The 72089-nt window shown below is 44.5% G+C and overlaps 1 protein-coding gene across 1 annotated transcript; it reads left to right on the forward strand.

Annotated features, from left to right (window-relative positions):
• The first annotated feature begins 3997 nt into the window (after positions 1 to 3997).
• On the forward strand, positions 3998 to 38844 carry LOC147726311 (uncharacterized). The gene is made up of 5 exons (XM_086963451.1): positions 3998 to 4030; positions 21288 to 21401; positions 32631 to 32741; positions 37027 to 37173; positions 38104 to 38844. Exons 1-5 carry the CDS (start codon positions 3998 to 4000, stop codon positions 38344 to 38346), a joined length of 648 nt encoding a protein of 215 aa, XP_086819577.1. The 3' UTR covers positions 38347 to 38844.
• Positions 38845 to 72089: the final 33245 nt, after the last annotated feature.

Consider the following 72089-nt stretch of genomic DNA (forward strand, 5'->3'; position numbering starts at 1 on the left):
TAACAGCGTTATATGGGGAGAAACATAAGGGTATTGGATTCTGGTATAAAAAGTTACCTCTTCCGGGTTCAACCAATATAATAGGCAACCATCTGGAGAAAATAAGTCTCACAATACAGTGTGGTGTCTGACAAAGATTGGGAGACAATAAGCTACTTAGGAAACAGGGCACTCCGAGTAGCCAATTATAAGAGGATGTCTTTTCTTTGTCGTTGGTTGGCATATTATACCCCGGAAGCTCTTCAAAGAATGTTCCCCGAATATGAAAATAAATGTTTTAGATGCAAAACTAGGGGACAGGGTGGCTGGCATCACATTTTCTTCTCATGCCCAAAGTTAGAACCCTTCTGGAGGGAGATTTTCACAGATCTGGAGATGGCAATAGGGAAAATTCTTCCTCCAGAAGTGGAAGTTGCCCTTTTTGGCATTAGTAAAGACAGGACTAAGTTCAATGAATCAGAAGAAGTGTTTATCTTTATTTCCTCTGTCGTAGCAAGGTCTCTGATTCTGCAAAATTGGAAATCCACGGTGTGTCCTTGCCATGTGAAGTGGGTTAATAAAATGAAGAGAACTTATAATTTTGAGAGAGCCTATGCAGGTAGAGTGGGTTCAACTGCAAGATTCGAAAGGAATTGGAAATATCTTGACCAGCTTGAACTATTAAAAGGAAGGTGATTGGTATATCCTAGCTAATTAAAAGACGGCATTACATTTATATATGAGGAAATATAATTATTTGTATGCTATGCTATATCTAATTGCTAAGTACCTTTATCATGTTATCAGTTCTGTTTCTATATACCAGTACTTTATTGCACTAGTCACTTTATACAGGCTAAAGAAGAAAAGAAAAAGAAAAAGAAAAAGAAAATGATTTTTTTTTTTTTTTGCACACAACAACATTAGCACTGTCAAGTGCCGGTTTTTCTATTTATGCATTAGCACTTTATGAACGAAATATTTTGTGTAATTATATATTGGCACTTTAATGCATTAGTCACTTTATTAAGGCTACATGTTGCACATAATTACACCCTCAAGCGTGGGTCGTTCTATTCTTTGTATTTGCACTCTATGTTCGGTATAATAATAGCAATATTATTCTTGATGTTGCCCTTTTATCACCAGTTGTTTATTGATTGGATAATCTTAAAATATGTATTATTTTTACTGTGGTATTCTATTGTCTAGGGTTGTCTCTTGGATTTTATACATTTTTGGCTAATGTACGTCTAATTATGAAGAAAATTAATGTACCAATGTATTGTCTTTACCTACGGCTTGTAATAAAAAACTGTTGAAAAAAAAAAAGGAATTCTGTCATGGGAATTCTGTCACCAAAAGAGATTTATCATGCCATTTTTCCTTATTTTCACCAAACCCTATGTTCCAACATTGTTCTACTGATTTTTTAAAGCTTAGAAAATTTCAGTCAGATTCACACTCTGCAGAATATTTTTCGAACACATTCTCTTCCACTGTTCCACTGTTTATAGGTTCGTTTTGGTTCAAATTAGGGAAGATTTTGGGAAATTTGAGTTGGCAAGGTGAAGGACCAGAATTTGGTGATTCCCACAAGCACTGTTGTTTTGTGAGTCCCATGAGCAGCGGGAAATACCCAATGTGCATGCCAAACAACTTAAGCAATTTCACATTCTGGGGTGGTTTAATGTACTGTGCCTCGGGGCTCCACCAGGTCTTGGCACAATACTATGACAGAAGGGTCTTCAGATGTATGTGCGGCCCCTTCTGGAACACAAATAATGCTGATGCACATATAGTACTGGTGCTATCTAAACAGGGTGGTGTCTCATTTGCATGCAACTTAGCCTTATGCAAATGAGGAAAGCACTTTGCCTCTGTGCATGTACCTTTTTATGGATGCAAGAGTAGAGGTAAAAAGCTGGTGGGCAGTCAGTGCATCCTCTGAGGGCAGCCCTCTGGATGATTGGAAGTGTGTCCTATACCCCCTGGTACATCCTGGTGCAGACCCCTAAAAGGCGATCTCTGCACCCTCTTTGGAGTGCAAGCAGGTACCGCCTGTACATGACACACAGAGCAACTAATCCAAGTAGTGCTTCATATTTCACTAATACGCTGCCCCCCAGGGGATTCACAAGTTCGTATCTGCCCTGGTAGCACCAAATTATGTGTAACAGAATACACTATCAATATTTGCGCCTAGTTAAAGGTGTGCTGTGGCGCAAAGAGGGACAGTGCACCCTCTTTGTAATACATTTTTGATCTTATACAATACTGCAGGTGGGTTACAAAACTGCTGAAATAAGAATGAAAATACATGTGCCCATTTTTGCACACCTACTAAATCTTCTTCTAAAACCAACATCAATGAGAGAGAATCCAGTCCTTCCTCATCTCTCAGGCCCCTTCCTTTTTCACAATCAAGCCTCCTTTAGAGGCCATTGGTATTGTCAGGAGTTACTGTCATAGGAAATAAATAATTTACATGGACATTTTAGAAACTGACCTCCTCTATCTATAATGTATGTAACACCGCCAATTGATAACTTCAATGAGAATTAATACAATCTTTTGTTTGCATTACAAACTGTTTAACTATTAAATTATAGCAATTGTTTTATAGATGGAGTTTTTGTACATGAACCCTGAAGTGATCTTTATTTCTTTTTTAGGGTTTTGGAGGAATCCCCTGTATTAAAACAATATTGAGACCCAATGGAGACAATGTTATAAGCCTTCCATCCAACTTGGCTGATCTGATGTACAATGCTACGTACACCCAGTCTGCAAATTCACTTGTGTGGAGATATTTTTATAGTCTACCAGGTACATTATTTCCAATGTATGTGATGGGAGTTAATAAAGTACTGCAGTTGCATAGCATTAGGGAGTGAATTTATATAAGAGGTTTTATATAATTACCTATGACCAGGAGTTTATGAGCCGGGTCACTTTTAGCAACTTCATGTGATGTTAGAATGGCCACTGGATTGTCAAAGATCTGCTATATATACTACATGAATAATTACTATTAAAAAGGTAATGAGCTCTCAAAATTGGAATTCCAATGTTCTCGATTGCTTACTACGAGTTTTCGTTGAATGATAGAGTCATCAGTTTCACACCCATTCCATAATTTGTTTACTTTCCTATTGTGAAAAGAGTCAAAGTCAGGTGCTGACTCCAGGTGCAGGTGGTGTATCTTGCTATGATATCATCAGGGGCTAAAGGGGGGGTGGGGAGGCTATTGTGTAGCAGCAATTATATAGCACGTACAGGCCCTATGTGGGACGCTGAATCATTAACCCTGGGAGATAGGTCCTCATGCCAGCTCCCCCTTTGACGGTCCTCCTGTCCACAGTCTACTACCCTCTGCTACCTTCGGTTTTTCACCTCCTCTACTCATTTCCTGCTTGCTTTCTGCTTCTTCACTGCTCGCTCCTTCTCTCTATTTTGCATCTTTCTGCTCGTTCTGCCCGTTATTTTGCCACTTTTTGCTCACTCCTGACCTTTATTTTGCCTCTTTATGCTAGTTCATGACCTTTATTCTGCCTCTTTTTCTCATTTTGGACCTTTATTTTGCCTCTTTCTGCTCGTTTCCCAATGTGTATTTTGCCTCTTTCTGCTCGTTTCTGACCTTCATTCTGACGTCGCATCCACAGTGCCAAAATACCCCTAGGGGTGAAAGTGTTGCGTTATACAAATATTGATTGATTGATTGATAGCAAGCTACACCTTGCATGGTTGGAGGTTGTTGTTTTTGTTTTGAGCCCATATGGAAAGTATTTTTATTCCATACGTGGTGACAAACAAGGTATGGATATCGTATTATGGGGAGAGGTAGCTAGAGTTGTGATGGTTGAGGGTTTGTGAAAGATACACACACAAATTATAAATATGGCAAGGACTAATCAGCTTAGCCACAGAGACGGCAGGATGCTGTGTACCCATACACCAAAAAGGGGGTAATCAAAGACGGCACCATAATCAATACAGCAACTTGTGCCAGGTAAATATGCTGTTGAAGGAGTACAAAAATGACAAAAGGGTAAGAATCAGGATTAGTCACATAAGCAGTAGTGTGCGCCATTTTGTTTTAATTTATGTTTCTTTGAAAGGTAGGAGCACTATTACTGCTGAACAAATACATCCAATGCAGGAGGAAGGATGTGGAAGAGCAATCATGGCTAGCAATCTGAACAGACTCTTTAAAAGGCCCAGATTAAACCTACTCCAGCTAGGCCGGAGGAAGTCAGAATTTTGAGCATGGGTTCACAACTAAATCCGCTCCCAGGCTCTCAAGCCTTTCAAAGGCGAACAAACACCAGGCGGGTGTTGTCACCAGTTCCTAATTTGTAAAGAAATGTGCCAGGGCCCTCTTTAGAAGGCCAGTGCAGCTTGAACCACCCATTGCCCCTGCCAGCGCCGCCGATGAGACTACCAATACTAGTACTTACTATCACAATTCTACAAGTGTGACAATTCATATTACTTCAGGCCCCAAAGCTTTAGGAATGGTTTGGACAGCTGTTATTAGTAATTTGTCATGTATATTGAATTAGTAACAACTGCTGTACTCATCTCAATAGGTTAAACAATACCACCATATGACAGAATGTGATAAGATTTGACAAATAGGTGCTGAAACCATCAGCTCAAATTAAGCACTGGTTGTCACTTTCACTTACTACAAGAGTACATGAAATGAAGCCAGGGATTAGAAACATGAATTCTTGATTAGAATTATTGATTGATTCTTAGCCATGGTGTACCCCTTGGCTGCTTCACTATGCTCAACTTCTGGCAGGCTATGCATTTATTTTAAGTAATATTACTATTTCTGAAATATTATTATTAACATTATTACCTATTTTTATATAATGGTTCAAACCCTACTGCTATCCTTTTCTAAGTGTTATAAAAACAGACAATACCATCACTCCATGTAGCAACCTCTGAAAGATGGAAGGCTGAGTCAAGTGGTATAAATGGAGACAATGTGCCTTAAAGAACCATTTTAAGAACGTCAACATTATTCTGCCTTAGTTGGCACATGAGAATAGTTCAAACTACAATATACACATCCCAAAATACAGGACTTGCTTAAAGGAATAGTGAAACTGTTTACTACAAAAAGGTCCATTCACAGTATCACCAGTTATACTGAGAAAAAGAGGGGCATCAAAAACAGTTATTTAAATCAAGGAATTTTCTGCTATGTACATTTGCTTTTAAAATATGTTAACAATGCAAATATGTATTCCTTAAGTAGATCAAAAACAAGCAATGGCAAAGCCAACAGGTCTGTCATTGACTACAAACGTTTGGCTTTGCCAATGTTTGTGAAAGCTTTTTGTAGAACTGTACAAGGGGGCGACTTTCTGTGTGTCAGTGCACATTGTGCAAGAGGAAAATCCCATCACTCAGAGAGAGGTAAGCCAGTGGCTGATGTATCCTGACCCTGTGATGAATGCTCTGGTGGGCAGAACAAAAATGTGAATGACAGCATACTAGAGGATGAAGAGAGTTGACTGAAACCCCTAAAATCAACAGAACTAAAAATCATTTTGTACAGTTTCTTTTATAAGGGGGTTGTAAAGTGAAGAATATACATTGAATTGTCGTTCTTGTGTGCTCAAATTAACTCAATTGGGGCTCTTATCATAGGTGCCAGACTACTTATATACCAAGGCGGTCTAGCACAGTGGGCAAGGTGCTACTTGAACATGGAAACCCTGGCAAATAGGACTGCGACCTTCAGTGCATCTTTGCTCTCGGTAAGCAGATCTTATAAAATAAATCTGAGGGCTCAACATGTATGTTTTTCATAAATACTTGTTCACATTGCTTACTATAGAACTGACACCTATTTTACAGGGAACCCAAATTTGTATTACGATTTTGAAATACGAGTGGTCTATCAAATTAGCCTAGTACAGTTTCGGCATTCCAACACACCGCATTAGCCATATCATAGCACATACGTCTAGGCCATCCTATTAAAAGCCATAAGGAAATATACCTGTTGCTGCACCACAGATGATCCAACACCAAACCATACTCTACCACACTGTAGAAATGTTCCACATCAAACTATAGCATACAATACAGCACCATTTTGAAAAATACCACTCTACAAAACAACACAATACAACTTACAGTCCAACTTACTAAAGCTCATTCACATTATACCTGATCCGTCCCTCCAACAAACCCCGCTATACCATGCCTCGCTGCCAATGCTGCATTGCAAATTTCAACTCCACATCACACCACCAAACCCCACATCCCAAAATCAGTCACCATATCTGTTAGAAACGGTGTAGTGAGGTGCGAAGCGGGTAGGCTAAACTCGGAGACATTGTGTAAAGCATCTGTGCAGCACACTCACAGGCGACACACTAGGCACACTACAAAAAGAGACCACACCAGGTTAGGTGAAAAAAACAGCATATGTATTTTGCAGAACACGTCATAAGGCAATCACAGTTGTGACACTGTGCCAACTGGCACCGGGTAGCAGTCTACAGGGGGACTATTTACAGGGCAAGGCCAATTGGACCGCTGCCGAACCAGCACAAGTACAAAGAAAGAATACATGTACTCATCAGTCATGACCGTAAAGCAGCCAGTAGCTCCTGGCAAGATCATCAGCCTTAGAATCATGGCAATAAACATTAGGCATAAACACAAAGTGTCACATGAGGCTTCATCATGAGCATAAATGCATGATACATGAATCCTAGGTCCAGTATGCATAAATCCAGCAGTACAGGCCTTCAGGGAAGAAAATCATTACCAGCATAGACGTACCACTTGAGGCATTTCAATAAGCACATGAGGATGAAGTGTAAAAAATAAATGTAAAGTCCATCAGCATTAGATGAATAACAGCAAGTAGCTTCTGGCAGGTACATGCTCGTATTTTAAAAACATTAGCATAAAAGCATTAGGCATAACATGTGAGTCTAAACATGAAGCCTCATAACATGGCATGAAAGCATTAAACATGCACACTAGGCATAATCATATGCATTAGGCATCCTTGTTGGCATGAACTTTAGGCAGAACACCAACAGCATCGGGCATACACATGAAGCCTAAAATGAAAACATCTGGTCAGGCATATAAACACACTATGCGCAAACCCTATTAGACTGGGGCCTAAAACCTATGCGCATGAAGGCAGACATCGGCAGTGGGCATTATCCGCAGTGTAGGAACATTATGCGTTATCATTAGGCATCACTCCCATTAGCATAAACACATGGGGCATCTCAATCACAACAACAACATTAACATACGCCCAGTATGCCTAGCCTTATCAACATTGCAAGGAAGATAAAAGCTTTATCATTAAGCATAAACCTGTGGGCATGAATGCATCAGCGTAAGTAGGAAAACATTATGCATAACATTAGGCCTACTCCTTTTAGCGTTGGGCACAATGGCGTTTGCAGTAGGTATAGGCTGAAGACCCTGTCATGCAGATCTCCAGCAATGTAGGCCTTAGGAAGAAAACATTATTAGCCTAAAGGCAACGTCATTAGCATAGCCCGGTCGTACCAAACACATCAGCATGTGCCATCTCAGTAGGCAAAAAAACAACAATATCATCAGTGTAAATACATCCCGCAGAGTCACCACCATCAGTGTAAAAGCATTAGGCACACCCATATGGGCATGGACAAACATAGGGATCTACCCCAACAAGGACGATTAGGCTTTGGCACCACTGCACATAAGGAGCCCCCCTTTGGGACTCTGAAACCACAATTGCCCACTCATTGCATCTGCCTACTGTCCAGCGGGCAGTTGGGTACGGCCAAGTTCCGGTGGTCCAGTTGGAGTCACCAACCGGGACTCGGGAATGCCCCAAAACGTTGCAGCTGCCTGCTGTCAGACGGGGCAGCTGTCAAATTAGCACAGGCACTACGGCGCCCTCAGAGCGGCACAGGGGGGAGGCGAGCACTGGTAAAGAGCTCCGACGCCACCCCCACCAAGCTAAACCTGGGCCCCACTCACCGGGAACTTGAAAGCTGTTCCGGTCTCTGCTCCAGCTTCCCGGAGACTTCTCTCGACGGGACTCCTCTCCTTCGGCCTCCGGGCAGGGGTCTCAGCTCACGGGGCTCCCATCAGCTCCTGGGAGCCCTGACCACAGCAGCACCTCTCCTGACTTCACCCGGGCCCCCTCCTGGGAACCAGGACTTAAATGGGTAGCTCGGAGGCTCCGGACAGCTTTGCTAGCCCCGCCCACAACCAGGCTTAAGCTTCCGGGTAGCCGCAGGCAGTGCGGCGGCCCTCTCCTTACTCGTGGCCCGGGCTGCGGCGGTGATTTGTGGCAATGCAGAAGCGCGGGGTGGGCACCCGCTACTAAAGTATGCAAAGCAGGGTGGGCACCCGCCGTTTTGTTACAACAAGAGCACGGCAAAACGCGGATGGGCACCCGTTCCTCCTTGGAATGCGGGGCTCCCCCTGGCACACAGGAGCCCTGCAGGGAATATAGATTCTCCTCCTGGGGCAAAACTTGGGGTGGGCTCCGGCTGTTATTTAAAATGTTCAGAGGCAGCCCACCCGCGGGTAGGATACCCGCTGTTTTCAATAACACACAAAGCGAGGTGGATAACCACCGTACTTTCAAATAAAACAGCTCTCCCTGGCAGCACAGCGCCACAGGATCCGTGCTCCTTCTTCTTCATGGGGGGGTACGGTACAGCGTTTACCATGCGCAAGAAGGCACCACAGCTCCAGGGACAAGAACAGCGCACAGCACAATTAAAGTATAGCGCTGCAGGCATCAGCCCCTCATCGGGCAACTTGGGTATATCGCTCACGAAGTGCTGGGGCCCAGGAATGCAGGTAGGGCCCCCCCTCAGGATAAAGCTGACGCACTCCCAAGGTGCTAGGTAGCAGGCAGGGAAGACCGGTCACTTTAAATATAATACCCACAAGGTGCTAGGGGAACATGCAGGGGGGTTCCCTCACCAGATGTCAGCTGCAGGATCCAGGCACCTCCTCTCTTTGGGGATAGATAGATATTGCTATGATAGCACCGCACTGAAGGCATCAGCTCCTCCACTGGCAATCAGGAAAGTAGGGCCTCCCAGGCGACAGGGAGTTGGGGAGGATCCAGAGTCCCACACAAGGAAGTAGTGCCCACACTCCTCACCTCCTTGGAATACAGGCAGTCAAAGTATAGTGCTCATGAGGTGCTAGGGCAGCAGAGCAGGCAGGCCAGGCTGAGAGAGATCAGCAGACAGTGGGCACTCATCAGTGCAGGACAGCAGCTCCGAGAAGCAGTCATCTCCCATAAAGTTGCACTCCTCCTGACATAGCAGTCTTCACTCCAGCAAAGGCTCTCACTGGCCCTGTAGACAACAGAGGGGTACAGATGGGCTCAGGGGCCAGCAAACAGGCCCTTGCAGCGGTACCTCCTGGCAGAGTGTCCCCTCTTAATCAAGTCCACGTTCAGTCTGAGTACATGGAGGCACAGCCCCCTATATATGCCCCCTCCCCACCTACCAGAAAGGGCCAGAACCTTCTAGAAGGCTCCTGGCAGTTCCAGTCCTAACTGTCACTGTGGGGGAGGTGTAGGGCACCCTATCACTTCGAACACTAGACCGCCAACCCACCGCAGTCAGGCGGCACAAAGCACACAGCAATGGTGTCCATTTTAAAAGTGACATTTCCTTCACTGGTGAAAATAAACCTCTGCACCCCATTGCGCAGCATTCAATCATGCATATAGGGCAAAAAGGGTAGGGGGAAAGGCGAAAAAGTTCAGGATGACCCTGCAAGTAGGGTCAAGTCCAACAATATCACACTATTCTACAGCAATCACACAGCATCTCACCATAGAATATTGTACCATACCATTCGACTTCGTACGTCCAGTACCATATAACCCTCCTTCACATTGATCAACATATGATCACTCTTTTCAATCTAACACTATCCCTTCATCCACGCTGCACTGTTTTATTCCACAAATAGTAAAGTATACAGCAGAACACTCTAATATATCATCCTACCTAACACTGCTTCAAAGCATTGGAAACCACATACAACTACCTCTGAATACAGTACACCTTACCTATACAGAACCATCCAACAGCACTCTAAGTAAAACAAAACTCAACAGAAGACCATACACCTAAATGCCATACCACTTAACACCATGCGACACAAACCAAAGTAAGGGAATCAACTCATAGACAGTCTCCCAATTAGAGTGAGGCTTTTGAGACATAAATCCCAAAAATTCACCCTCAACCTAGGCCAGTCCATCATCTTTTAAAATGGAACAGCATCAAGGTTCTATTGAAAATGGCAAACTCTAAAAAATATTAAACAATGTAAAATAAAATAATATTACATCCTTAGAACTTATACCATACATATTAAAACATTTAACATTCAATTGCTCTTATGCCTAAACCGCATCACTATGTAGCATTCTACAAAACTCCACAGTATTCAACAGCATAATAAACACATCCTACCAAACTGCAGTTTCCCAGATGTAAGAAATTGTGTTACTGGTTGAGGAGGGTAGAACCCATTAAAAGCAGCAACCAAATTCTTTTCAAGGAGAAGTCACAAGCAAACCCCAAATTAACCTCTGCTCAGCCCTCAGGTAACTTGGCACAGAGCAGTCAGACTTAACTCAGACACAATGTGTGAAGCATTTATGCAACAATTCAAACAGTAACACAGTGACAAAACACCACAAAAGAGACCCACAACAAATTTAGACAAATAGAGTTGTTTTTAATTAATAAAAAAAAGTACAAAACGAAAAGAATCCGATTAGTAAAACCGAAGCTATTCAGTCTTAAAGATATTAGTGAAAATGCGCCAAAAGGCGCAAAACGCCAACTGTGACGATCTGGTTATGCTCGAACGGGAGAAAGTCACAAATTCAGGCCAACCACAATAGAGCATGAGCCAGAGAGAGGGACCCAGTTAGGTCAGCAGAACAGAGCACCTTAAATCCTGTTTTGCTGTGCATTGGTGCAGATCAGGTCAAAGATGCGGCACACAGCTGAAGCGATGTGTCAGTTCCGGGCTGCGGAAAGGCTATGGTGCAAGGTCTTCATGTGTTGAAGATCTAGTGGATGATGGCTTGCGATGAATAGTCTGCAGTCGACAAGGCATTCAAGCAGGAGCTGGGAGGCTCTGATGTAGAGTCCGTCGTCATCGACAAGGCTGCGAGTACTTACAAGGGTCCAGGACTGGGGTGGCGCCCCCGAGCAGGGTAGACTCACAGATGGCAGAGTCCAAGTGCTGGATTCAAGGTTTTATGAACCTTCTGTCCCTGAAACTGAAGTCAGGAGGCCAGCCAACTTGCTGTTGGAGTCACTCAGGTGGACTCGGTTCAAGGGATGCAGGTCTAGTCCTTCTCGCCCAGGTAAAAGGACAGCTGGTCAGCATAGTAAGGCAGCATCACAGAAAGGCAGCATCACAGCAAGGCAGCAGTCTGGCAGAATGGCAGTCCTTCAGCAGCTAAACGTCCTTCTTTCTGGCAGAGCTTCCACGGGTCCAGAAGTGAAGAGTTGGTGTTTGAGATCCCATATTTATACCAAAATGGGCATTTGAAGTGGGGTCGAAGCTCCTAGAGGTTTCCCTTGGAAGTCTCCAGGCATCCTGTTTCTACTATCATGTCTCCAGGCTAACTACAGCCCTTTGTGTGGAGGCAGGACACAGCCTATTCAAGTGTAAGTGGGGCTGCCCAGCCCCTCCCTCTAATCCTGCGAGCGGTGGTCCATCCAAGCACACCCAAACTCCCTATTGTGTGTGGCTGTCCAGGAGGAATACACAAACTCAACTATCAGCTACATCCAGTCAAGTGAACCATGTACAAGCTAAAGGCATTAAATCGCTAAGACAGGAAAATGTGTCATTTTCAAAATTGTAATTTAAAATCTGACGTCAATAGAAGTTAAGATTTTTCATTACAATTCCAAAGAAACAAAACATGAACTAGGTAACTGGTCCCATTTGGAAATTACAGCTTATTAAATGTAATAAGGTCACTCCAATGTTAGTCAATGGGAGAGGTAGGCCTTGCTGCAGTGAAAAACGAATTTAACAGTTTTTCACTACCAGGACATGTCCTATCTTTTAAGCACACTTCACCCTGCCCCTGAGTTGTCCAGGGAAAACCCTAAAGGTGACATATGTATAAAAAAGGAAGGTTTGGGCCTGGCAAAAGGTTTATTTTGCCAGTTCGACATGGCAGTTAAAACCTGGTAGATAGAACCTGTCTAGAAAGGCTACAAAGGGCTGCTTAAGTGGGTGTCCCAATCAGTGCTGCACGCCCACCATTAGTATTTAATGTACTGGCCCTGGGCACATGTAGTGCCACTTCACTAGGAACCTAGCAGTTTAAACCCGCCCAGAAAGGCTGTAAGGGGCTACTAAGTAGTGGCACAATTGATGCTGCAGGGCCAAGAGTAGCATTTACTTTAAAGGCCCTGGGCAAATGTAGTGCTGCTTCAGTAGGAACTGAGAATAAATTAAATATGCCATTTGGGGACCAGCCAATGTTTTAAGGACTGAGCACATGCACTTTAGCACTGGTTAGCAGTGGTAAAGTGCACAGAGTCTAGAGACCAGCAAAAAAGAGATCAGTAAACACAATAGAGGAGAAAGGCAAAAGGTTTGGGGGGAAGACACCTAAGGCTGTCAGGTCAAACACCAGATCACTTCACAACTCACCACACAGTCCATATATCATAGATCATGGACACTGAAGCACTATGTCGTTGTCACATAGGCCACCTAAGCTTTTCCCTATTCACATCTTACTTATGGAATCTTGAAAAGAGTGAGACCTTTGATAATTGAGGGCATTTTGAAGCAGCCTGCGCTGAAAACGTAGGTACCCATTTTAGGAAAAGGTAAATAATTGCTGAAACACGAAAACCAGACGAAACATTATACCTAACAACAATCTTCTAGTATACTGTTAAACCTTTAAAGACATAATACATACTATGTAAACCTATGATAATATTGGCCTAGAATTTGTACATTTGGTATCAGGCTACTTAATGACAACATTGATGCAATGATGAATATTTGTTTATATATGGATTCTGGACAATTCAAATGCAATTTAAATTCATTACACAATTGTGAAGGACATCAGACACACCTGCACCTGATCTTTAATGCTCAGGTTGTTCCTGGTCCATATAGCGCTTTGGATGAATATTTTGTCCTTGAAGATTTTAAAAACCCTGTAACTCCATTAGGTTTGTCTGAAACTTCTCTAAATGTAGCTATGTATTTTTACCACTTTGCACATGTTCTATCCACTGCCACCTGCTAACAAGACCACCTGACTTCCCACCCCAGCTACTCTCATGGGATCTGAAAGCTTGGATGTGCCAGAATTTACAAATCTGTCTTACTTAACTTTAACCCAATCACCTACGCAGAGTTCTACGGATTTTGTGTTTTTAGGGTTTGTTGCAAAGCGACCTACACTATGCGTTTCTAGAAAATGTTTGTTTTCTCTCAACTTTGGTTTGGCACTATCTTGTACCTTACCTTCTACAATGTTCACCGTCCACATTTGTTTCATAGCACATACTGCAACTCTTCCCCTCATCTTCTTAAATAGGGCTTTGTCTCCAGGCACACTAGGATTTGTGTAACATACTCTTTCTCAGTTTAATCTTCAATCTTTACCATTGGCACTAGATAATTGAATGACCTCAACCAATATACTGATCCATCTCACCACAATCCCATTACTTTGTGGATAACATACTGAAGCATGGATGTGTTCTGTGCCATGACTAGGAAGAAATGTCATATTCTCAGAAGACATCAATCGTTCTCCATTTTGGTTACAATACTGTTTGGAAAATCCTCTCTTTTGAGAACTTCTACCTTGAAATTAATGACAATCTTAGATGCCACTTGATTTGCATTCTTAACTTCTTGCCACTGAGACATCTGATCTATTAAAAAGAAAAAGTATTTCTTACATTCCGTTATGCGCATTGGTCCATCAATATCTACAATATCTAGCCATGCTAGGTTTAGAAGGCACGTAAAGACTTGGCTATTCGAACAATAACTAGAATAGCCAGTAATTCCTTGCCCTCATTTTGCTGTGTCTCGGCGCCGGGAAACCCTTTTTGGGTAGCTGTTGCGCCTTACAAATTAAAAAAATTAAATAAAAATAAAATAAATATCTAATAAGACTCTTTCCCATGCTCTACTTGATCTGAATGGTGGTATTTTGGGATGGTCAACTACCTTTCAACGATTTACCACTTAACTCAAAATGAGTGCATGATCGACCTGACCTCGTCAGAGCCGGTCACTCCACCCGCCGCGTGGCCCATCCCGAGTGTGCCCGGTCTCCGCTGCCAGTAATTGTATTTGCTTCACTGTTGTGCCAGTATTTGTATTTGTATTTCGCGTCCACTGTTGTGCCCCTGATTTCGTTTTCGTTGCTTCCACTGTTGTGCCCCTGATTCTTTTTGTGCTTCTACCGCCGTTTTCTCCCGCTGTTCCACCCCGCTCCCCGCTCCCTGCCGCTGCTCCCCCGTGGCCCCACCCCCGTTTCCTTCTGTTCACCGCTCCCCTCCCCACTCGCCACCCCGCTCCTGCCTCCCAGCTGCTCCTCCCTCGCTCCGCCCCCCGACTCTCCACTTATGGCAGAGTCCAGATGTACGGGCAGCGATCACGTGCAGCGGGCGTGCCGATGGTGCGCCGTAGGCGCGCCAAAGGCAAGCCCCTCTACGCCCATCCGTGCCTGGACCTCGCCCAGCGCCAGAACCCCTGGCCCCCGCAGATGCCAGCCCACCTGCCAGACTTACGACGCCGCCACCCTCAACGCACTCAACACCGGCCGGATCCCCGGCTGCTACCGAGCCACCCCAAGACGCACCCACGGACTCTTCACCTGCCAATCCTGCTAATTCTCATGCATCCGAACCTGTACCGCACCCGCCAAGCCGAGCACCAGCAGCAACCACCTCAAGTGCATCCTGCTCAACACCCGCTCCATCCACAGACACGCCGTGGAACTCTGGAACCTGCTCGACACCACTTCTCCAGACGTTGCCTTCCTCACGGAAACATGGATGAACGCCTCTTCAGCGCCCGACATCGCCATCGCCATCCCGAACGGATACAAGATCACCCGAGGGACCGCATCAACCAGACAGGAGGAGGCATCGCCATCGTCCACAAGAACACCATCCGCATCACGACCAACTCCGACGACACCCTCACAGCCGCCGAACATCTTCACTTCCAGATACACACCGACCCCAGGACCACACTCAGAGGTACCCTCATCTACAGACCCCCAGGACCCCGCACACAATTCAGCGAAGACATCGCAGACTTCATCAGCCCACACGCCCTCTCCTCCGCTGACTACATCCTCCTAGGGGACCTCAACTTCAACCTGGAGAACAACAATGACAGCAACACCACCACCCTGCTAGACAACCTCGCCAACCTCGGACTCAAGCAACTGGTGAACACCCCCACCCACTACGCCGGACACACGCTTGACCCAGTCTTCTCCTCCAGCAAGTACATCTCCTTCAGCCACTCCACCGGACTCCACTGGACAGACCACAGTTGCGTCCACTTCAGCTTCAGAAGGACCAGGACTCACCACCATCCGCAACAGGTTCCCCGCAGGAGCTGGAAAAAGATCACCACCGACCAGCTCACCACATCCCTGAGCCAGAACCCTCCCGCCAGCTCTACGGACCCCAACCAAGCAGCCAACAGCCTCACACAGTGGATCACCAACTGCGCTGACGACCTCGCACCTCTGAAAAACCATCCCAGCAGGCCCGGCAGCAAAAAAGCCTCCTGGTTCAACGACGATCTCAAGAACTCCAAGAAGAACTGCCGTACCCTCGAGAAAGCCTGGCGAAAACACCCGACTACAGACAACATGACCGCCCTCAAGCACGCCTCCCGCAAACACCACCAGCTGATTCACACCACCAAGAAGACAGCATTCAAGGAACGACTAGACAACAACGCACACAACAGCAAGGAACTCTTCAACATCGTCAAAGAGCTCTCCAACCCCAGCGCCGGAAACAACGACATCACTCCCTCACAAGACCTCTGCGACTCACTCGCCTTGTTCTTCCACAGCAAGATCGCCAACATACCCAACAGCTACGACGCACAGACCACGCACCCAACCACCGAACCGACGCCCCCCCACCACCACCCTCCGCGCCTGGACCCCGGTCAGCACCGAAGACACCATCTTCACGATGGACACCATCCACTCCGGATCACCAACCGACCCATGCCCCCACCACGTCTTCAACAAAGCCGACTCCGCCATCGCACCCCAACTCCGGGACATCTTCAACTGCTCCTTCAACACCGCCACCTTCCCAGAGAGCTGGAAGCATGCCGAACTCAGCGCCCTCCTGAAGAAACCATCAGCAGACCCCACCGACCTCAAGAACTACTGCCCCATCTCGCTCCTCCCTTTTCCTGCCAAAGTCATCGAGAAGACCGTCAACAGACAGTTTGCCGCCTTCCTCGAGACAAATGGATCCCTTGACCAATCACAGTCCGGCTTCCGAGCCAACCACAGCACCGAGACCGCCCTCATCGCAGCCACTGATGACATCCGAACCCTGCTCGACAACAGGGAAACAGCGGCCCTCATCCTCCTAGACCTCTCCGCAGCGTTCGACACTGTCTGCCACCGCACCCTAGTGCAGCGCCTCAGCAACATCGGAATCCAAGAGAAGGCACTAGAGTGGATCATCTCATTCCTCGCCAGAAGAACCCAGAGAGTCCGCCTCCCCCGTTCAGATCCGAGGCCACCAAAGTCACCTGCGGCGTACCACAAGGATCATCGCTCAGCCCCACCCTCTTCAACGTCTACATGATCCCCCTCGCAGCCATCGCACGCCAACACAACCTCAACATCATCTCCTACGCCGACGACACCCAACTGATCCTCTCCCTCACCAACGACCCAGCCACCGCCAGAACCAACCTACACGAAGGGATGAAAGACATAGCCGAGTGGATGAGAAACAGCCGCCTGAAACTGAACTCAGACAAGACGGAAGTCCTCATCCTTGGATCATCACCCTCTGCCTAGGATGACTCCTGGTGGCCCCCTGCCCTGGGCAGCGCACCCAAACCAACGGACCACGCACGCAACCTGGGCTTCAGCCTGGACTCCTCCCTCTCGATGACTAGACAAGTCAACGCCGTCTCATCATCATGTTTCAACATCCTGCGCATGCTCCATGAGATCTTCAGATGGATCCCCTCCGAAACCAGGAAGGTCACCCTGGCACTCGTCACCAGCCGACTGGACTACGGAAACACCCTCTACACCGGAACCACAGCCAAACTACAGAAAAGACTCCAACGCATCCAGAACGCCTCCGGACGACTCATCCTGGACATCCCCCGACACAGCCACATCTCCGGACACCTGAGAGACCTGCACTGGCTCCCCGTCACCAAGAGAATCACAATCCGACTCCTCACCCACGCACACAAGACGCTCCACGACCTGGGCCCCAGGTACCTCAACAACCGCCTGACCTTCTACACTCCCACCCGCCAGCTTCGATCAACCAGCCACGCCCTCGCCGCCGTTCCACGCATCCGAAGAGCCACCATGGGAGAAAGATCCTTCTCCTACCTGGCAGCCAAGACTTGGAACTCCCTCCCCATCCACCTCCGTCTGACCCAAGACCACCTCTCCTTCAGGAAGCAACTCAAGACCTGGCTGTTCGAGCAATAGCGGACCCCCCTCCCCCAAGCGCCTTGAGACCCTCCGGGTGAGTAGCGCGCTATACAAATATCTTGATTGATTGATTGATTGATTGATCTTTCCTTGTCCCCAGAGTTTCTGCCTTCACTAGGCCATCAGAACCCACTTCTCACCTTTCTATTTGATACTACTTTTTGGACCAGGCCCGCTTTGCAGGCTCATACTTTGTGTTTACCTTTTTATTTTGCTTAATTTGTTTTTGTTGGCTTTAGGACTCTGTGCCCTTTATCACAGCTAATCTGTTAAAATGGTTGTGTTCTCTCCTTTAAACATGGTAAACATGGCTTACACCCAATTGGCACATATCATTTACTTTGACGACCCTAGTCAAGTGATACAACATGTACCCAGGGCATGTAAACTAAATTCCATTAGTGGGCCTGTAGAACTAATTGTGCCACCCAATAAAGCGCTAAAGCAGCTTTTTAAAACATGCCTCAGGCCAGCCGTTGCAGCCTGTGTTCAGTTTTAAACTGTCATTTTGACCTGGCTAAAAAGAAAACTCCCAGGCCTAAATCTTCCTTTTTAATGCATATAAGTAACCCCACGGGTAGGCCCTAAACAGCCCGTTAATCTGGGTGCAGTGTATTTAAAAAGTTGGACATGTAATTTCAAGTTTTACATATCATGGTAGTAATAAAATCCCTTCAATTAGTTTTTCAGTACTGACAGGCCTACCTCTTCCATAGTATAACACTTTATTACCTTATTACATTTTATAAGTGATAACATTTGATTGGGGGCAGGTAAGAATGTCTAGTTTGGTCTCAAATGAATTGTAATTTAAACCCCTTTTTTAACGGTGAAGTCGGATTTTGAGGCACAATTCTGAGAAAGCTACTTTTCGAAAGTTTACATTTTCTTGTCCAATCCATTTGGTGGCTGCAGTCTTTATCCTGGGTCGCATGACTGTGCGTAGTTGGCAGTTGGCCTTTGTGTTTTCCAGACTGTTTCACAAAGGGGGATTGGGTGTTGGCAAGATGGGCCATCCTAAGCTGATGGCTGTCAGCTAGCTCACTTGCAATGAGCACCCTTACTAAGGACTTTGCAATAGTCTATTGTCATCCCAGGGTGCCAGGGTAGGGGAAGGAAGAAAACTCCAGAACCAGATGTGGGAGAAAGCCTAGAAGTTTCTCCCAATTCAAAGTTGGCACCAGGAATAAATATTGGACCCTCATACCAACTCTTTAAATCACTTCTGGCCCTGCGCAAGACTTACCAGAAGAACCTCTGTGCTGCCCTGCTCCTGGAAGGACTGCCCAAATGCAATTATGACTTACCTTCTGCCCTGTTTCCTGAGAATAGAACACTGGACGTTCTCCTTCAGCCCAGAACCACCAGAGTGACTCCATAGGCTATCTGACTGGCCTCTTGTTCTGAACTACAGGAACATACGTTCCAGAGAACTGTCCTGCATCCGCCCGCTGCCTAGACTCAAATGGACCTGCCTGTGCCCTGCTGCTGGCCTCTGCTGGAGTGAGTCCTGAACCCCAAGAGGTGCCTGTCAGGTCCTGACTCATTTGCTTGCCTTGGTATGTACTCCTCCTGGCCCAACTGTGGGCTTCCCCAGACCGTATGCAGCGCATTGCAACTTGAAGCAGCACAATGCAGAACCTTGCTTCACAGGATCTCGACGCTCCTCGAAAGAACCTGCAGAGGGCGATGCAACTCAATGCAGAATCTCACATCACTGCCTTTGCAGTCCTCAATGTAATTGACTCAGCGCGGCGCAACTCAACGCAGGACCATGCATCAAAGCTCCTGCAGTACCTTATCGGAACCGACGCAGCCCGACGCAACGCCCTGCATCAAGTACATAAGGTACTATTCTCAGTGAGACTAACCTGGTACCTGTACCTAACCCACGTTCCATCGTGGTCAGCCACAACTTTGTGCCAGTCCAGAATGACCAAATAACCCAAGTTGGCGCTTTCTGGTTTTTGGAGCTGTTTTCATTTTAAACTTTCAAAATTCATAACTCCAGTTCTCCTGATTGGATTGTTCTCATTTTGGTGTTATGTAGTGTGTTAAATTGTACTCTATTAGTCTAAATTGGAGAGGGATTTTTCTTGTGTTGTGTTTTCACTTTATTACTTCTTGTGTGCTGCATAAATACTCAACACATTGCCTTTAAGTTCAGCCTGATGCTTTTGTGCCAAGCTACCTGAGGGTTAAGCACAGGATAATTTAGTGGAATTTAGTGACTTTTGTGATTCACCCTCATGAGGATTGTGGTTGTTGCAAGAGAAGGGTCTCACCTACCTCAACTACGCACTGTCTCACACTATTCATTCCAGGAAGTCCTTCATGAGCCATATCTAGTCATTTGTCTTAGATATTCTCAAACTACCAACTGTTCATCCGCGTCTTTAATAGGTAAATGTGACAAACAATCTGCTAGAATGTTTCTGATTCCTGCAATATATTCTACACGAAAATTAAACTCTTGAAGTTGTACTGTCATGCTGTAATTCTAGGTGTTGCTGTTCTGCATCCTTTTGTGGTAAACAACTCAACTTAAGGATGATTTTCATTTATTACCGTGAATATGGAGTCATATATACATATTTTTGTACATTGTTTAGTAGGAAAAACATTTTTTTCCTACTAAACAATGTTTTAAAATTGAAAGTTTACGTTTATCTGTGTGAATGTTCACCTACAATAACTTCTAAGTAATCTTCAAAATATTCTTTCCCCTGTACCTATTCACCTGGAGTCTGTAAAAACAAGTTGTAGGTGCTATTATACGCTTCATTACTTCACTATCGCTTTGAGGCGTAAACATGGTGGGCCTCATTTATGAAGGCCTTAACGCCATTGGTACATTACTTTTTCCCATTTTAAAAGTGACGCACCAGCGGCGCAAGATCTTCATAAATAAGGCCCGGTGTGTATATCACAGTGACACATTTTCTTTTTTTTAAGGTCCCACTTACAGTGGATATGCTAATTCGTTCCCAATTAAAGATGGGCTCCACACTTACTTTGCGTTTCGAGCGCGTGCGGTTGCAGGTTTCTCACAACCAGTGTGAAGATCTGCTCTGTGCGCAGACAGCTGATTGATGTCCTTGCATTGACACTGGCGCTAGGGTCTGTCTGGCACTCCTGAAGATATGCTGCCTAGGCCAACTGACAACTTCTAGAACCTGTGTGTGCTGATATCACAAATAGAGTCAGTAATTATAATAATATAGATCACAAAGCAATTATTTTCAATTATAAAGTTCATCCAAAATAGTCTCCAAATGATGTCATTCAAAGTACTTATCTTTATTCAATGTGTCTCCGATTTAAAAGCAGCTGATCTTTAGCTGCTCGGTGTGGTATTAACTTAATCGCAGAACATAAACGTTCCACACATATTTCAGAAAGAATAACACATATTCACAGCATATATTGCAATAGCTCATTAATTTTCTTCTTTTTCCCTAATAGCATGCACACCTCAGCGCTGTACATTTACATTCCCTTGTTTTCTTTTCCTTCACAGCACCCCAACACGCTAGGTCTTCAAGTTCTTCGATTAAATTCTTCTGCGATTGTTACACCTCATTCTAATACCAATGCCAATGGAATGGGATACGTCATAAGAGGTTGTGGAAAGGTAAGCACTGGAAAATTAAAGTGAGAACATGTGTAATTATATGACCTTTGTGTCCCACACTGAATACTGAGGTAGGAATGAGAACAGCTATTTTTAAAGAAAAGAAGAAATAAATATAACTCAGCACTCTGGATGCATACCAGTGTTTAAAATGCATTTATGATATGACCACATGGTGAGGATCAATGTCAATCCGGGATTGTCCTTAGAAGAAAGCAATAGATGGTCCTGGATGGTGTCTATAACCAATAATTTATTATTTTATTCTTCTTATAAAAACAAAATCCATTCCTTTGTAGGCAAAAAGGGATATCCAAAATGGAAAACCAACTTTTCTTGTCCTCTTGGGACCACTTCAGGGCTTAAGAGTTCTAAGCAAACAATGTAGTGCTATTAGAATGTTAAATATGCTTTATGTATATTTACAGGCCTTTTTTGGTATAGCAATACCTCATAGGTTTTATGTTGTAAAAAGGAATACCTCACAGGTGATCTTGATGCTCCAGATACAGCCAGGTGGCAAATAGTTCGGGCCCCTGGATTAATGGGCTCCCGCAGGATGCTGAACAGTGTGTTCTTGGCATGCTAAAAAGGCCTTTGAGTATACATGAAGCATATTGAAAATTCTAGTACTACTACATTGTTTGCTAAGAACTCTTAAATGTTCCTAGCCTTCTAATAATGAAGGTTGGACATTGATCCTCACCATGTGTTCATAAATGCATATTAAACGTGTGTATGCATCAAGAGTGCTAAGAAATATTTCAACTGTAGTCAATACTTTATCCTTGACAGAGAGTTTATGGTGGCTGATCCTTCATACTCGTGCACCTGTTTCATTTGTTGTTGTTTACTTTTATGGCTTTGATAATTAGGGGATAGTGGTAAAATGTAAAAAAAATGTAAATTGATACTTGTATAGCACACTACTCACCCGCAAGGGTCTCAAGGCGCTTGTACGAATACCGCTGTGGAACCCATCCTGGCTTTCCCTGTGAGGCGTCCACTCCTGGGCACCCCCAAGGTGGAGGCCAGACATCCTTAGCGTTGTGGGGGCCGTAGTGGAGATTAAGCAAGCTATTGCCCAGAGTTGCAGAGAGGGACTCCATGATTGGAATAGGCACTGAGGCGAGAATTATCAGGTCCGTGGAATTTTTGAGCTCTAACCATTGACCACACCTGGTAGGTGTGGTCTTCGTTTGTCTTGCCCCAGCCATCAATCGTTAATTATTTTTAAAGATAAATCTTCTCAAGCGTAAAAGTCGACTCCCAAATACCTACAGTTAAAATGTAAACAGCAAATCAAAACATCTTAGAATTACTAATGTTCATTAGCTTGCAGTAGTATAACAAGCATTTGCAATGCAATCGGTCTCTCCTTTGGGACCTTATATTTATTTAGCTATGCAGCACATTAGCCTGGGTGCTGAAACGTCTACTGTTCTTTAACACTGATGGAAAGTAAGCACCAAACTGCGTGACACACCTGGTATGGGAACATATGGAGAGAAATATTGCCTTTCAGTGGGAAATGGTATAGTCCAAAGCTCTGTTTTTAATATAAAATCATGGCCTTCAGCGGTCATATCACTGGAATGACAAGATTTGAAAAAATATATATATTGTCTACGGGTGCTTGCGAAAAACAATTTCTATTAACAGGAATCTAGAAAATGCTAAACTAATTCTGGTATTTTACTGACCTCTGCTGGTTGTTTTCTATCAAGAAAGTTAAAAAGAGGCTTTTGCCAGAAATATCAAAAAAGGAAAGTCCCTCAGCAGAAAGCAATTCTGGTATTATACGGACCTCTGCTGGTCGTTTTTCATCAAGACAGTTAAATAGAGGCAGTTGAACAGAAAAAAGTCCCTAAGCGGAAGCAGAAAAGTCCTAGGGCTGATCTCCAGGGCCCACAAATTACACACACATAAAAGTATATACTAAAGTATATAAGTATATACTAAAGTATATACAAGAGGTCTCGAATGCTCGACCAAAAAATGGTAGATGAACAAATCATTAGTTCAGACAATATCTCAAACATTTCAATACACTTTGAGAGTTTTTACCATGTGTGGTTTAAAAATGTAAGTTTCTAAAATAACAAGCAAAATGTTAATTGTTTATGGTATTTTTATTGCGATTTTTATTGCGATTTTTGTTTGTACCTGTATGTACAGACCAAATGCAATAAACATCCCCTTCCAGGCTAATAGAACCTATTACGTTCAGGCTGGCTGACAGCTCAAAAGTTTGAATGCTTTATTTATATTTATATATTAGCTTTGCATTGGTTATGGTTAGTGTTAGAAATCGGGTTTCTGGTTGGCAGAGGTATGCACCCTGTGCAATAAGGAACCATATCCTAATCAGGCTAAGTCAGATACACATCCTAAATTAACCTGTGCTTACTGGTAGCTTGGCACAGGGCAGGCAACCTTAATTTAAGAGGCAACGTGTAAAATATTTGTGCAACACTTTAAACAGTAACACAGTGAAAACATCACAAAAAGACTCCACACCAGTTTAGAAACACTACTTATATTTCTATGAACAAAACAAGCCCAAAACAACAAAATCCATTTTGTGGAAGTTGAGTTATAACTTTTTTTTTAAATAATTCTTTTTATTAAACAACATGAATCGACATAAGTTACATGAATCAGGTAGATAGATCAGAAGCAGGAGGAAGTCATTAAACAACATTTTTTCAGGCACTGTGACTACAGGGATTTAGCAATGATACATCACTGGATACATTCTTTATGGTGAGGACACGTCGTCAGAGATGGGGCTACATGGGGGACTACAAATCTCCCCTTGGTATGTGTTTCATGCCCCCCAGATTTGGGACCACTTCCTATGGCATTCGCTCGCTGTGTATACAGTTTTCTCCCAGAACATACACCAGTCCATTTGTTTCTTCCATTCTGTTATTGTTGATGGGGTTGTGGCTCCCCAGAGCTGAGCAATATTTTTTTTTGCTACCATGATGCCCAGTGTTACCATGGTCCTACCCATCCTGCTCAGGTCAGTGGGTTTCCCACACATTCAGTAAGCACCTTTTCGCTTCTAGGCGGATGGCCAGACCCAACACTTCACCAAGAACTGTATGTATTTGCTGCCATTATCTCTGAATGTGGTCACATTACCATAGGATATGCATAAACGTTCCCTCGTGACCACATTGTCTACGACATTCACCCCCTTCTGCCCTTTCCATTCAAACGATGCAAGGTCCAGTAATGTATACCCTGTGTAAGATTTTGAGTGGGACAAGCCGTAGTCCTGCCAAAATGGGCACTTCCCTGGGGGAGGACAGTGCCAATCCTCATCGTCCATTTCAAGGCCATCCCCTTCACAAATTACCCAAAAAGCGTGGAGAGGGTCCGCCATGTTGTTTATCAGCTTTTTGTATCAATCAATCAATGAATCATTTGGAAAGCGCACTACATACCCGCGAGGGTCTCAAGGCGCTGGGGGGGGGGCGCGCTACTGATCGAACAGCCAGGTCTTGAGTATCCTCCTGAAGGTCAGCAGGTTTTGGGTCTGTCGTAGGCTCAGTGGGAGGGTGTTCCATGTCTTGGCGGCGAGGTGGGAGAAGGATCTCCCACCGGTGGTTGTTCTTCGGATGCGTGGGACGGTGGCGAGTGAGAGGTCGGCGGAGCGTAGCCGACAGTTGGGGATGTAGAAGGAGAGCCGCCTGTTGAGGTAGGTTGGGCCGATCTTGTGGAGTGCCTTGTGCGCGTGGGTGATGAGCTTGAAGGATATCCTCTTGTTGACGGGGAGCCAGTGTAGGTTTCTCAGGCGGGGGCGTGATTTGGCCGTGGTGTGGTACGTCAAGGATCAGTCGTGCCGAGGTGTTTTGGATGCGTTGTAGTCATTTGATGAGCTGGGTCGGAGCTCTCCCGCAGAGGGCTTTTCCGTAGTCGAGTCTGCTGCTGACGAGGGCCTGGGTGACTGTCTTTGTTGTATATGTCGGGATCCATCTGTAGATCTTGCGGAGCATGCGGTGGGTGTTGAAGCAGGAGGAGGAGACGCCATTCACTTGCTTGGATATTGAGAGTGTTTAGTCGAGGATGATTCCCAGGTTTTGTGCGTGGTCGGTGGGTGTCGGGGCTGACCCCAGTGCCTTCTGCCACCAGGAGTCATTCCAGGCTGAAGGGTTAGAGCCGAGGATGAGGACCTCGTGCTTGTCGGAGTTCAGCTTCAGATGGCTGGTCTTCATCCAGTCGGCGACGGCCTTCATTCCTTCGTGGAGGTTGGCTTTGGCGGTGATGGGGTCCTTGGTGAGGGAGAGGATCAGCTGAGTGTGGTCAGCGTAGGAGATTATGTTGAGGTCGTGCTGTCGGGCTACATGAGCGAGCGGGCCATGTAAATGTTGAACCGCGTCGGGCTGAGAGAGGATCCCTGGGGTACGCCGCAGATGATCTTGGAGGCTTTGGAACGGAATGTGGGGAGGCGGACACTCATAGTTCTGCCGGAGAGGAAAAAGGTGGTCCAATCCAGAGACTTGTCTCGGATCCCTGCGGCATGGAGGCGTGCGTGTAGTGTGCAATGGCATTCAGTGTCGAAGGCGGCAGAGAGGTCTTGGAGGATGAGTGCTGCGGTTTCGCCGTTGTCCAGCAGGGTCCTGATATCATCGGTGTCGGCGATGAGGGCAGTCTCAGTGCTGTGGTTACTGTGGAACCCTGACTGGGAAGGGTCTAGGATTCGGTTTTCTTCGAGGTATTGGGTTAGCTGTCTGTTGATGGTTTTCTCAAAGACCTTGGCCGGGAAGGGGAGCAGAGAGATGGGCAGGAAGTTCTTGAGGTCTCTTGAGTCTGCCTTAGTTTTTTGTAGTAGAGCGTTGATCTCAGCGTGTTTCCAGATCTCTTAGAAGGTCGTGGTCTCGAGGGAGAGATTGATGACGTTGCACCGGTCGGGTGCGATGGAACTGCTTGCTCTGTTGAAGACGTGGTGCAGGAATGGGTCTGACGGAGAGCCGGAGTGGGTTGTGTGCATGGTCTTGATGGTGTCATCGATGCTCACGCTGGCCCAGGCTGGCAGGGGGTCGTGGTCGATGGTCTGTGGAGGGTCTGTTGTCTTGCTGTCTGTTGGGGCTGTCTGGGTGTTGAAGCTGTCGTGGATGTCTGCTATCTTGCAGTGGAAGAAGGTGGAAAGGGAGTCGCACAAGGCTTGTGACAGCGGGATGTCGTTGGTGTTGGAGCTGGGGTTGGAGAGTTCCTTCACAATGTTGAAGAGCTCCTTGCTATTGTGTGCGTTGTTGTCGAGGAGGTCTTTGAAAGAGGTTCTCTTGGCCGCCCTTAACATGTTTGTCTTTTGTGACATGATGTCGAAATAAAGACTTATTTGATTTGACAAGGGAATCTCTATGAGGAGGAAGGTGTCAGCTGAATCAAGTTTAAGGGCCAGGTGAGAAGCACCAGTGTTCAAGCATGAAGCTCAACCCTCTGGGCAAAAGAAATCAGCAGAGAAGTGTCCTCTCAATGAAGCCAGGACAGGGTTTGCTAAACTATGCTAAGGAGCACACAATAAAAGCATGAAAGATGTTTCTAGAAGACCCTTCATATCAGTTCCCACCAAACTAACCAATTTCTAAACAGTGTTCTCTGGGAGAAGATAGACTCCCTCGTTTCCCATCTTCAAACAAAGAGCCACAAATCTGTTTGTCCTTGAATGTATCATCGTTCTGGTCTACCTGGTACAGGAGGCTCCTGTCACCTTCTCAATCTTCTCATCGGAAGCCAAGTTCTCATTACTGCAGCTACTTATCAATCAAATGCAATAAACCCATTCTAGCTAATGAGGCATCTTATAAGATACCTACTGAGGAGAGACAAACAAGACACTGGCAAACTTTTATGAAAATGCAACATGGTCAAGTCAGGCAGGTTACAGATAAGGCTAACATTTGATTGAAAATTGTTTCGAAATTAGTACAGTCAGCTTAAGTAAATACTGAGTACATTGAAAGAAGGTATACATTTAAAATGAATGCACATACATTGACTATAAGACAGCTAGATATACTTCTTGCTGTGAAATTTGGCCACTTACTACATTTGATTCATAATATGCACACCGATTAATATGGTTAAACACACGTTGAGTGTATACGTTGCATATATAGAGATGAGACTCTAAATTATGCTACTCCAAAAATACAAACAACAGAAGTCCAACAAAGGAGCAAAACAGAAGAGTAAGGCAAATACCAGCACAGATTAAAGACATAGGCTGAAAACCCCCAGTTAGAAGCCACACCAAACAATCACAATGATGCCAGGAGAATCACGAAACAGAAAGTCCGGGAAGGAAAATAAAAGTGGCAAAAGAGCTCTAAACGATCACAGTGCCAAAGAAGCTGCACCTAGTAGCACAGAAAAAGGTATAACTAAATCTGGTAAGGGGAAAAGTCACAGATTATTTTGAGGCAATCTGAAGCATAAACGTGGAATAACCCTCAAGGTGCAAGGCAAAGAACAAAACTGGAAGTGAGGAGACACAATCAGAGACACATGTACCCACAACCATCCCATAACCTGCCATGCAGATTTTAGGGAAGCAATGTATGCAATTAGGTATAGCTTTCAAACACCTAACCAGAGGAGGTCAAACACAGAAGATGTAAGGAGGTGTATATAACACAAAGTAAGAATCTAAAAATAAATGCCATAAAAGACAAACAATGAGAGAGAATCTTACATTGCCCAAGAAATTAACTGTAGCACAAAACGGCAAAGACCTACTTGAATTGAGACCTCAACAGCATAGCAAGAGTTAGAGTACTGCATTTCTAGAGTACCTGAGACACCAGGCTATATGGACAAATAAGTCCACCGCAAGGAAGCATAAAGGTAGTCTACTAAAGAAGAAGGGGGGTAGGATGGGCACAATAAACACACTGAGCCACTTGAATTACAGGATTAGAAGTTTGTAGGGCTTTCCCCGAAAGACCATTTGCAAAGAAAATGTGGACATATGAAACACCTGTATTAAAGGCACAAGCCAGGCATAGGAACTGATTGCCAGACTGGTAAACTAACGTAGAACCTTCGAAAGTGGCACAGCAAAATAGTGTGACCAAAGCAACTGCCCAAGAAACAACCTTGGTATACCATGTACCTGGCCTGATAAAACGCAGAGGTCCACCCAGCAGAACCCCAGTGTAACCAAAAGCAAAGGAAAACTACTCTTTGACATATCAAGAATTTGAAGATCATAGAAAAGATGTACAGGTAGAAAACAGGGAGAGACATCAATTCCATCCGTATCTGAAACTCTTGCATTTTGAGAGATATCCTTAAAACAGCTTGTGCTTGATCATACCTTCAATCAGATAAATTACAACGGAGACAGTAGAACGCAGCTGTGACTGAGAGTCACAGTCCCTATCCACAAAGTCATCAGTGATTCTCCCAAACAGAAAGCCACGAGATCAGAAGTCTAAATAGTCCTTGCCAAGACTTAGCTGATGATCTGATTATGACTGACACTAAGAGATGTGAGCTCTTAACCCATTGAACCAGCTTGCCACAGTTCACTAGACAAAAACTGGAATGCAAGCATTTCTGAAAATGTTCAAGAAAGAACAGGAGAAGCTGCACTCAGCAAGATATATCTTTAGAAGCTAGAATAGGAGCAAAGTAAACAAGTGGCCTAAATCGACTAAAAAGAGAGGATATAGAAGACCCTAAAAAGAATGTGAAAGCAGGACTGTACCCAACAACAGAGCCAAAAGAGCAGTGTAATCATAGCCCTTTAATGAAGGACCACTCCACAATATCCAATTTGGGACTAGAACCTATCCCCCAGGACCAAACAAACAAAGAACAGAAAATACTGTACAACTGAAAACTCTGCCAGTCAGCCATGCTTAGGGCCAAAAGAAAAGAAAGAGAAGTCTGAGGCAGAGGTGCCAATCAGACTAGATGTTATGTTATGGGATGTTGATTTGTATAGCGCACTAATCACTCGAGAAGGTATCCAGCTGTGTGGGCAGGTGTGTAGGTTTGTAATCCCAAAGGTGCTTACACGAACAACCAGGTTTTCAGCTTCTTGTGAAACCCAAGAAGTTAGGAGGAAGCTCGGATGTGTGGAGGGAGGTTGTTTCATGTCTTGGGTGCAATGTAGAATGAACGACTTTCACTTTTACTTTTGCATATGCGAGGAATGTGTGCGAGTGAGAGTGAGGCAGAGTATAGGTGTCTGGTGGGTTAGTGAAAATGTATGCAGCTGTTCAGGTATTGTGGTCCTGCGCTGTATAGGGCTTTGAATGTGTGCGTGAGAAGTTTGAATTGGCAGCGCTTGTGAATGTGGAGCCAGTGAAGGTTCCTGAGATGATGTGTGATGTGGGTGCAGCATGGGAGAACAAGTATTATTCTTGCAGTGGTGTTCTGGATGGTCTGGAGTCTGTGTAGAAGTTGTTTGGAGATTCTGATGTAGAAAATGTTGCCGTAGTCCAGCCGGCTGGTGATGAGTGCTTGCATGACAGTCGGTCTGGTGTTCTGTGGCAACCATTTGAAGATTTTGGGTGTTGGTCCTAGCCCCGCCGGCCACCAGGTGGAGTCTTATGGGGAGGTCTTGTTGCTGAAAACCAGTACTTCCACCTTGTTGGAGTTGAGCTGCAGGCAGTTGGTTCGTATCCAGTCTGCTACCATGGTCATGCAGTTCAGTCAGTCAGTCAATCACTTTTATTCGATTTTTGAAAATCATAAAAAGACACAGGATACAATTCATGGATTACACACAAAATATAAAAAAGACAATATCAAAGAATATGTACGTAATATATATACATAATGGATCGTAAAGCATATCATCAGGGAGATGATTTTTAAAGTGACATGTGCATGAACAATCAATATATACAATCTGAAAATTTAAAAAGACTATTAAAACATTTTAAAACATCAATATATCTATTGTCTATTATGGATACACTTAAGATATTTCGTTAATAATTAATCCATTGTTACCTTTGCTGCGCTTTTTGTTAATACGTACTCCTGCTACTAAAAAATTAGCGACATGAAAAGTGACTTGTGCATTGTGCAAAAGTTGCAGAAATAAGAGCGCAGGCCTAACTTGTAAGAAGCGAGCCTCTCTAAGGATGGGAACAAGATATTTTCTTCTGATTTTGTCGTAGTGATCGCAGAACATAATAAAATTTAATGTGTCCTGGGGTGAAAAGTGATCACAATCGCAAGGCTTATTATTATCAGGAGTATCCCATCTAAAATATGTGCCCAACAGAAAATGTATTAAATTCAAACGAAATCTAATTAAGAGAAAGCAGTGGAATGGTTTGTTGACAAATACCAGGTATGGTTCTGGACCTGGGACAGTTTTAAGTGCAAAATTCCTTCTCACCGTTGTTTTCTTTAGTTCAATTTCCTCTCGCTCTTGTAAGAAGCGAGCCTCTCTAAGGATGGGAACAAGATATTTTCTTCTGATTTTGTCGTAGTGATCGCAGAACATAATAAAATGTAATGTGTCCTGGGGTGAAAAGTGATCACAATCGCAAAGCTTATTATTATCAGGAGTATCCCATCTAAAATATGTGCCCAACAGAAAATGTATTAAATTCAAACGAAATCTAATTAAGAGAAAGCAGTGGAATGGTTTGTTGACAAATACCAGGTATGGTTCTGGACCTGGGACAGTTTTAAGTGCAAAATTCCTTCTCACCGTTGTTTTCTTTAGTTCAATTTCCTCTCGCTCTGCTGTAAAAAAAAATTCAGTGATTCCTTAATTGTTTTGACATCCTCCTTTCGGATGCCCTTGGGGGAGTTAAAAAGATCAATACGTCCCACCTGGGTTAACATTGTTTTTACATACGTCATCCATGGGATCTTTAAGGCTCCATCCATAATTAAGCAATCTTCAAGGATTTTATGATTTAATGAAATCTCATCGTTTAGCCAAGTTTTTACCCAGGAAAGGACAGGGGCGGCTTTTATAATGTCTGAGACATACCCAACCCCCAATTCTGAGTGGATAGTAAAGGTGGGGGTGGACTGGGGAACAGTGAGTAATGATCTAAGAAACCTGTTTTCTGCCCTTTGAATGAGGACTGGACTCGTATATCCCCAGATCGAAGCCCCATAGGTGGCGATCGCCATACTCTTAGCGTTATATAATTTAAGAATGGCGTTCGTCGGTCTTGACCCCAATTCCCTAGTGAAATTCAGGATGGCTCCAGCAGATCTACTCACTGCATTAGATTTGGCCTTATGTTGAGCACCCCAAGTGCCTTTATCATCGAATAGGACACCCAAATAAGTAAAAGAAGGAACCCTATGTACCTCCTTTCCTGTGCAAACAAGGGTTATGGGTTTCTTCTTACTACTATTGAGTCCCATGATCAAAACATGAGATTTTTGCGTATTTATTTTTAAGTCTAGGGAACTCATAAAGTCCCCGAAAGAGGCCAATAACTTGTTGAGGGCAACACCTGTTCTTGTCAGGAGGACCGCATCGTCCGCGTACAGGAGGACCGGAATATTAGTCTCTCCTGCACGCGGAACGTCGGCCCCCAGGGCAGAAAGCACCGGCTCGAGTGTGTTTATATACAGTGTAAAGAGGAGAGGGGCAAGGATACATCCTTGCCTCACTCCTCTCTCAGAGCTAAAAGGTTTGGTGCATCTGCCATCCCTGGTAACTCTGACCGATGCCTCCAATCCTTGATGCAAATCAGCCAAGAAGCTTACTAATGATTTTTCTATGCCTATTTCCAAAAGGACCCCCCACAGCCTTGACCTGTTAACCAGGTCAAAGGCTGAGGAGAGATCCATGAATGCCATGTATAAGGCCCCTTTTTTAACTACGGTATATTGATATAATGATCAAATGTAAATTAAGGCACTGATCCAGTGTACTTCTTTTGGACCTGAAACCATATTGGGCATTAGATAGAATTCCCCTGCCCTCCGGCCAAGATGTTAACCTCCCCAGAATGACTCTGCCCAAGATTTTAACCGCAGAGTCAATGAGGGAGATAGGTCTGTAGCAGGCAGTGCCACTCTTTAGGCCTTTTTTAAAAATTGGTACGATAATAGATGTGGCCCAAGACTGTGGGATCGTACCTGTCCTGGCGGCGTTAAACACGTTCAGCAGGATCCTAGCCCAAAATTTAGGTGCCGCCTTGTACAGATCCGCCGGGACCCCATCAGGACCCGGGGCCTTATTTTTAGATGTCTCATTTATCGCTTCTTCAATTTCCTCAGGTTGAAAAACCTCAATTAAGTCAACATTGGGATAAGTCAGCTTATCCTGTGGTTGGTCAGTTAGAGTATGTCTATAAATGTTACCAAAGTGGGATAACCACAGGTCGCCAGGTATGACACACTCCACGGTTAATAACTTCCCAGAATTTTGAGCTTTCCCGGAGGACCTCTAATGATTGAAGATCCAACCATGCCTGTTCCTTAATGTCCTTCTTCCTGATACAGATGGCCTGTTTGTACTCCTTCCTTAGTTGTGTTATGGTGGATTTATTTCTTGGTGACTCTTTTAGTGCCTTTAACAGGGCAGAATGAGCCCTTGAGCAGTTAGAATCAAACCACCGTCTAACTTTCTGTCCCCCAATTTTTGTTTTCAGGGTTAAATCATTATTGACTTGTTGACATAGTCGATTAAAGGCCTGTACAATGGTAATATTGGACAAAAGGGGGTCCAGGCAAATGCCAACTTCCTTTTCTACTTTTGTTAGAACTTCTTGTAAAAAACTGATTGGTGTTACATTAGACCATTTTAACCTTCTCCCCTTGTCTTTAGGTGTTAAATTTATCACTGTTTGTACACCAGATTCTTTAGAATCTTTAAAATCAATCAATCCATCTTGTGATACCTCTAGTACCACGGGCTTGTGGTCGCTAAAAATAGAGTCTACAACTCTATAGCTTAAAATAAAAGTCAAAATAAATAAGGAAATAAAAATAAAATCTATGATCGAACCTGTGTCTTTCCCTTTATATGTTGATGGTCTTGGTCCTGGCGGACAGCAGCTAGATTCGTATAGATTATGGGTGGCCAAAAAATTCTCCAAACCCTCCCCACCTTTTGTGTGTTCAAAATGTGTAGGAAGCGCGAGGGGTGGGCCATCCTTATCATTAACCATACAGTTCCTACTACAAGGGTGAATATTAAAGTCTCCCAACAAAATAATCTCAAAACCACATTTACTTAATTTATAATTTTCCAAAAATTCCTCAAGTGACAACAAAACTTGGTTATTGCTGACAACTTCAGGACAGTTATAAAAAATTGATCAACAAAATGGTAATCAAATTTGACATTGACAGTTCTACAACCAGGAAGTGTGGGGAGCAAGTCTGTAGCTGTTTGGCTTTCCCTTTCAAATTGAGTGAAATTATTGTGGATAAACCACCTTTTGCTCTACCTGACTCACTTGGTGTAGCCAAAATGTTAAAATGAACAAATCCATCTAATTCAAAGTTGTTATCAGTGTCCCATGTTTCCTGTAGTGTGATAATATGAAAAGATGAGATAAAACTCAGCCAATTCTCATCTTCAGCCTTAGATCTTAGTCCTGCGATATTCCATCATGGTCATGCAGCTGAAGAAGCTGGTCCTGGGGGTAGTTGATTTTTCCATTAGGGAGAGGATGAGTTGGAAACCTGAACCAAAAGTACAGTCCTCAAGAAGAACACAAAGCAGAGTAAGCAAGGATAGTTCATGGCCTTATTCAATAGAGCTGCATCAAAAGGAAATAAAAATGTAACTTTACCACTGGTCACGGGAGCCCTGATAACCGTATGCTGTAGTTTGTTTTGATAACACCTTTTGTAATAAAAAAAACATGTTAATGGTTTAGATGCATTTTTCACCAGCAGGAATGTGCTTGGTAGCAGATGCTAGGGAAACATTACAAGTTAAACACACATCCTATGTTTTGGGAGTTTGTGCAAAAAATGGATCCACCACCCTTATTCCCATATCTGTTCTCTGTTCAGGTGCACAGATTTCCTGCACAGAGAGACCAGTTTTACCTGATTGTCATTAAATTTGGAAAATAGAAATGGATTTCTATTTAAACATTGTATATGTGGCTGAGTCTATTCATAATGCTGCTGGTGCTGAAAATGCAAAGGCATAACTATTTGAGGAGCAAATTGAATTAAGTGTTGGCTTTAGTTATTCTTGTGTGATTTGACAACATCATGACTACCCAGAAGGCCCTATACTGACTCCTACTAGAGTACAGAGTACAGGTCAAAACAATCTGATGGCAGCACAAACAACTGCTCAGTGAAAGTGAAAGTGAAAAAGCTTTTATTGTTCGATTAATTAAAATCATTACAATATGCTAACATTCTAAAATAATGATCTGAAAACCAAATAGGTTAAAAACTCCTGATTCTTGCCACAGTCTTATTTGACCTAAAACATTCGTTACAGTATCATATTCTAGTAATACAGTTTTAGAACAAAGAGCGATCGTTTTTGAGACAGGGGTTTGTCCATCTCTCCCCTCCTTCCAGTCCTACAGATTTATTTCTGTGGCTCAGCATTTGCGGACAGTCCTGCACGGATTAGGTCTGTAAATTTCCCCAGCCGTGCTGCTATTTGAATTTCTGTGGACGAAAAACATAAGTCCGAGATTTCGCTGCATCGCTTGAGGCTGAGGTGCCGGGTTTTTAGGAACCCGGTGGTGGGGGATAACACCCGAAGACCTCTGAGTTCTCCCTGTTCCGGACCACAGAAACACAGAGTCTTCTAGGTGAAGTCAGAGATCGAGTTTTATTGGCTGCAACCAAGTAAAAAGTGTCCTAGAAGTACAACAGCACGGGTCGTAGATTCTCAGGAGACTGTTCGTCTTTACAGAACCAGCCTTCTCCTTATATACAGAAATAACAGCTGCAGGCAAGAATTCTTGAGTTTACAATACGGTCATATACATATTTCCACAATAAAGCAAAAAGCAAAGTCATGACGACCAACCCACATTTTAGATGTCCAGTTCGTGATGGATTACCCAGCCAAGCCCAGAACTCCCATCAGATATCGATGAAACCCCAATAAAATCGGGCACCTCCTCATCGTAAAACTGGCCATGAACAAGATACATGGACAGGTGTATGTGTGTGGATAACATGGTTTGTATGTAGTGAATGGTTTATGGCATGTTGTGCCTTGATGCTATCTTACTCGGCCACTGAGCGAGGGACTGCCTGAACAGGTTTGGCTGGAGGCAGTGGAGTCAGCTCGGCCAGGTCATGGGGAAGTCAGCTAAGGTGGACGTGTCCTTTCAGATCAAACTCGGCCTTAATCAATTGACTATATGAGGGCAAGCCACAAGATGGATGCCGTTCACAAAATGGAGTCTGAGGGTTCGGGACGGAAACCACGATTTAAAGGTGATAGCATCACTCAATCACGACGCAAATGCATAGGGATAATGTCCTAATCATTACCGGTCTGTAGACACCAAATTCGTCATGGTACGATGATATTTTGTGACACGAGCGTTGGGCCTCTGAACCATAAAAGAGCAGGGTCCAGAACTTCAGAACCACAAGGCCCTGAGCTCTGCAGATTGGGATGACCAAGCGATGCCTCTCACTGGCTAGCTTTGGGCAGCAACACAGCAAATGATACCAAGATTCCTGATGGTAGTCAGAAAGTCTGCATGCTACTAATTTTTCCGCACGGGCCCAACTTTGATTAAACTCCACAATGGGTAATGCCAGGAGCCTCATATAAGTGATCTTTTTTCAAGCTTGAACTGATAGTGCTTGCTCAAAATAAGGCTGTGCTTTCCCCACTTTGTAAGAGGCATCCAGTGTGGAAAGATTTGGATGGTGATGCAGACTTTGCCGATCTCTCGCGAATGAAATGTTTTTCACCTGTCTGTTCACTGCTTTTTTCAACAACTGCTCAGTGGCGGCTCCTCCGCTATGGCAGAGGAACATTGCCCTACTGCTTTCTCACAGTGCGAGAAGCAAAAACAAAAATGATAATAACTTACAGTTATTACCATTTTGTCTTTCCTTTGTTCGGGGCTGCTATGCTTACGGCGCAGGCAGGGGAGGGAGGAGTGGTTTGCCCACTCCTAAGTGTGCAATGACTGTTTTGGCCCAAACCAGTCATGCGCACTTCCCCCTTATACCTGCAGGCTGCATTGCAGCCTTCACGGAGAGCATGACCACCCATCCAGCCACTGTCTGAACGCTGTGTCACGCCGCTCAGATCAATCACCAATCTGCATTGCAGCGTTGTGTTTGGCTTAGGGGAGGGAGCCTTGCTGCCTGCTTTCTATTCCTGTCGGAGCAGGAGAGCAGGAGCAGAGAAGACGTGGGTCCCGGCCTCAAGGTAAGTTTTTTAAATGTTATTATTACACCCCGACCCCTCCCCCCAGATGTCTAAGACTAGACTGCCACATGTGATTAGCAATCCACATGTGCTTAAATCAGCTTGCAACTTATAGGTCTTTAAAAACTAAAATAAACATGTGCTTCGGATTCCCTACTCAAACAGCACAAAGCATCTATTCCTGCGATCAAATGGCGAAGGGAAACTTATAACAACAAAGATCTTGTATAATCCTGAATGTGTTACACTTTGCACCAAGCATTTACTGACAAGGCCTTTCTCCCTTAGGCAGGTGTTGTTGGTTCTGTGGCTGCTGCTGACTTTAGCATCAGTGCTGGCGATGTTGTCTTCTTCCCTATGGGAATGTCCTATTATATTCGAAGCACGTGTGATGGAGACTTGATTTTGGCGCTAGCCTACAGCACTTGTGGCAAGGTAAGAAAACACGAGGTTAAATGAACGTCAAGTACATGGCATTGATTATTAGGCTGTTGGTGGGCATCTCAGTATTCTTCTTTAGGTTGTATTTTGTAAATTATGTGCCATGTGGTACATAGAAATGACACAGAAGGACGTATTAATTCAAACGTCCCCACCACTGAAGAGGACTATTTTCTCTTTTCTTTTGGGATGATATTAGTGTGCTTGCCGGCACTCACGCATATGGGAACTAAAGGCTAAAGTTGGTGACATATTGCCCCTTGCTGTGTTTGTTGGTGGATGTAAGGAATATGTGACCACTCTACAGGCCAGTAGATGAAAAGTTCTGGCCAAAAGCACATGTATGTATGTATGTATGTATGTATGTATGTATGTTTCAATGTGTATTTGTAAAGATTTTGTTTAAAAAGAAAATCTTGGGTAACACTAAAAAAACAAGTTATTGTGGAATTTTGTTGTTGGTCTAGATTTAGTTGAACGATATTCTAGGCTACAAAAAATCTATTGGTTTTCCGCTGTCCAGATGTGCATATCCAGGTCTCCCTTTCTCAGTAATCATGTTTGTGCCTTGTCTCTTGTCTCTTTCCCAGTGTCAGGGCTTCCCTGGTTCCAAAGACAATCTCTGTTCATATTTCTCGCTGTCTTAATGTCTGCCTAGTTTCCACAGTTTGTGTTACTTTCTTGCCAGTTCCACGGTTGGTGTTCCTTATATAGTATCAATGCCTAAAAGCACAAACTTTACAACATATTTATAAATACTTACATGTAGTGCATGCACACCAAATCCATGTACATGATCAGTGTGTATCTCAAACATCTAGCATGGACCTCGCCATTCTGGACCTACATAAGGTACTCCTGCTGTAGAACAGTCTACAATGCATCACGCATATTAACATGAATTGTTTTTGTTCGCCTTGACAGCTGCAGACACTTTACATGGACGACTACATGCATGCCCTCAGAGGTACTGTTCTGGCACAGCTCTTTGGTACAAATGAGACATGCTTGGACCTAACCGCAGATCAGAGGCATAATGTCACTATCCGTGATGCCGCTGAAGACAAGAGCCTGAATATGAATGAAGAAACTACTGACCACATCGCCTTTACAGCGGACAGTCATGCAGTGAATCCTTTCTCTGGCCTCACAAACATTCTGCACTAGAGGCTGCCTGGAAGGCTCTGGGGAGTGTGAGACCTCAGCATTGAGGCTGCCGGGAAGGGTCTGGGGAGTGTGAGACCTCAGCGTTGAGGCTGCCGGGAAGGGTCTGGGGAGTGTGAGAACTCAGTTGAGGCTGCCGGGAAGGGTCTGGGGAGTGTGAGACCTCAGCATTGAGGCTGCCGGGAATGGTCTGGGGAGTGTGAGACCTCAGCATTGAGGCTGCCTGGAAGGCTCTGGGGAGTGTGAGACCTCAGCGTTGAGGCTGCCGGGAAGGGTCTGGGGAGTGTGAGAACTCAGTTGAGGCTGCCGAGAAGGGTCTGGGGAGTGTGAGACCTCAGCATTGAGGCTGCCTGGAAGGGTTGGGGAGTGTGAGACCTCAGCATTGAGGCTGCCTTGAAGGCTCTGGGGAGTGTGAGACCTCAGCATTGAGGCTGCCGGGAAGGGTCTGGGGAGTGTGAGACCTCAGTTGAGGCTGCCGGGAAGGGTCTGGGGAGTGTGAGACCTCAGCATTGAGGCTGCCGAGAAGGGTCTGGGGAGTGTGCGACCTCAGCCATGAGGCTGCCGGGAAGGTCTGGGGAGTGTGAGACCTCAGCATTGAGGCTGCTCTGAAGGGTCTGGGGAGTGTGAGACCTCAGCATTGAGGCTGCTCTGAAGGGTCTGGGGAGTGTGAGACCTCAGCATTGAGGCTGCCTGGAAGGGTTGGGGAGTGTGAGACCTCAGCATTGAGGCTGCCTTGAAGGCTCTGGGGAGTGTGAGACCTCAGCATTGAGGCTGCCGGGAAGGGTCTGGGGAGTGTGAGACCTCAGTTGAGGCTGCCGGGAAGGGTCTGGGGAGTGTGAGACCTCAGCATTGAGGCTGCCGAGAAGGGTCTGGGGAGTGTGCGACCTCAGCCATGAGGCTGCCGGGAAGGTCTGGGGAGTGTGAGACCTCAGCATTGAGGCTGCTCTGAAGGGTCTGGGGAGTGTGAGACCTCAGCATTGAGGCTGCTCTGAAGGGTCTGGGGAGTGTGAGACCTCAGCATTGAGGCTGCCTGGAAGGGTCTGGGGAGTGTGCGACCTCAGCCATGAGGTTGCCGGGAAGGTCTGGGGAGTGTGAGACCTCAGCATTGAGGCTGCTCTGAAGGGTCTGGGGAGTGTGAGACCTCAGCATTGAGGCTGCTCCGAAGGGTCTGGGGGGTGTGAGACCTCAGCAATGAGGCTGCCGAGGCTGCCGGGACGGATCTGGGGAGTGTGAGACCTCAGCATTGAGGCTGCCGGGAAGGGTCTGGGGAGTGTGAGACCTCAGCATTGAGGCTCCCAGGAAGGGTCTGGGGAGTGTGAGACCTCAGCATTGAGGCTGCCGGGAAGGGTCTGGGGAGTGTGAGACCTCAGCATTGAGACTGCCGGGAAGGGTCTGGGGAGTGTGAGACCTCAGCATTGAGGCTGCAGCTGGCAGAATCACTGGAACCAATGGCTGCAGCATACAATACTGACTTTGGAAACATTTGCACTTCATTATACAAGAGGTATCACTGAGCTGAGGCGGAAGTGAGACTGAGGGTAGTCCAATGCAGGCCGTAGAGAGCATCTACTATCTGGAGAAGTTGAAATAAATATTCTTTCTATGGCTGGACTCATTTACTCATGGAATTGCACAACTGAGTTAGGCTCGTAGTGTATTTTCACTTAATATGTGCAAGATGAATTTACATATATTGAAATACCTGTATATTATTTGCATATTATTTGGTTATTCTTAAAATCAGAATGTTTATTTTGGGGATTTCGATAAACCCAGCTATTGTCTTCTCATTAATGACTACTGGGTCCGGCTTGCCTCAGTCCGGTGTAACCATTGCTTGTAACAGTGTGAATCGATGGATTCTGAGGGGCAGATTGACATTGTTATTTTGCTGCGCTGCTCTGCATTTGTTTTGGAAGCTAAGGGATGCGACATATTTATAATATGTCGCATCTCTGTGCTTTCCCCTGCTGCTGCCATGCACCGGCGCAGGCACCCTTGTACCATGGTGCAAGGGTGTCTACATCACAGGAATAATTGTTTATGTGCAGGAAAGGCTCCACTTGCACATAAACAATCAGCTGGAGTTTTCTTTAGCATGAACTTGACCCGAAAGTATCAGAGCGCTTTACATGAGCACCAGTTAGGTTACAAATGGACACATTCATTTTTTGTTAGGCACTAGGGGCCTCATTTATGAGAAATGACGCATCGCTGCATGAAAGCAGCGATGCGTCACTTCTCAGTGCGCACTCCTTGCGACATACCTGATGCGTCATATTTAATGTATGACGCATCATGTCGCAAGGAGTTACAGATAAGTCAGTATTTCTGACGTATCTGTAAGCGCAAAAGTGACGCATTGCTGGAGTGTGTCACAAAAGTGACGCAACTCCAGCAATGCGTCCTTTCACATGGGGCAAGCTCCATGTGAAAGGCCTTGCGTCACTCTTACGCCTGCTGTGAGGCAGGCGCAAGATTTTGACGCAACAGCGTCCTCGAAGTGACGCAGTGAAATCTCATAGATTTCACTGCGTCACTTCTAAGAACGCCCCCCCCTGCATACATTATACCTGACGCAGGTATAATGTAGCGCAGGGGTTTGCAAAGTGACGCATCTGCTTAGATGCGTCACTTTGTAAATAGTGCGCAACAGGAGGCATGTTTTACGCCGCTGATGCGTCACAATAAGTGACGCATCGGAAGCGCAAAACTGACGCAAGGCCTCATAAATGAGGCCCTGGGAGATTAAGGAATTTGTCCAGAATCACAGGCTGTTGAGCGTCCCTGCAGAGACTCGAACCTGGTTCAGCAGCATCAAGATCGACCGCTCTAACTGTTAATATTACTAGTAGCTCGAGATAGTTTTTGTTGAACATAAGTAGCTCTAGTTTCATAAAAGGTTGGAGACGCCTGAACTCGAACATAATATTATGATTAAATCTAGAAATGATTTGTAAGCAAATGCATTTCAGGTGATTATACATCTATAAGTATGGTCCATATAGGGATAGTTCCAAACAGGAGGAACCAGATTCCCAAGCCAATGCCTCACTGGGTTAGGTGGGCCTCAAAAACAAATAAGAAAGAAAGACATAAAACAAGAGTTATAAGAAAGAACATGTGAAAAAATGAAGTATAAAATAACAAAAACAAAGAAGCAAAAGAATCCCCCAGCACAAAAGTGGTCAAGAAAAATATTTTAATGCACTACAACAAGGTTATATGTAACTAACGTAATGCACTGGCTGCACTCAGGGGCAACAACATATCAGTAGGTGAACAAATTCTATGGCCTGTCTGAAACTATGTCATGTAATGTTCGTATTGAACAGACATCTAGACTGTTTGTCAGAGTGAAAATATCATGTGAACTTAACCACAGAGATGACAACCCTTTATTTGGACAGGATTTCTTAACACATTTCTGTACATTTGTTTTTATAATGTAAAGTATATTTATTATTTCAAGACTGTAGTATGTTTTTTAAATAAATTATTCAGAAGCATATGTATAAAAAAATAATTGTGTGCTGACATGTTATTGTCTACAGTAATTCTACTTGTATGTGATAACGTAAAGTGAATATACTGAAAAGATATTAATTTTCTCTATCTTAGTCTTGAGTGGTTTTATTTGGGTACACTCCCCTCTGTATTGATCATACCCGAACCGCTATTTCCTAACTCTTTGGTCATTGTGGAAGGCTGACAGAAACTTTGACCCAGTCTCATTGATTCGTAGCACTATGGCATGGTGGTATATGATACACAGATGTTTGCACTGAACGTTGACGTTAGCACAAAGCTGACAAAACATTGCACCCTTCAATGCTCAACGTGGGAATAACAGAGCAGGAACAGCACACACACTCCTAGACTTCAATGCAAACCAGGTCAGTTAAAAACATGGAAACTTGACTGACCAGGGTTTGCCTGGCAGGGACGTGCCAAGGCAAAATGGGTGCAATGGGGAAAACAACGAACTGCATGTTTGTTCCACAAGTAATAGTTGAACATTAGGTGAAATGCATCATATTAAGTGATGTACCATTGATAGCGTGTTGATACCTTAGGTATAAAACTCACACAAGGAAGCACTCCTGAACCTTTGTGCCATGGTGCAAAGCTAAATCATGTTTAACATTGGGCAGACAATGCATTTTAGTGGAAGCATAACAACATTGACGTGAGCCATATAGTAAATTTGCCTCAGCCCAATGTCTTGCAGTTCTCACAATTCAATATTACAGGTACCCAAAGAGCATTGCGTTCAGCAGCTAGAACTGGAAGATCTTACTCAAAAGACACTGTTAAAGCTGTCATCGATCTATGGTAAACAAAGCAACATTTAATGACGTAACCTGTGAATGGTGGTCAAATATTCATGTCCCCCCACTGAGTATGTGCTGTAAAGATGAAACCGTAGCAGCTCTAGAGCAAGTCCTTAGTAACAACCCACACCCACAAATGATGAACAACTATTAGCAATACCAAGAGGTGTTGCTTATAAATAAAAATGTTTCTTCAGACATTAATGATCATAAGTCATCATACATGCATTCTGTCTCTCATCCTCCCACTCATCCGTCCATTTATTCAACAGCTGATCCATTCTAGCCTTCACTTGCCTCCTCATCTGCAGTAAAAACAGACACACAAAAGTAAACAAAGTAGTAAAAAGTAAACATGCTGCCAGCGAAACTTGGCGAGCCATTCTAGCGATGCAAAAATAAAATTAAACCTAGCAGTGGGAGGTAATCTTGTAATGGTATTGTACATTGTGTATCATCGTTTTAAAGTTTCAAAATAGATGCAACTGTTAGAAGCAACGTGTTGGTTATCTTGGAGCAATACAAACAATGATATAAACTATGCCCAGTACCATTGCAATATAGTTTCTCAGGACATTTCGCACTCAGAGGCCATCTTTAAATGCTGCAGTGCAAAGTCTGTCATGGTTGTACTGATTCAAGGTGGACAACATAATGCTTCTTAACATGGTGGCTTTATTTTAACGATAAAAGAATGACACCCGATGGACAATACCATTCCAAGATGGCCTCCCAGTTTAGAACCAGAGGCTGAATTGGAGGTAGAACACTGCAGATTAAAAGAGTGCCCTGGTAGAACTTCCTGGGAGTAGGGTGGGGGTGATAGGACACTCTAAAATAAATGGGAGAAGAAGTAATTACGTGAAAGGAGACTTATAATAAGAAACAATGTGAAGCTAGGAGAAGGCTTCTATCCTAGACATTGAAGCACACTCATGTCCAGGAAGATGTGCACATGTGAGTAGTCAAAATGGCGCTACTCAAAGACCAATAGAGCCTATAGCAGAAATAGCTAATCCGATGCCGCATGCACTATGCTGTCATGGGGTTAAGTGGAATGTGAATTACACTCCAACAGAAAGAAAGGGCCTTAATCAAAGACCCTCTAATTATGTTAATATATGTAGAGATTGTGTTCTTAAAAGGGCCTGGCAGATAACTGCACCTGCCATGCTTTCCCAAGAGGTTCTAGCAAGGACTGCACCAGTACAAATGTTCTACCCCAGTCCTCTGACAAAGGATGTAGCCAACACCAAAATCCACGTTTCCTACACTAACCTGTGAGATTCCAAGTACCAAAATGCTTAGTTAAGGACATTAACAATGCACTTTGGCTTTAACATATGCTTTTCATAATCAGTCAAGTCTATTGCCTTTGTAATGAATGTTCATAATTAAAGATCCTATGGCATCTGACATAACTTTCCCAATAAACCAGTCAGACCTTTAACCTTTATCATTAGTTTGTCACCATTAACAATTAAAGCCTACTATAACGAGTATAAGCTTTCACACAAGACAGTCCTCAGGCAAACAGTCTGCAAAAATACAAATATGTATACATCTACTGTTGGCACAACAGTGTAAAATCCCTCTATCACAGTATAAATGTTGGTCATCAAATTCCTTTCTTCCTAAAACAACTTCTGAGGTTCCATATAAGAACACACCAAACTTCAGCACAGTGTAATAGCAATCCACCCTCAAAAATGCTAATTGTCAGGCCTACTACCATTGTACTTGTCCTAAAAAAACAAAGCAGATGTATGCATCTGACACAATTTTTCCCATTAAACCATTCAAGCCTTTAGCCTTAATGAAATGGCCTGTCGCCATAGACACCTTAACTAACAGAGGCATCCTATATTGAGCATTAGCTTGAAACTTTCGGGCATACAATCATAAAAAGATAAATCTGTTCAAAATTACAGTTTGTAAAACAATATACAACCTCTCTAAAAAGGGCATATTAAAGATAGTCCCATTGCAAATTTTCAACGTCAAGTGTTTGTCAGAGGGGATAACTAACACCAAAACCCTTGCCTACTAAATGTCTGAAAACAGCCTGCAAAACAGTGAAATGACAATCCACCAATAAATGCCTACTGCCTTTGTCTGAACTTTTCATATAAACACATCGGCCTTTGGATTCTGACATCCATTTTCCTGAAGAACCATTCAAGGCAAAAGCCATTATTATCGGCTTGTTACCATAATCAACTCCGACCTACTGAATTCGGCATAAGCTTTCCCACAAGTCAACCCTGAGACACACAGTCCTAAAATGATAAATATGCTCAAAAACGCAGTGGGAAAAGTAGTATTAAACTCACCCTAGGAGGGTTAACAAAAGTTATCTGAGTGCAAATCTTCTATCACAGAGTTTGTTAAAGGGGAAAGTCTCTCCAATTATTTTGTAAAAAATAAATCCAGATGAGTTTTAATAATAGTCCTGCTAGGACTTCCACCCCCTTAAGTCCAGGACAGGACTCTTTGTCACCGAAGTCTCTTTTGGCCATTTTTCAGCACATCTCATCTGCAAATCAGGCTCCCCGCTAGACCTCTGTCCTCTGACGGTCCTTAAGAAAACTACTGAAGAAATCCATTCTGTTGTTAAAAAACATTTTGAATGCTTTCCTCTCCTCTGCTCTGGTACCGGATTCATGGGAACTGGCTGTGATTAAACCATTATTAAAATAAACCTACTGCTGATCCAAAAATCCTGTTCAGTTTCAGACCCATGTCTCTTCTACCCGCCCCAGCTGAGATGCTGGAAAAATTGGTCAATGATCAGTTAATGGACTTTCTTGGAACTACTGACAGTTTCCACTCTTTTTCAATCATGTTTTAGGCCTCAGTAATCAACTGAAACAGCACTGCTAGAAGTGTTTGAAACAATTGAACTTAGGTTGGATGAAGGTCAGAACGCAGTGCTGATTCTTTTAGATCTATCTGCAGCATTCAACATAATATTTCACTCAGTTCTTCTTCGACCTCTCATAGAGGTCTGCATCTGCTGACAGGCCCTGGCATGGGCAGGAGGTAGGTTAAATCTATTGGGTAGTTTTAAACAGGAAAAAACACGAGTTACAGGGTTCCACAGATCTCTGCATTAAGCCTGACCCTTTTTTAATGTTTAGAGATCTTCTTTAATAACTCTTATTGATTCATATGGTATTGCGTCCACATCAAATGCTGGCGATACCCAATGGATTTTGTCATTAGACAAGAAATCTTTTGCCTCTAAATTCAATCTTAAAAACTGTTTCTTAAGTATCATCCATTGCATGGAGTTTTATTCCCTCAGATGTAATACTGACAAGACGGAGATACTCCTATTTGGTCAGAATAATTTATCCTCAACTGGAGTGGCCTGACAATCTTTGCCTCCTCTGCCAGTCAAAGTGGCTTGCAATCTAGGTATCAAATGTGACTGCTCACTCTCCTTTAATTCTCAAGTCATATCTGTCTCTGGTACTTGCTTTTACTTGATCAAATCATTAAATCATTTTTTTGCATACCTCAATCTGACAGCAAGGAAAACAGAGATCCTTGTATTCTTTTCTTCATGCTACAAAGGGGAGTATATGAAGGTGGTTTGGCCATTCCGGACCTTCAAAAATACTACTGGGCCTCACATCTAATGGTAACCAACAACTGGGAATTTACTGACAGATATGATCTGGCATACTGGGGGGACCACTGGGCGATGGTGGCCGGAGGATATTTAGGTGCACTGTATGGTCGGACAATCCTCCATAGGTCTTACTCCACTAGCACGCTCATGTTTAAGTTAGGGCGCATACTCAAGAAGGATTGTCAAAGGGGATGTTATCAGAGGGGTACCTTCTTCCATATCCTTTGGGAATGTTATGGTATGTTATAAAAATGCTTATAAAGCGCTCGAATGCCGAGGCGTCTTGCTGCTGAAGTGTGTAAGTGAAGGCAAGGCAAAGAAGATAGGCTGACAGTTACCCGGCATTAAACAGCCGGGATTTCAAAATTTTCCTGAACAATGAGAGGTTCGGCTGAAGTCTTAAGGCCACCGCTAGTTTATTCCACATTTGGGCGGCACAACAAGAAAATAGACGGCACCCCATCTGGCTCATCTGTACCTAGAGCCACTGATCAGGCCAAGATTAGCCGAGCGTAGGTCTCGGGAGGGTGTGTAAAGTCTGAACCTGTTCTGACAGTCCTCTGAGCCACGCCCGTACCGTTCTTTATTCACCAAGCAGAGTGCTTTAAACTCAATTCTCTGCTAGACGGGGAGCAAGTGTAGTGCTCTCCTCCCGTGGTTGTGGGATGGCCGTTCGGAAGTTTTAGAATACCTCGAACTGCCGCATTCTGCAATGATTGAAGTTTGCTAGTCTGGTGCTTATCAATGCCCAAAAACATAGCAGTGCAACAATCCAATCTGGACATAAAAAGGGCGGCCATAACTGTTTTCTGAAGTGACAAGGGAATTAAAGGGAAGATTTTCCGCAGGGTCTTAAGTAGGAAAAAAATAGCTGATGTTAGACTATTTACCTGGGCTGACATATTCAGTTTGTCATCAAAGATGACCCCAAGATTCCTCACTTTCTTTACAGGTAAAGCACATTCCCCGGCTTCCAGCGGCCACCACCGATTATTCCAGATCGGTGACCCATTCCCAAATTCGATATTTTCTGTTTTCTCAGTATTGATTTTCAAAAAGCTCCGACTCATCCATTCCATGACTTCCTTCAGACAAACATGGAATCCTTCCTCTGTTAGCTCCGGCTTATCTAGGACAAATACTACCAGCTGCGAGTCATCTGCATTTGACACGAGGATAAAGCCATGTTTCCTTACAAGCCTAGCCAGCTGCTTCACGTATACATTAAACAAAGTTGGAGACAGGGCTGAGCCCTGCGGGACCCCACAGGGCAAATTAAAACTATTGGATTGTATACCCTCCCAGTTCAGGCTTTGTTTCCTATTGTTTAAAAACGAGGAAAGGAGGGCAAGAGCCGACCGGTTAATTCCAATCTCCTGTAGTTGCCGCACCAACACTGTGTGGTTCAGGGTGTCGAATGCGGCCAACAAATCAAGGAGAACAAGAATGGCTCCCCTCCATCCCCCCCCCACCATCAACTACTGTCCGAATCCCCTTAGCTGCAGCAATAAGGGCAGATTCAGTTGAGTGTCTGGGGCGAAAGCCGTGCTGGGATGGGTCCAGTAACCTATTGCTGTCAAGATAATCTGTTAAAGTTTTATTAATTGTTTTTTCCAGGATCTTGACTACCAATGGTAGACATGAGATTGGACGGTAGTTTCTACATTCAGTAGGCTCCAAAGTGGGCTTCTACAAAATTGGCCTGATACTAGCTGTCTTCCAAGCTACAGGGTACATGCCGGAAGTCAAAACTTGATTAATCAAGGAGGTAAGGGTCTCGCTGATCTTCTCCGCCGCCAAATGCATAATGGCTGGCGGGCAGGGATCGTAAAATGAGCCTGATTTAATAGATTTTAAAATGTTTATTACAATGTCTTCCGACAGGGGGTTGAAACGTAGCAAATGTATGGAGCTGTTTCCACCTCCAGAGGTGATTGATATGTACTTGGCTGACAATTTGATGAATTGGCCAAGTCATCATATATAGTTTGCACCTTATTGTGGAAAAAAACACCAACTGATTACAAAACGCCTGGTCAGGCTTAAACCCGCTACCCTGCTGAGGATTAGTCAAAGACGATACAGATTTAAACAACTCCTTTGCAGCGGTATACAGCGGTATTGGGGGAAGGTGAAGTGGGGGAAGGTGACGTGGATGATGTCTGAGGTCGTAGGGCAGGAATTTCCTGCGGACACCAGGTGGCATGTACTATGTGTATCTGGGGAACAGACATGGCCTAAGTATCAACACATTTGGCTGCTAGTGGCTGCAGTGGAGGCCAAGATAAATATAGCAGGGGCCTGGGGGGCCTCTTAACTGCCCACGGAGGCCTCATAGAAGATGGACATGAACTGGTGCTGCACAGCTGAAAAGACAAAATATGACGGGGCTGCTCCAAGAAATGGGAAAAAGTGTGGCACCAGTGGGAAGTGTACTGGGGCGCCTGAGAGATCTCTGATTGCTAAAGCGGGTGGGGTGGTAGACCAGAGTTATATCGGGTGGGAAACTTGCTAGAATTGTTGGTTACTTTACAAATGTCCATATGTTTGCTTTTTGTAATGCTGCATATTAATACTGACGACTTTTTAATAAAAAGAAGTTTAAAAAACAAAAGGAGCGTGTTAACATATCCTTACAGTGACTAGCACACAAAGGCTATATTTTCACTATATGAAGGCTGACTGGTCCACAGAGAAACACTAGGAAATAGCGACTTAGGTCTGACCTTTTGGGGGCTCCCATGCCAGGATGTTTGAGTTTTCAATCAATCAATCAAACATGATTTTTAAAGCACTGCTTATCAGCAGTGAGCGTATACAGGTGTTGAGAGCCAAGATGGTTGGTTGGATTCAGTTGAACAACCAGGCCTTGAGTCTACCTCTGAATCCCTGAAGAGAAGATGAAGTCCGGAGGTGGAATGGGAGGCTGTTCCAGGACTTCGAGGACATCTACTGCTGCTTCGACGTATGTGGGGGTGTGTGAGTGAGGTAGAGGGAGGGTGGGCTCAGGTGTGTCGAGGGTTGGTGAAAGCTTAGGCAGTGGTTGATGGATGCAGGTTCTTGATTGTGCAGGGCTTTGTAGCAGTGGGCTAGCATTTTCAATTGGCATCTCTGGATGGGAAATCAGTGAAGTTTCTTTAGGTGAGAGATGATGTGGGTCAGTTTGAGGGCGTTGAGGATGAGTTTGGCCGCTGAGCTCTGCATGGTCTATAGTCTCTTCAGGAGGTGTGTGGTGATTCCTACATAGAGTGCCTTGCCAAGGTCTGTGCGACTGGTAATGTGGCTTTGAGTGACAGATCAAGTAAGGTAGTGACTGTAAGCCAACTGAAGATTTTTCGTAGCATGCAAAGAGTGAGGAAGCAGGTGGAGGAGACTGTGTTGATCTGGTTTTTAATGGTGAGTTTGTTGTCCAGGATGATGCCGAGGTTCTGAGCGTGGTCTATGGGAGTAGGCTAAGGTCCCAGTTCCATGGGTCACCAGGAGTCGCTCCACAGGGAGGTGTTGTTACCAAAGATCAGTACTTCTGTTTTGTCTGTGTTTGGTTTGAAGGAGTTGTTTTACATCCAGTCGTCAACACTGGTCACGCATAAGCGGAACATAGCCCTTGTGGGGATGGTTCTTCATATAGGGAGAGGATGAGCTGGAATCCTCTGATTAGGAGATGATGTTTAGTCCATTGGTTTCTTACAATGTTGGCCAGGGGTTCATGTGGGCTTTGAACAGAGTAGGGCTGAGCGAGGAAGCTTGAGGGACGCCACAGATGATTTTCGTGGGTTCCGAGGTAAAAGGTGAACAGTGGATTCTCTGGGTTCTTCCAGTGAGCAAGGATGTGATCCATTCGAGAGCATCCCATTGGATCCCTAGCTGATGAAGTCTGTTGATCAGGATGTGGTGGGAAATGGTGGTGAAGGCTGCTAAGAGGTTGAGGAGGATCAGGGCGGACATTTCTCCCTGGTCGAGGAGGGTTCTGATGTCAACAGTGGCTGCAATCAGGGTAGTTTCAATGCTGTGAGTTGTAAAATGTAAATGTAGGTGTACTTATATAGCGCAACCTGTCACCCAAAGGGCATCCTGGCGCTTGCTTAGGGAACCCGTCCTGGTATTCCCCTGTGAGAGGCCCCGGCAGGGTGTCCACAAGGTGAGAGCCAGGCATCCCGCCGCGAGGGGCCGTTGTGGAGATTAAGCAAGCTATTGCCCAGAGTTGCAGAGTGAGACCCCGTGAGTCGAGTAGGCACCGGAGCGAGAATTGTCGAGGCCGTGGAATTTTGAGCCCGAGACCCGCTGAGGCGGGGAATCGAACCCTGGTCCACGGTCGATCCCAGCATCCGGGTCTGCCGCCTCTAACCACTGAGCCACACTTCTCCACATTCCAAGTTGTGGCTTGGAGTTATGGCTGTACATGCTCTCCACCTTCTTGGCAACCAAATACATAACAGTTCCCTTCCCTATATATCATGTACACACCTTGGAAGTCAGATCTGCCTGCACCAAAACCTGAAGCAATTCCTTTACGTGCGTGAGGAGGTCTTCTCAGCTGGAGCTGATTAAATAGGAAGTACAGTATTCCTCCAACTCAGACAGAACATGATTGCCTAACTACTGAAATGTGGCTTAGGCATTCTTTAACCCAAAGGGCTTTATGCAGAACTGTAAATTCCCCTTAGAGGTGGAGAGGGCTGACCTCTCTTTTGCAACCACAGTTATGGCAATTTACCAATACCTTGACATCAAGTCAAAGGTACAGAGAAACTTCACAGCCCCTAATCCGTCAATGAGTGTATTCGCTCTGGGTTTGGTTGTGCATCTTGGTGATTTAATTGAGTTACCTGTAGTCCACACAAAACCACAGTTCTGGAGTACTACCGGGGTTGGAGGGGATGACCAGCCTTTGGTACAAATACCACAGGGCTGGACCAGGGACAACAGAAGGGAAACCATCACCCCCGGCTTCAAGAGCTTGGACACCTCATTCTTCATTCTGGCTGTCACTTTGTGTGTTTTTGACAAGCATACTGGCCCTTTATGAACATCATGGGTACACCAATTTTTGAGCCTTAGGTTTGGTGAGAACAAAGAGACTAACTGCTTCATCAACTTTATAGAGACCTTCTGCCAGAGTGGGGGGAGCAGACTACTGCCTTCACTGACCTATCTTGCTCTTTGTATTGTATGGCGGTTTGGTAAGGATTCACTGTCCTTCTGTCATCAAGAGCATAGTTATTTGGGACCTCTCATAATGTGGCTTCAATCTGTTCATATGGAGAACCCTTAATGGGTGACCTCCCGTTGCTCTCTACGATTTTCGTAGGGCTTGGTCTGCCAATGCTGAAGGACTCGGGGTTCCACGAGCCCCAAGACACGCAATTTGTGGCCAGGTTGGTATTATACCAGAATGTCCAACTTGTTATACCACTTTTCACAATTTCCTGGCTGATCTCTAGGGTGGACATCTCTTATGTATTATCTCATCCTTGCTCGGAGAGTCAACACATAGTCTACTAACTCTTTGGGGAAATTCTTGGGGATTTCTCCTACCCCTCCTTCACTAGACTCTCACAGGGTGACCAAACAGAAGTTTAAAGCTGCTGAAGTCCACTCCTTCTGTGGTACCTCTCTGTAAGCAAACAACAGGCATCACAGTTAGATGTACCGTTTATGTCTTAAGGGCTTAGTGAGGCTCTTAAACAAGCCTTTCAGGGTCTTGTCAAACCTTTCAACACCATTGGTCTCGGTATGCTGACATGAAATTGGTACCTCTATCAGACTACCTCCTGGGTAACCCTACTCGGGTAAATACCTTCATCCTGGCCACTATGTGTGCAGTCACTGTTCTCCGAAATATGGCTTCAGGGGACCGGGGCATGGTTCACAAACACCAGGATAAAGCTATTCCCTGTGGCTATCTTGGGATCAAGCAGACCAACAATGTCCACTCCTAGCTTCTTTTTTAAGTGGTAAGAGGCAGTCAGAGGTTTTGACTTGCTCCAGATTATTAAGTAAGTTAGTAACTGAGCTTATAAAGCGCCTGGTTACTCTAGCCAGTGTGTCCCCGCGCTGTACCGCTGAGGAACCCATCCTGGCCTGTTCCTGTGAGGCACCCACTCCTGGGCACCCCAAGGTGAAGCCAGGCATCCTTAGCGATTAGGGCCGGTGTGGAGATTAAGCAAGGTATTGCCCAGAGTTGCAGAGTGGGACCCATGATTAGAGTAGGCACCGTGGCGAGAATTATCGGGTCCGCGGACAATGAGCCCAAGACCCTGCCGCGACGGGAATTGAACCCTGGTCCCGGGTCAGATCTCTGCATCAGGGTCTGCTGCTCTAACCAGTGAGCCACACTTCTCCTAGCTAGCCTGCTAAAGAGGGATGTCATACTCAAGTTCATTAGGAAGGCCTGATGAGCACTGGGTGACCACCACACTCTTTCTGGGCCTCAGCCATTCGCTAAATATTCTTTCGAAATGGGCACTCCCTCTGCACCTTGCAGAACTCTTCCCGGAGTGGCCTTCCTGCAGCTTGCCACTCACTAAAGGATTCCAAACTCTGAAAAAGTGAGGAAGTGCAAATGTAGAAATATTGGCCACGCAGGGGAGCCAAATGTATCCAACAGTCAAGAGAGCTTCCGTTCAAATTTCTCAGTCGCCTTCCAAAACCATCAGCTTCTTTGGGACCTTGTTCAATGGCTATCTAACCCTGTGGAGCCTTCTTAGGCTACATCCTGCTGCCACGTCCCGCTGAGGATTTTTTACTTCCATTTTTGATACTAGGTCTCAAGGAAAAACCTCTTTTGGGTCACTCCTTTGTTCCTGTCTCTGGCATGTGCTCCACCAACTTTGGCCTCACATCGTGCCCAGGACCTGATCTACTATGATCAGTTGACCACGTTTAGCGCTTAATGCTTTTTGGCACTATCTTTGGTGGAATTTTATTTATTAGTTTTACTCTATTTTTCTAGATCAATTTGAGATTTCATTAGGTTGTGCTATTACTATTTTGGTACTTTACACTTTGCCCTTAGCTAATTCCTTTATCTCATCCTCTGCTACAGTAGCAATCAGCATCTAACAGTTAAAAAACGTTGAATTGTTGGCCCCCCAGACCACCTAGCCCCCATTTAAAACAATGCTAATGTCCAGAATGGGTTACTTTAAGAGGCTATCCAAAAGTCTGAGTGTTCTTGTATTTTTTCCATCCGACAAAATCATAAACTTTGCTACCCACACTGAACATAAACCATTGCTCTCTACTAACATCAGGCAGTCTAGCTTACTGCCTACAGCAGAACGCCGGACATTTCCACTCAGAAAGGGCTTCGCTGGTAGATTTGCTTATACAAAACTTATGTACATTGGATTGAAAGCTTATTGTGGCAATGCCATTACCTCCCAACTGGTCTCAAACCGCTACCCTCTAAGTCTATCTATTCATGAACCATGGAAGGTGCTCCAGAAGCTAAAATGAGAACACATTTTCTACACATTCAGAAATGTCTTACTCAGCCATGTTGGGAAAAATCTGACATGCTTAGCAAAGCATGTACTTCCAAAAACAGCACCTGTCAGTTGATTGTCCTGTGTTCTACTGCAGCTTCAAAAGAGAGTTTTAATGAACAGTTAGAGCGCAAACATTCTGTAATTATGACAAATGTGTGGTACACGTAAACGTCATGTTGCTGAAAACATTTCCTATGGATGGGAATGCAATGAAGGAACCAAACCATGGTTTCATTACATCCTATACATTCTACCTTTAGAAAGCTAAAATTAGGACATATGTTCTATAAATTCTGAAATGCCTTCCTCGGCCATGCCAGAAAAAAAGTCTGCCATGTTTTCTACACCAGCAGCTGTCTGTGATCTATTTCAACTTCACCACAGAGGTCTAAAATCATAACATTCTATATTCAATACAAAAATTAAGCCTCCCTGAATGACATTATGTTGGTATTGGAGCTGTTGGATTTAAAGTTTTACTACGGATAAGGCTAAATAAAATGGGCATCTATTTCTTAATGCAGAATAAAAACCAACTAACGTAATATATTTTTAAACAAACTTAGAATAATTAAAGTAGTTAAAGAGAGAGATCCGTAAGTCCAGGTTCTTTTTTACACATCTCTTTACTCAGAATACCAATCTATAACTCCCTAATTTTAAATTAATGACATTTTGGTAGACAGTGTTGATATTTTAATGTTACATTTAAAAGTGCTGACAGCTCTCATGTTTAAAATGTCTATATTTGTTCTCCAATGGGAAGTGAGACCATCTGAAGGAATTGTTCTTTGGAATTGTAATTTGCACTTTTAATTTTTTACCCGCAGCTATTTGTTAATAGTTATGTTGTGTTATATTGATCTGTATCGCACACTAATCATCCAAGAAGGTTTTCAGGTGCTTGGGCAGGCCTGTATCTGTGTGTTCTCCATGGAGCTCATTCATAGAGCCAGGTCTTCATCTTCTTGCAGAACTCAAAAAGAGAGGAGGAGGTTCTGATGTGTTGAGGGAGGTTGTTCCATGTCTTGGGTGCAATGTAGGAGTATGAGCAACCTCTGGTTTTGCTTTTGCGGTTGCAGGGAATGTGCGTGAGTGAAAGTGAGTCAGAGCATAGGTGTGTGGTTGCATCTCCCTGTATGAATGTGTACTAGTTTCAAAATATGTTTATTATGAGTTAGATACGAGAGCTCTGCCAAGTGCCACCCATCGCGGGATAGTATAACACATTTTAATGCTAGTGCCTGCGTCACTGCCCTAAAATGCATTGTAATGATAATTAAGATCCCAGTGCATGAGACACTGTAGCTCTAGTCTCAGACTGCCCAATGTGCTTGTGTGTTTGCTTTCCAGAACTGTCGGAGCTGTGCCCACCTCAAGGAGAAAAGAGTGGTTGTTATGGGTGCCACATCTCAGCCTGGTCCCAGCTAAGTCTGGCACACCGTTACTGTAACACATTGAAAGAGGAGAGGGACCTCCTTTGGCCCTCTCCGCCCATATCATCTTTCTGATCTACCTCAGGGTGCTCTTGTGCCACATAGCACCTAAGTCTGAGACATTTTGTTTGTCTCTTCTTGTCATTCTGCCTGAACCCAAACCTTCTGTCCAGTGCCAGTCTGGTGTCTCACTGCAAGTGCTGTAAAGTGCCACAGAGCAGGCACAGACAAAGAACTCTGCACAATCAATTATGCTCTTTTTGGCAGCCTGCACTACACAGTGGGGTTAAGGGCCACTACACCAGCCCCCTCATTCAGAACCTAAGATTTTAGTTCAGATCCCAGATTCTGTGTCTCACTGTCAGCATCCCACTACTGGTTGACCCAGGTAGTTGTGCCGAGTATGTAATTACAAGCAACAGTGCAGCAGCCTCTGAGAAGGAAAGTAAGACGCAGAGAGGAGTTCATTGTCCAACGAGGGCTGTTTACTTTGTATTAAAATCAGCAGGCCCAACACTATGTGACCGGCAAGAAGTTGAAGTTCCAGATGAGTGTTGATGAATTTCTAATGAATTACTTTAACATTCATAATGGTAATCCATGTCAGCAATGGTGTCCCTGTTTACATTTCAGAGGTTTTACTTCAATTTGCATTCCCAAGGAAAATTCGCATTTACTAGATGCTCGGAGTAGTTGCATTTACCAGATGGTTGGTTTCAGTAGTTTTTTTAAACAACATATAATTTATTCTGTGATAAAGTCACATCTAGGTGACTGAGTGAGTTCAGGTTGTGGGTAGAGGTGGTCAAAATATTTCATTCCGTCCACAGAATTGGTGGAATTTTGTTCAGTTCGCGTTACTCTTTCACGCAGAGTTCGGGGCAAATTCTGCCAATTGCCGGCAGAATTTCTTTCTCAAGAGGCTCTAGAAATTGATAGCTGGTGAGCATGAGTGAGATTTGGTGTCTCCTAACATGAGTTTCTAATGCAGGCGGTCATGAACGGTCGCGGTCAGAGGTCTGCCACTCAAGTAGATTTGCTGTAACTCAAGTAGATTTTCTACTCAGTTGGCAGCAAAATCAACTCTAATAGCTGCGCGATCTTGCACAATGCAGTTGGTGCTGATTTATCCATGCTGATCGGTGCTAAATTGCAGTGTGAGCTGCATATTTTCCGTCTGTTGGTGAAACTCAGTAGAATCTTGCTGAACTTTATGTAACTTTGACTATTCAGAGCTCTGGGGTTGAGACTGAATGGAGTGCGAGTTCCTCGCTATGCATGTAAGTGGGTCATAATAGTATTCAGACCACCTGCTCAACCAGTTCTCCCTGCAATGCGCACTGGTTGATTATTGCACAAGTGCCAATTATAATAAATTATTGCACAAGTGCTAATTATATTAACCATTATATTTTAAAGTGTGTGAAGGAGCCACATCGCTGTTCAACTATTTACAGCTCCAAATGAGAAGCAAATGTGTTTACAGGTGTGGCGAGAGTGTGTGTGTAATTATTTTAACAGGATAACTGTTCCAGATTTGTTTTCATATTTTTAAAAGTTATCAAGATTGCATACATTTTTAGAAGTGCAAAAGCAAAAAACAAAGCATAGTTCAAGGCAGAGTAGATTGCATACATTATTGAAAAGAATTGAGAATCAGCTATATAGAATATACATCTGTCTTGCATCTTACATGAGAGCTGTATTCAATTGATTGAATTATTATTATTATTATTGCATTTATTGAGCGCACAGCTACCCGGAGGTTTCCCGGCGCTTGCCTTGGGAACCCGTCCTGGCTTTTCCCTGTGAGATAGCCCCTACAGGGCATCCCCAAGGTGAAAGCCAGGCATCCCGCCGCAGGGGGCCGTTGTGGAGATTAAGCAAGCTTAATGCCCAGAGTTGCAGAGTGAGAACCCATGATTAGAGCAGGCACCAAAGCGAGAATTATCGAGTCCGTGGACATTTGAGCTCAAGACCCTGCCGCGTCGGGAATTGAACCCTGGTCCCGGGTCTGACCTCAGCTTCCGGGTCTGCCTGCTCTACATCGTGAGCCACACTTCTGAATATTCTAACGGACCCCAGATCTTTCTTTTCCTCTTCTTCACGCTACTAATGAAAAAGCATAATGTGAATGCAATACCAGAGACACCAAACATGAACTGGTCATTCCTTCCCAATTGGAAATTACACTTATAAAATATAATAAGGAAATTCCAATGTTATCCTAATGGAGAGATAGACCTTGCAATAGTGAAAGACAAATTTAAGAACGTTTATTGTGCTAGGTCAAAATGGCAGTTTAATTCTGCACTCACAGGTTCCAATGGCAGCTCTCAGGCTATTTAAGAGGGCATCACAATCAATGCTGCAGGCAGGCCCACTTGTAGAATTTAATTTACAAGCCCTGGGTACATGTAGTACCATTTTACTAGGGACTAACAAGTAAATTAAAAGTGCCAATTGGGTGTAAGCCAATTTCACCACGGTTAAAGAAAAGACCACAAGCACTTTAGCATTTGGTTAGCAGTGGTAAAGTGTGCAGATTCTTAAAAGACAACAAAAATGTATTTAGAACACAGGAGGGTGATGGCAAAAGGTATGGGTATGACCCTGCAGAGAGGGTCAAGTCTAACACAGACAATGACAATAGCCACTAATATTAAAATATAAAGTCCGGTTAAACCATTTGCCTTGTTATCTATCCCCAGCATAAGTTGTGAAGTCGGTGTAATCGGTGCGTGTAATAAGTTTTATTATTGTTCAAGAGATAGAGATTTTCAGGTGTAGTAAGCCTCTTCTTCTATTTCTCTACTAGATGCTTCCATCCTTGTGGTTATTATGGCATTGCCATTTACGTATGCTAGGAGTTTTGTTGTATGTCTATTATAAAGTGTCAGTTTTAGCCTTTCCTATCTAGACTTTTCCTAATAAAGTGCTCAAATATATAGTAAAGAGCAGGACAGAGTAAGGGTAGGTGTGCCAAATCCTATTTGTGATTTTTATGTTCTTTGACTCACTTCCCATAATCTGTAATTTGGCTGCTGGCTGATTATAAAGACTCTGAACTGAATTAATGAAAGGTGCCTCAAACCCAATCGTTTCCTTGACTGTTCATGAGTATAATCATGTTTCTCCATAAAATTATTTTTCTGCATCAAACAGGATCATTGCCAAAGAGCCGTGGTTAGCTGCTATATCAAACAGAATAATTGACCGATTAATATGACTCATTGTTCCTCTAAACCGGGACAAACCCATGCTGACATAAATAAACAACCCAGGCAATGACCCCAACGTCTGGCCATAATCTTGAAATACATCTTTAGGTTGCTGTTCAATAAGGAAATAGGCCTACATAAACAGAGGATGATGTGCACTTAGTTTTGTTAGAAAGATTATCATATTGGTGAAGGTCCAGGTCTGTGGAAGAAATAAGACATGTTGAACCCCCTTGACAGTGGTAGCAGAACTGTTACAGTAAGAGAAAGAAATAAGTGACACAATCCGAGAGGAATCCTTTTCGGGTCTACCGCCTTTGCCGTTGGTTTGCTGTCTGTTACATTTTCATCTCTTGTAGAGAAATAGGAATGTCTAATATCTCTTTATCCTCCTTGTTTAAAGATTCAGGGCCTCGTTTATGCAATTTTAGTGTAGGGCAGCACACTGCCCACCGCCAAAGTGAAAGGGAAGAGTTGCATCAGTCAGTCAGTTAGTCAAATCACTTTATTGGGTTAAGTTAAAACCATAAAAGTACAAACACAAAATACATACATACTTGTGCAAAAATACAATGTAAAGTGTCTACAATATGATAGAATCTGGCAATGGGCAGTCTATGTGCAAGGAACGCAATACAGAACTGGTCAGGTAAACTGCATTTACAGGGAAAAAATGACAATACATCTAAGATATTTCATATAAAACTCATTAAGAATACCAATGCTAAAAACCAAGTTTAAAAAGATAGAGTTGCATCATAGTTAAGCACTACAGTGCATTCCTGCCCTTTCTCCCCTTCCTGAACAAAAACTATCCTGCATGAAACAGAGGCACACTTGCTCTATGGTGCGAGAGTGCCTCTGTTGCATGCAAGATTGCTTTAATGCATAATGCCTATGTATGCTGCAAAATGCAGCACATATAGAAAGAGGAAAAAACAAAGAGAAATAAACATATTTCTTCTTGTTATGACTCACCTCGGGTGGTGTATAGGTGTGGCGCCGCTTTCCCAGCTTTACATAATTTTGTAAATCTGGCAAAGCATCAAATCCCATGAGTGTTGTGTTGGGAAACCCACCGCGACGCCCATGGAATGCCTCTGGGCGCATAGTCAGGTGAAGCAGCAATTTACGCTGCATCGCTTTACTTGTGATTTATGAGGTCACTCAAAGCCACTCAGGGTGGCTTTGCACAGCTTCATACATCGAAATGAGAGCCCAGCACCATGCATGTACCACTTTACGTGGTTCAAAAGTGACGCAGGGCTCTCATATATAAACCCCTCAGAATTCATGTTGTCCAAGTATATATCAACCAAGTCTTGATATAAACCTTGATAAAAGTAATGAAACACCTAGATAATGTAATTTTGATCATGCATCGAAGCTCCTACCTTATTCTGTGGGACAACCACTCTATTTCTGGCTACATTATGTTTCGCCTTTAGTATTAGCCTCTTCCCAATATAGCTGCTATTTTCATGGTTATGAGCCTTATAGATAGTCTAAAAGCTACATATGGTTGACTTTATAACTGCAATACGCTGTTGTAGGGATTGCTTCCTACAGTGGCCCTTAATGGTCACTAATGTATGCTTAGATTTTCTGTGTAGTGCTTACAGATCTGTGCTTACATCACCTATTTTTAAATTGTATAGCTCGCAGTCATACTGTTTATCCCTGGTTCAAGCATTTCCAGGACTATGCCTGGTTCAATACACCGATTTACAAAAGGGGGTGGTGATGAACAGAGTGTCTGAATTGAGCAGACCACTCTTACCCAGTCCAAAGATCAGGGCTTGATCCATCACCGTTATTTATCTCACTGCCCCATCCCAGCTCAGAACCTGGCTATATGCAAATCAGTCTGTCCCTGGCCCAGTGCATCATGGGAACAGGGCAGACTAAACTACCAAGCCAATTCTTTACCAGAAAGGAGCCAAGCTACCGGGGACCGGTTTCTGGCATTTCAGCCTCTTCGGCCCGGCTTGATTGAATCCTGATGGAGCAGTGAGAAAGGGACTCATGTCTGAGTATACCCTGCCACACCTATAGTGGCCAAAATCGATTTACAAAAGGGGGTGGTGATGAACAGAGTGTCTGAATTGAGCAGACCACTCTTACCCAGTCCAAAGATCAGGGCTTGATCCATCACCGTTATTTATCTCACTGCCCCATCCCAGCTCAGAACCTGGCTATATGCAAATCAGTCTGTCCCTGGCCCAGTGCATCATGGGAACAGGGCAGACTAAACTACCAAGCCAATTCTTTACCAGAAAGGAGCCAAGCTACCGGGGACCGGTTTCTGGCATTTCAGCCTCTTCGGCCCGGCTTGATTGAATCCTGATGGAGCAGTGAGAAAGGGACTCATGTCTGAGTATACCCTGCCACACCTATAGTGGCCAAAATCGATTTACAAAAGGGGGTGGTGATGAACAGAGTGTCTGAATTGAGCAGACCACTCTTACCCAGTCCAAAGATCAGGGCTTGATCCATCACCGTTATTTATCTCACTGCCCCATCCCAGCTCAGAACCTGGCTATATGCAAATCAGTCTGTCCCTGGCCCAGTGCATCATGGGAACAGGGCAGACTAAACTACCAAGCCAATTCTTTACCAGAAAGGAGCCAAGCTACCGGGGACCGGTTTCTGGCATTTCAGCCTCTTCGGCCCGGCTTGATTGAATCCTGATGGAGCAGTGAGAAAGGGACTCATGTCTGAGTATACCCTGCCACACCTATAGTGGCCAAAATCGATTTACAAAAGGGGGTGGTGATGAACAGAGTGTCTGAATTGAGCAGACCACTCTTACCCAGTCCAAAGATCAGGGCTTGATCCATCACCGTTATTTATCTCACTGCCCCATCCCAGCTCAGAACCTGGCTATATGCAAATCAGTCTGTCCCTGGCCCAGTGCATCATGGGAACAGGGCAGACTAAACTACCAAGCCAATTCTTTACCAGAAAGGAGCCAAGCTACCGGGGACCGGTTTCTGGCATTTCAGCCTCTTCGGCCCGGCTTGATTGAATCCTGATGGAGCAGTGAGAAAGGGACTCATGTCTGAGTATACCCTGCCACACCTATAGTGGCCAAAATCGATTTACAAAAGGGGGTGGTGATGAACAGAGTGTCTGAATTGAGCAGACCACTCTTACCCAGTCCAAAGATCAGGGCTTGATCCATCACCGTTATTTATCTCACTGCCCCATCCCAGCTCAGAACCTGGCTATATGCAAATCAGTCTGTCCCTGGCCCAGTGCATCATGGGAACAGGGCAGACTAAACTACCAAGCCAATTCTTTACCAGAAAGGAGCCAAGCTACCGGGGACCGGTTTCTGGCATTTCAGCCTCTTCGGCCCGGCTTGATTGAATCCTGATGGAGCAGTGAGAAAGGGACTCATGTCTGAGTATACCCTGCCACACCTTAGTGGCCAAAATCGATTTACAAAAGGGGGTGGTGATGAACAGAGTGTCTGAATTGAGCAGACCACTCTTACCCAGTCCAAAGATCAGGGCTTGATCCATCACCGTTATTTATCTCACTGCCCCATCCCAGCTCAGAACCTGGCTATATGCAAATCAGTCTGTCCCTGGCCCAGTGCATCATGGGAACAGGGCAGACTAAACTACCAAGCCAATTCTTTACCAGAAAGGAGCCAAGCTACCGGGGACCGGTTTCTGGCATTTCAGCCTCTTCGGCCCGGCTTGATTGAATCCTGATGGAGCAGTGAGAAAGGGACTCATGTCTGAGTATACCCTGCCACACCTGTAGTGGCCAAAATCGATTTACAAAAGGGGGTGGTGATGAACAGAGTGTCTGAATTGAGCAGACCACTCTTACCCAGTCCAAAGATCAGGGCTTGATCCATCACCGTTATTTATCTCACTGCCCCATCCCAGCTCAGAACCTGGCTATATGCAAATCAGTCTGTCCCTGGCCCAGTGCATCATGGGAACAGGGCAGACTAAACTACCAAGCCAATTCTTTACCAGAAAGGAGCCAAGCTACCGGGGACCGGTTTCTGGCATTTCAGCCTCTTCGGCCCGGCTTGATTGAATCCTGATGGAGCAGTGAGAAAGGGACTCATGTCTGAGTATACCCTGCCACACCTTGGCTTTTGTAGTTTGGTTTGCCCTGTTCCCATCATGCACTGGGACAGGAACAGACTAATTTGCATACAGCCAGGTTCTGAAACTGGGATGGTGCAGTGAGCTAAAAAACGGTGTTGGATCTAGCCCTGATCTCTTGACTGGGTGAGAGTATTCTGTTTAACTCAGAGACTCTGTCCCTCACCACCCCTTGTTGTAAATATTTTTGTCCACCCTAAGCGTGGAAGGGTATGCTCAGATGTGAGTCCCTTGCTCATTGCACCATCAGGATTCAAGCAAGCCGGGCCGAAGAGGCTGAAATGCCAGAAACCGGTCCCCGGTAGCTTGTTTCCTTCCCAGTGTAAGAATTGGCTTTTGTAGTTTGGTTTGCCCTGTTCCCATCATGCACTGGGACAGGAACAGACTAATTTGCATACAGCCAGGTTCTGAAACTGGGATGGTGCAGTGAGCTAAAAAACGGTGTTGGATCTAGCCCTGATCTCTTGACTGGGTGAGAGTATTCTGTTTAACTCAGAGACTCTGTCCCTCACCACCCCTTGTTGTAAATATTTTTGTCCACCCTAAGCGTGGAAGGGTATGCTCAGATGTGAGTCCCTTGCTCATTGCACCATCAGGATTCAAGCAAGCCGGGCCGAAGAGGCTGAAATGCCAGAAACCGGTCCCCGGTAGCTTGTTTCCTTCCCAGTGTAAGAATTGGCTTTTGTAGTTTGGTTTGCCCTGTTCCCATCATGCACTGGGACAGGAACAGACTAATTTGCATACAGCCAGGTTCTGAAACTGGGATGGTGCAGTGAGCTAAAAAACGGTGTTGGATCTAGCCCTGATCTCTTGACTGGGTGAGAGTATTCTGTTTAACTCAGAGACTCTGTCCCTCACCACCCCTTGTTGTAAATATTTTTGTCCACCCTAAGCGTGGAAGGGTATGCTCAGATGTGAGTCCCTTGCTCATTGCACCATCAGGATTCAAGCAAGCCGGGCCGAAGAGGCTGAAATGCCAGAAACCGGTCCCCGGTAGCTTGTTTCCTTCCCAGTGTAAGAATTGGCTTTTGTAGTTTGGTTTGCCCTGTTCCCATCATGCACTGGGACAGGAACAGACTAATTTGCATACAGCCAGGTTCTGAAACTGGGATGGTGCAGTGAGCTAAAAAACGGTGTTGGATCTAGCCATGATCTCTTGACTGGGTGAGAGTATTCTGTTTAACTCAGAGACTCTGTCCCTCACCACCCCTTGTTGTAAATATTTTTGTCCACCCTAAGCGTGGAAGGGTATGCTCAGATGTGAGTCCCTTGCTCATTGCACCATCAGGATTCAAGCAAGCCGGGCCGAAGAGGCTGAAATGCCAGAAACCGGTCCCCGGTAGCTTGTTTCCTTCCCAGTGTAAGAATTGGCTTTTGTAGTTTGGTTTGCCCTGTTCCCATCATGCACTGGGACAGGAACAGACTAATTTGCATACAGCCAGGTTCTGAAACTGGGATGGTGCAGTGAGCTAAAAAACGGTGTTGGATCTAGCCCTGATCTCTTGACTGGGTGAGAGTATTCTGTTTAACTCAGAGACTCTGTCCCTCACCACCCCTTGTTGTAAATATTTTTGTCCACCCTAAGCGTGGAAGGGTATGCTCAGATGTGAGTCCCTTGCTCATTGCACCATCAGGATTCAAGCAAGCCGGGCCGAAGAGGCTGAAATGCCAGAAACCGGTCCCCGGTAGCTTGTTTCCTTCCCAGTGTAAGAATTGGCTTTTGTAGTTTGGTTTGCCCTGTTCCCATCATGCACTGGGACAGGAACAGACTAATTTGCATACAGCCAGGTTCTGAAACTGGGATGGTGCAGTGAGCTAAAAAACGGTGTTGGATCTAGCCCTGATCTCTTGACTGGGTGAGAGTATTCTGTTTAACTCAGAGACTCTGTCCCTCACCACCCCTTGTTGTAAATATTTTTGTCCACCCTAAGCGTGGAAGGGTATGCTCAGATGTGAGTCCCTTGCTCATTGCACCATCAGGATTCAAGCAAGCCGGGCCGAAGAGGCTGAAATGCCAGAAACCGGTCCCCGGTAGCTTGTTTCCTTCCCAGTGTAAGAATTGGCTTTTGTAGTTTGGTTTGCCCTGTTCCCATCATGCACTGGGACAGGAACAGACTAATTTGCATACAGCCAGGTTCTGAAACTGGGATGGTGCAGTGAGCTAAAAAACGGTGTTGGATCTAGCCCTGATCTCTTGACTGGGTGAGAGTATTCTGTTTAACTCAGAGACTCTGTCCCTCACCACCCCTTGTTGTAAATATTTTTGTCCACCCTAAGCGTGGAAGGGTATGCTCAGATGTGAGTCCCTTGCTCATTGCACCATCAGGATTCAAGCAAGCCGGGCCGAAGAGGCTGAAATGCCAGAAACCGGTCCCCGGTAGCTTGTTTCCTTCCCAGTGTAAGAATTGGCTTTTGTAGTTTGGTTTGCCCTGTTCCCATCATGCACTGGGACAGGAACAGACTAATTTGCATACAGCCAGGTTCTGAAACTGGGATGGTGCAGTGAGCTAAAAAACGGTGTTGGATCTAGCCCTGATCTCTTGACTGGGTGAGAGTATTCTGTTTAACTCAGAGACTCTGTCCCTCACCACCCCTTGTTGTAAATATTTTTGTCCACCCTAAGCGTGGAAGGGTATGCTCAGATGTGAGTCCCTTGCTCATTGCACCATCAGGATTCAAGCAAGCCGGGCCGAAGAGGCTGAAATGCCAGAAACCGGTCCCCGGTAGCTTGTTTCCTTCCCAGTGTAAGAATTGGCTTTTGTAGTTTGGTTTGCCCTGTTCCCATCATGCACTGGGACAGGAACAGACTAATTTGCATACAGCCAGGTTCTGAAACTGGGATGGTGCAGTGAGCTAAAAAACGGTGTTGGATCTAGCCCTGATCTCTTGACTGGGTGAGAGTATTCTGTTTAACTCAGAGACTCTGTCCCTCACCACCCCTTGTTGTAAATATTTTTGTCCACCCTAAGCGTGGAAGGGTATGCTCAGATGTGAGTCCCTTGCTCATTGCACCATCAGGATTCAAGCAAGCCGGGCCGAAGAGGCTGAAATGCCAGAAACCGGTCCCCGGTAGCTTGTTTCCTTCCCAGTGTAAGAATTGGCTTTTGTAGTTTGGTTTGCCCTGTTCCCATCATGCACTGGGACAGGAACAGACTAATTTGCATACAGCCAGGTTCTGAAACTGGGATGGTGCAGTGAGCTAAAAAACGGTGTTGGATCTAGCCCTGATCTCTTGACTGGGTGAGAGTATTCTGTTTAACTCAGAGACTCTGTCCCTCACCACCCCTTGTTGTAAATATTTTTGTCCACCCTAAGCGTGGAAGGGTATGCTCAGATGTGAGTCCCTTGCTCATTGCACCATCAGGATTCAAGCAAGCCGGGCCGAAGAGGCTGAAATGCCAGAAACCGGTCCCCGGTAGCTTGTTTCCTTCCCAGTGTAAGAATTGGCTTTTGTAGTTTGGTTTGCCCTGTTCCCATCATGCACTGGGACAGGAACAGACTAATTTGCATACAGCCAGGTTCTGAAACTGGGATGGTGCAGTGAGCTAAAAAACGGTGTTGGATCTAGCCCTGATCTCTTGACTGGGTGAGAGTATTCTGTTTAACTCAGAGACTCTGTCCCTCACCACCCCTTGTTGTAAATATTTTTGTCCACCCTAAGCGTGGAAGGGTATGCTCAGATGTGAGTCCCTTGCTCATTGCACCATCAGGATTCAAGCAAGCCGGGCCGAAGAGGCTGAAATGCCAGAAACCGGTCCCCGGTAGCTTGTTTCCTTCCCAGTGTAAGAATTGGCTTTTGTAGTTTGGTTTGCCCTGTTCCCATCATGCACTGGGACAGGAACAGACTAATTTGCATACAGCCAGGTTCTGAAACTGGGATGGTGCAGTGAGCTAAAAAACGGTGTTGGATCTAGCCCTGATCTCTTGACTGGGTGAGAGTATTCTGTTTAACTCAGAGACTCTGTCCCTCACCACCCCTTGTTGTAAATATTTTTGTCCACCCTAAGCGTGGAAGGGTATGCTCAGATGTGAGTCCCTTGCTCATTGCACCATCAGGATTCAAGCAAGCCGGGCCGAAGAGGCTGAAATGCCAGAAACCGGTCCCCGGTAGCTTGTTTCCTTCCCAGTGTAAGAATTGGCTTTTGTAGTTTGGTTTGCCCTGTTCCCATCATGCACTGGGACAGGAACAGACTAATTTGCATACAGCCAGGTTCTGAAACTGGGATGGTGCAGTGAGCTAAAAAACGGTGTTGGATCTAGCCCTGATCTCTTGACTGGGTGAGAGTATTCTGTTTAACTCAGAGACTCTGTCCCTCACCACCCCTTGTTGTAAATATTTTTGTCCACCCTAAGCGTGGAAGGGTATGCTCAGATGTGAGTCCCTTGCTCATTGCACCATCAGGATTCAAGCAAGCCGGGCCGAAGAGGCTGAAATGCCAGAAACCGGTCCCCGGTAGCTTGTTTCCTTCCCAGTGTAAGAATTGGCTTTTGTAGTTTGGTTTGCCCTGTTCCCATCATGCACTGGGACAGGAACAGACTAATTTGCATACAGCCAGGTTCTGAAACTGGGATGGTGCAGTGAGCTAAAAAACGGTGTTGGATCTAGCCCTGATCTCTTGACTGGGTGAGAGTATTCTGTTTAACTCAGAGACTCTGTCCCTCACCACCCCTTGTTGTAAATATTTTTGTCCACCCTAAGCGTGGAAGGGTATGCTCAGATGTGAGTCCCTTGCTCATTGCACCATCAGGATTCAAGCAAGCCGGGCCGAAGAGGCTGAAATGCCAGAAACCGGTCCCCGGTAGCTTGTTTCCTTCCCAGTGTAAGAATTGGCTTTTGTAGTTTGGTTTGCCCTGTTCCCATCATGCACTGGGACAGGAACAGACTAATTTGCATACAGCCAGGTTCTGAAACTGGGATGGTGCAGTGAGCTAAAAAACGGTGTTGGATCTAGCCCTGATCTCTTGACTGGGTGAGAGTATTCTGTTTAACTCAGAGACTCTGTCCCTCACCACCCCTTGTTGTAAATATTTTTGTCCACCCTAAGCGTGGAAGGGTATGCTCAGATGTGAGTCCCTTGCTCATTGCACCATCAGGATTCAAGCAAGCCGGGCCGAAGAGGCTGAAATGCCAGAAACCGGTCCCCGGTAGCTTGTTTCCTTCCCAGTGTAAGAATTGGCTTTTGTAGTTTGGTTTGCCCTGTTCCCATCATGCACTGGGACAGGAACAGACTAATTTGCATACAGCCAGGTTCTGAAACTGGGATGGTGCAGTGAGCTAAAAAACGGTGTTGGATCTAGCCCTGATCTCTTGACTGGGTGAGAGTATTCTGTTTAACTCAGAGACTCTGTCCCTCACCACCCCTTGTTGTAAATATGGTTCAATACACCGACATTAAATTTGAAAAAATCATAGATTCATTGTTCAGTGAATTTATTGCGTTCTGATTCCGGTTGTAGAGCCTTCTCAAAAGACTAGAGATGTTTCTTTATTCTCTAACTGAAGGTCTAATATCAGAGGGTTCTGATCTGATGTTATTTTAGGATATGTTCTCAGCTGCACATTGTGTAATATGCCTGGAGTTGCTAAAAATAATCTATCCTCATATATATATGTTTGCGGGAGTATGAATAAAATGTAAAAAAACATGCTAAACGTTGATATCACATGAGTCTATTTATAGCATAATTAACGTTTGTTTTTTCCCTTTATACTTCTGTGATGAATTTACATTATCTATGCTATAGAATAGTAATGCTAATTCTGTACCTAATAATTCATATATCAGAGTCACCCAATTTTGGCGTTGGAAAGTGGGTTATTGATAGGGGCAGGTATGCACATACCACTAGTAATAAGTCCACTAACATGATATATGGTCCAATACATTTCTCAGTAAATTAGCCCCTTGCTCAACCCTTGGTTGCTGACAATGAGCAGTCATGTCTAACTTAGGGGACAGAAGTGTAAAGCATTTAAAAACACCAATACATCAAATGAGTAAGACACAACACACCATAAAAATCCCATACCAATTTATAAAAAATAGGTTGTATTTTTATGAACAAATAGACACCAAAAAGACAAAAATCCAATTTAGGGAACCAGAGGTATGCATTTGTAAAGATTAACTTCTTTATAGTGCTTAAAAACATATAGAGTCATTCTGGGACATCTGGTCATGCTTGACAGAGACAAAGTCAAAATTTCAGAGCCTGGGTCACTTGGTCAAAGGGTCACTAAGCCACTAAGCGGAGGCCCCGGTCAAGATTTTACCTTCCCACTTAAACTTTTTCTGGAGTTGTTTCTTCGGACTGCATTCGTTCCTCCTCAGCAGGCTGGATTTAGAGCGGGTTCACTGGCCTGACTTTCCACAAGGCCCCGGTCAAGTCCCAGAAGCAGGGTGGACCTGAAAACATGGCCGGCTGGCGGCTGAAAGTGGCCAGCTTGACTCTCGCATTTGGGTCGGTCACCTTATGGTGCTTTCTCCCATACGTTTTCCAAACTTCAGGTGATGCTTCCTGAAGATCTCCTTGTAGGTTCAAAGTGGTGAAACACAAATCCAAAGGTGTGGAATCTCCTTGATGGTCTCTGAAGTCCTGGACTCTAATTTCCACAATGCACCTGACCAAATACTTAAACGTCCACTGAACAAACTCCAGGATGGGGACTCTTGGTGGAGATGATGCAGGTGGGCTATGCTAATCTGTAGCTGCAGGGAGTCCACTCTTTAATCCTTCTTGAAGTAAGTCACAGTCCCCAGGGCTGTAGTACCAAACTGTGCAGCAGGCGAAGGCATTTCGGTCTGGTGCCTTAGTGGACTAATGAGTCCACTGAGTGGGCCTGTGTTCACCCTTATGGTCACAAGTTCAAATCCCGGCTGGTCTGCTCAGCCTTCCATCCTTCTCAGGTCTATAAAATGAGAACCATTGAGTTGGGTAACAACATACATCTGTTATTGAGCGTCAACATATAATTGGGTGAACGTGTGCTTTAAAAATATACATTTGGGTGCATATTCAGATTCCAGCAGGGCAGTCTTTCCTTTACTTGTAGTTTCAGGCAGCAGAACTGAGAAGCTGTGCTTCTGTCACATATTTATTCTCAGCTTTGGGCATCAATAGGGGGACTTCCCTGGCCAATGGAATGCTGGGTGTCACCCAGGAACATGGCCACTTACTCCTAAGTGTGGCATCTTCTTGTCCCAGAAAGCACTTTTCCTCCAAAATCTATTATGGCTTAAATCTCAGCAGAACAGTAAGATCTAGCTAACCCAACTCACTGTGTGGCTCGGTTCCATAGGCTCCCTCTCCTCACATCTACGAATTCCTCTCCTAAGCCTGCTACCTGGCAGGAAGAGGGGGTGGGTCTGTCTGACATTCTTGCCTGTCCTGTTCTTGTTTGAAGCTGATTCTTTATCCCCTTGCAGCTTCAGAACTCCCTCCGTGAGATAACCTCTGCTCAGCCAAGTCACTTATCACCTACTCAAGACAGCCTGGCTAATCCTGCTAGAGCTGACCAATCAGAGAAGACCACTAAAAGGCTGGATTTTGGCTCACAGATAAGAAAGTCACATGACTTATTTTCAGCACAATTTATGATGAATCCAACAATGGCAATCAATACCATTCTTTTAAGTCTTTGATTGATATTGTAATCCCTTTCTAGCAATAATTATGCATGCATAAAATATTGTTACGGGCTAAGGATATACAATGTGAAATAAAAATGTTCAGATTCCCCTCACCAAGGTTTGTAAAACATTGTTTAAAAGGGCCCAGCTTGTAGTTACAGGCCCACCTCACCCCGGGACACCTATCGGAGACCTGGGGTACCTAATATGTCAAATTAATGTAGATTATCACTTCTAAGGTGCCCATAGCCCCAAAGTTGTATTTGCAGTGAATTTACTTTTAAAAGCAGTGCTGCAAAGCAGGGCTGCTTTAAATATGACCTCAGGCACTCACACATGCAAGTTCAAACAAAGCTGCTGACCTCTAAACTTTCAATCCCTCTGCCCTATTACCTACTAGGGGTTTATTCGGTAGGTCATGGCAATTGTCAGAATTTATTTTTAAAGGCAGACTGAAATGCGAGGCTGCTTCAACATGACAGACAGCCATTCTGCAGTATATACCTGCAAAGTGCATAAATTCTGCTGTACTTCTAAACCTCCATGACCTATTATCGTTGGTTACAAGTGGAAACCACACGGAGATCTACTCAAAAGAAGAAACACAAAAGTGCTGCTGTTACATAGAAGCTGCGTAACAAGCTTGATCGTAATAATAAAAAAGAAACACAGAAAACGCAAACGTTGGATCTTTCTACATATCTATAAAGAAGGAAGGCTGCAAACGAGGATGGATTGAAAAAAGGAAAAAGTAGCCATCAAGGATAGGTCTCCAGCATGTGGACTTAAAAGTCATTCCAAAGAAAAATTGAAACACAGCGGACACAACACTAATTTGGATACCACAACCCTACAAACTTGGAATTCAGGCAACCAGATACCAGTTGGTTGTATTTGAAATAAGAAAAGCCATTGTGGTCCTGAGGAGAACCCCATAAAAAAATAGGGTGTTTGAAACGAGTCGACCTTGCGTTGTTGTGCCAAACAATCATTTAATGTTTTTCTCCGAAATGTGCACTATCGATGACTGTTGAATTCTGAAGCTAATTGTATTTGGTGTATAGTGGTGCACTAAGGTTTTTTAAAAAGTCAGATGTTTGGCTGTGCCCCTTGGTTTAAAACTTGGATAGGGACAGTGTAATACCAGTATAATACCAGGAAGGACCTGTTTTGTAGTGCAGTGTGGTTTGGAAGTAGTGAGTGTGGATTGAAAGATGAATGATTAGAGAGAGATTGTGGTTAGTGATGTATGGCATGATTTGTAAGATTTGTATATATATATATTTTGGTATTTGAATGTTTTGTAATTGTCTCTAAAAAATAAAAAAAGAGGTGTTGTCTTGAAAAAATAAAAAAGAAAAAAAACTTCTTTTGAGAATTAAAAGAAACGTTAAAATAGTTTTTTCAGGCTGACATAGTTTTTTCGTGCTCTATAGTGGATTTTTCATTAAGGAGCATCAGTATTGGCAATTGTATTGTTTTGTAGTACTATTATCTACTAGGCGCTTATAGGTAGATTAATCTCCCTTGCCCTATTACTTACTAGCGACTTATAGGGCCAGTGAGGCCAAGTGTAAGTGTACCCTGATACATAATGATACATCCCATTATTCTGAGCAACTCTCCTATAGTACCAAGTCAGACCAAGGAATGCCCTGACCTGTGTTTGGGTAGTGGGAGCATTCCAATCCAAAATGATTTGGATTTTGGCCTGGAGAGGCTGTGCCTGGCCTCCACCTACCAGATGGCCCAGGTTCACAACAGAACTCTGCCCTATATGGCGTTTGCTGGCCTTAATAGTCATAACTGCCTGCTGTATAACCTGAAACAATTCCCTCAGGTGGTTTAGGTGATCCTCCAAGGTGGA

This window comes from Lissotriton vulgaris, chromosome 3_1, assembly GCF_964263255.1.
Source record: "Lissotriton vulgaris chromosome 3_1, aLisVul1.2, whole genome shotgun sequence".
Lineage (NCBI taxonomy): Eukaryota > Metazoa > Chordata > Amphibia > Caudata > Salamandridae > Lissotriton > Lissotriton vulgaris.

Excerpts from the sequence above, each read along its gene's own strand:
- LOC147726311 (XM_086963451.1), top strand. The coding sequence starts at position 3,998 with ATGCTGTTGAAGGAGTACAAAAATGACAAAAGG. Across the intron at positions 4,031-21,287 it reads AGTACAAAAATGACAAAAGG|CACCCCAACACGCTAGGTCT; the intron begins GTAAGAATCAGG and ends TTTCCTTCACAG. Across the intron at positions 21,402-32,630 it reads TCATAAGAGGTTGTGGAAAG|GTTGAAAAACCTCAATTAAG; the intron begins GTAAGCACTGGA and ends CAATTTCCTCAG.